The following is a 72,089-nucleotide window of genomic DNA, read 5'->3' as shown; positions in this document are numbered from 1 at the left end:
GAAGACGCCTTTTAAATGATCCATGGCCAGTCAAAAGAAAGGACGTGTGGACGTTAGGGTAGAATCAGTTGCAACATCGTTTGTTGAGGAAGGTGACATCCGGAATAAAGAGTTTAGTAATTTCACCTGTAGATGAGTTATTCCATCGTGTCTGCCATAGGGAAACCAGTTCAGTCCACACACGGGTCATCTCATATTTGATATTAGTGTCTGTACGCGTTTTAATGGTGAGTATTTCAACCTCTTTATTCTTCTTGATGGCATGAGAGAGGCCGAAGTATCCTACGCCGATGGAGAGGCGGATGCTTACCCCTAGATCTCCATCTGATGAGATGGAGATCTAGGGGTTAGCATCCAGTAATAGTGCAGCGGTTGAGTGGTCCGATATGCACGAGTCATTTGCAGCATCATAAGCCGCTGGACCTGAAGGATCAGTTGTTGTATTCTTACTATCGTCATCCTGTTATACCAAACTGCAGCGCCATATGTGACAATGGGAATAAATACAGCTGTGTAAAAAAGATGCAAAACCCGGCCTTTGAGGCCCCAGTCTTTGCTTGTGAAGCGTGCCAGCATAGCAATATAGACTTTAATTTTCTCTTTAATGGAACATAGGTGGGGAATGAAAGTTCCTCGGTCATAAAGTGTAATACCCAGATATTTGAGAGCGCTTTGGTTTTTGAGTGATTGCCCTTTATAACGGATGGTCGGAGGCCTCCTCACATTCAACTTTCCTTTCAGTAGAAGGGTTTTGCTCTTTTCAGTAGAGACAAAGTTTGTTGTTCTCAGCCCACTCGGAAAGGGCAGGCAGTACTGCACTGGCCCTAATTTATATTGTAGCTCTCGTAGGTCCTTCAACGACGATGACAAGGTCGTCGGCATAAGAAGTTTGTGTGACGTTTCGATATATCCTCAGAACCAGTCATCCAGGATCACATTCCGCACTGCTGGACCAAAGATGGAGCCTTGGGGACAGCCTCTGGTAAGTTGCCGGGTGAGGGAATGGAACTGTGTTTTGATGGTGAGACGTCAGTTAGAGAAGTAGCTCTTGAAGCAGTTGAACAGATTCCGAGAGCAATCAGTGGCCCTGACCCTCTGTAGGATTGCCGGCCACAAAACGGTGTTTTCAAAGGCGTCCTTAAAATCTATAGAAATTGCAAAGACATAGGTGGCCTCAGAATCTTTTGCAAGTTTCAGAATCTTTGTCAGAGCATCAATTGTTGAACAACTCGGCCTGAACCCGAATTGGAGGGGAGCTGCAAGACTTAGCTTCGTATGCAGGTTTGAGGCGAAATAGCAGGAGTCTCTCAAGCACTTTATCCAGTATTGGTAAAAGTGCTATAGGACGATGAGCTGATGTCCTGCCAGTGGGATTCTTTGGTAGAAGTCTCAGGTCTAGAAGCTTCCAGCATGATGGAAATATGCCATCTTTCAGGCAGGTGTTGAAAAGCTGGATGAGGATAGCAGGAGCGACAGTCCAAAGACGTTTGACGGATTCCCCCTCGATGAGGTCCAGACCCTGGAGCCTTGCCATTCTTGATCTTGTTGATGGCCATGGCCACTTCCTCTTCAGTAAAAGGATCTTCAATAGCGGTAGGTTCGAAGTTTTGGTTGTCAGTAATGACTTTATTATGGAAGTCTGTGTTTAGGGTAGCATCACCTTGGTAAATCAAGTCATCCAGAATTTTGTTCATTGTGTCCAGCCAATTTGTTGTCTCAGGAGAGCAATTATTGCGTATGGAATTGGTGATGTCTGTAGACCTGAACTTGTTCCTGACAAGTTTATGCACCAGGCCTCAAGGGTTCCTCTTCCCTTCAGTCTCTACCAGTGTGCGCCATGAGTTTTGTTTGGCATGGTAAATCCTATTGCAATATTCCCTGCGAAGGGCTCTGAATCTTTTTTTTTTTTGTATTGATCAGCAATGTGGGGAGGCCCAGTTCTGCGTTTATGCTGGTATGCTATACGTGCATGCTTTAGATCATTTCATAGGTTAGTAAGATCCTGCGACCACCAGGGGACGGACCTTGGACTTTTAGATTTCTTCATCGATGCTTGTGAGGCTTTCAGGAGCAATGATTGAACAAAATCTTTTTTTTTTGGGTACTATTCATGGAATGATACCTATTGAGGGCAGAGGAGTTGCAGGCGGCTTCCCGAATGATCTCATCAAAAATGTCCCAGTTAGCCGATCTTATAGAGAACCTGGAAGTATCATGCATATAGATTTGGCGAGGAGAAACTTGATCAGTAATACAGTATATAATAAGGGGGTGACCACTGGTGGTCGCATATTCATGCACGTGCCATTGTTGGAGACAATTGCTGAGGGAAGGAGTTATAAGGGTAACATCCAAGTTGGATTCCCCTGTTCCTGAGGAGTAGGTGGTAGGGTGACCTGGTAGATTAGCGATCTCCAATATGCGGGCAACAATAAATTCATCAAGTAAATCACCTCTAGTATCAGTGGTGGCATTGTACCAACTAGTAGAGCGTGCATTGGAGTCGGCTGCGATGATAACATGTGAATTATCAAGCAGGTCAAGAGCCCGTTCCAGGGTGGCAATATGCGGGTGGATGTCAGTGCCGAACTGAAAGTAGGCTGTAAGGACTGAGATGCGGCCAAAGCAGCCTTCCACAGTAGCAGCAGCCAGGTGGGAGGTGCATAAGGAATCAAGTCTGGTCACAACTATGTCCGGGTTCCGGATTATGATGGCTGCAAGGCATAGCTGGTTTGTAATCTGTATCTTCCGGTATGTAAATGGATATCCAGAGACTCTACCGCAAACGCAGTAGGGTTCCTGGAGGAGGAGAAGGTTGAGGTCAAGTTCTTCCATGATGCGATGGAGCTGAGAAGCCACAGAGATTGATTTTTGTCCATTTATTTGGGCGATGCGAAGTCTGGATGTTGTCTGGTTAGATGGCCTATTATCCATAATTTGTATTGTTACGGATTATTTCAACTGCTCTTTTATATACAAGGCATGCTCCATCCCGAACGGAGTGATTGCTGGGTTTATTAATAGCTTTGCATTTTGCACAGGTTGGTGGGGAGGATTTATTTGGACAGTTCTTGTAAAGATGTCCTGCCTCTGCACAATGCCCGCAGATTGGCTGCTTTTTGAGCCACTTCTTGGAGGTATGGCCGTATCCTAGGCAATTGTAACATTTCATAACTGTTACAAAGTCCCGGAAATGGTGTGATGACCAGTCCTTTCTTGATTATGCAGAATTTTTCTAATCCTGTGAGATACCTGGAAAATCCAGTTGAGCTTGTCCCGTGACCTGGTAGTCGTTGAGAACCGAATCTTCATTTCATTGGCTGCCTCTTCCCTGTCTATGTGTCCAAATAGATTTCTATTGAAAATCTCTTCCAAGAGCTCTTCCTTCTGGAGTGAGACTTCAACATCGAAGATGATAATGCTCGGCCTTCTAAGTTTCGTGGTTTCAAAGGTGAGGCCCAAGTTTTCAGCTTTTCCAGATATTTGTAATTGCTCCAGATCTGATTTGGAGGCTGCTTCCAGGATTATGCCCGTGTCGCGGATCTTTCGGACACTTTTGATTTTTATGTTTTTCAACTTTGGTTTTAAGATTTTCAAGACTTTGTCTTTTACGCCATCGCTGTCCACGATATCACAATCCTCTGCTGCCTTGATAATGAGCATATGCTTCTGTTCTGGGGGAGGAATCTTGTGCATTTTGATGGCGGCTGCAAATGACAAAGTCTGAGGAGTCCCTTCAAAAGGGGCCTGGGCCTGCGTGGTAGAGGTAGTGGTGTTCAAGGCCTCGAAAGCTGGGTTGGTTATAGGCGTCGTGAGGGTCGCATTCGTTTGTCGCAACTGATTTCATTGATTTCAGTTGTTCGTTTTCAATTATCGCTTCATTTAATGTGCAACGCCCCCGGGTGGGCTTGAACTACAACCTTTCGGTTAACAGCCGAAGGCGCTAGCCGATTGCGCTACGGAGGCGGTCACACGGAAAGGGTTACTTACACTAACAAAGGGATACCAGAAACCAGGGCAAGTAAGGAGTCTGGCATAAACCAAGCAACAGGAAAGGCTTAATGGTCACGCCGAATAAGTGAAGGCCCGTGACAAATTCTGGAAGAGAGCGGCTGCAAGCGATTCTCTGGGAGGGCTGTAGGGCAAGGAATTTTAAAAACAATAAGAAATAGCAATAAAGAATACGCTATTCTTAGTAAGAAAATAGGTGGGAAATAAAAGTTAAGAAAAAGGAATTCGACGTGATTGGCGGAAGAGATCAGGCGATGAAGGACGAACGAATAGATGAGAGAGAAATTAACATGTGATTTTGGGGGGAGAAGGAGAGACAGAGAGAAGTCTGAGCGCAATCGTAGTAGTAGTCTGAGTGTAGGTCGGAACAAGATGGGTGATGCGAGAGAAGTAAAAGAAAATAATTATAGTGAGTGTAAAGCTAAGATAATTATATGTCTTACAGTGAGAAAGAATCTCCATGTATAGTGATATCCCTGCGGAGAGATGAAATCTCTGGGAGAAGTGAGGAGCCGGTCCTTAATTGTCTACTACAATCCGCCAGCAGTACAGCCTACTAAACTGGAATGAAGGCCATCTCTTAGATAATCATCGCCAATCACCAGAGGTCCTTCCGAAAGGTGGAAGCAGCAGAAGTGAATACCCAATGGAAACACCAACTTAGGACAAGGCAAGAGCAAGATAGAAATTGAGTAAGTGAACTGTTACTTTCATGCTGTATAAGCTATAAAGTAAATTCCGGGATATGTATGTATATAATGTGTGTGGACCTGTAATTGGGCAGCATAGTAAAAAGGAGTGTGGCAGCGGAAATGGAAATTGTAAGACAGCATAAGTGAATGTACTAGAACTAAGGTACTTGTATGTTTATATATATGCATATATTAGGGCTCTTGTATCCCTGAGTAATAGATTGAGTGCTTTAGGTGAATGAGATGTTAAGAGAAAACGAATAAAGCCAGGTTTAGACAAAAGGGGATCATACCATAAAATAAGATGGAACAGCTAAGATATTTACTATGAAAAGGAGAAGGTTATATCAGGCATCTGAGCAAAACCCGATGGATTTGTGTTAATTAAAGGACACGGTATAGTTGCGATAAACGTTAGTGAGAGCAGAGACAGTTAATGATTTATAGAAGGGAAATTTCACGTAAATTAAGAAACTTGACACATAGAATGTATTTCGTACCGAAGGTAGAAATTAAAGTAGATCACGGCTCGTTACACACATCTAGCCAATATCTTAAGGATATTTAGAAATAGGATAAGTGGATTTTGTATTAAACTGAATTGGAATGGCTTCAAGAGTAGAAGATCCCCATAATGTTAGAATGAATTATATGTATATTAGGTGAGGTATCCCTGACCTGTTATAGGGCAAGAATAAATAGTGAAATTATTAAAGTATGCCTACGTTGTTCACCAAGAGAAGGTAAACCCAATGTTATAACCAGATTAGAATCTGCTGGTATAGGGTTTGAACTGTTTTCACTTTGAGAAGAAATTATAGATTTTATACTTATGAAATTTATAATATGTATTATAGTGTACTTGTATATATTATGACATGTATTAAAGTTGTTTCAATGGTATTATAATTGTCTGTAATTATTCATAGACTCAGACACTGGCTTGCCGACATAATTAGGTTCTATCAGGACCGGGGGAAATCACAACGCCCTCCGGACCGGGAAAATTCTGATTTAGATACTGCAGTTAGGTAGCGTAAGTGGGTAACAGAGGTTTGAGGGCACTTCTCTTTATTACTAATTATCTCATATAATTGAGTAAACAAATGAATAGTAAAACAAAAAAAAGAACTCCCCCCCACAACGCAATGCACATCGTTGACTTGACTGATGCACAACTCATCATGGCCTACGGGTAGCACAGTTAGTAGGATTGCCGCCGTCCTCACACCAGTGGAAAAGACCCGAGTTCGAGGCCCGTCGATGACGGGAGGAATTTTTATGGACCTTTTTCACAACATGGCTGAATTAGTTGGTCTCAAGCGAGGATAGCATGGTTTTTTATCCCGGAAACTCGAGTTTTTTATCCAGCAAAAGAGAAAATCGACCTCAGAATGCACACAATTTACAGATGGTATACAAGGAGCAATATGGTCCTAAAATTCTAAAACCCTACTACAACAACAACAACAACAACTCATCATAATTGGCCCTTAAAACGGAAAACTGTGTTATTGCAGTGAGGAATCACGGCATGTAGTTTTCCGATCTGCTGATTACACTTGAGTCTGGTGGGCACCGATGTTTACCAGAGTGTGGCATGCCAACTGTGAGTTTGACGGAGATGCTGTCACCCTTGGGGTTGTTTTTCATGGTTTTTTTGGTTGAACTGTTGATGCGACCGTAGTCCATCAACAGTGAAACTGTTTGGTACATTGACGTTCTGGACAATTCTGCTCTTCCTACATTGGCAGCAGTGTCGAAAGTTTCACATGGAGTGCAATCTTTCGTGTTGCACGGCCTGCAATGATTTAGATTGAAGACATGCGAGCAATAAGTCTCACTGGTGTGCCCAATGCCTTTAACGCTCAACCACCTTTGGGATATACGTCGTTTATCTCATCAACCAGACCATCACGTGTGCAAAGTAGCCGAATGGAACGGAGTCAAAGGTTACGGTGCGTAATTAAAGGTTCCAGTGTCTTGTTAGTTTTTGAGGTATAATGTAATGCTCAGATCAGCATCTCAAGTAATATGAATCAAGTGCTGCGGAACAAAAAAATAAGTCATTTAACGAAGTGCATATATATTTACATCAGTGATTACAGAATGATGCCGTTATTTGACATTAAATGAGTTCAGCGTTAAAAAAAAATCTATTCGAATTGTAAGTTGATTAAACTTATTTTTTTCCTGTTCAAAAATCATTCCAATGAAAAACTTAGGAAATTTAAAAATCCAAATCAGCATTCTGAATTGGATCCTTACTAGCTTCTAAGTAGCACATGGCCAAGATTAAACTCATTTAACTTATTATTAACAGTGTAAGAAACTTCTGATGTAAGACTACCGCGGTAGTCTGAATTCGCTCTGATGTGCCTCGAACTAATTCTGTACAGTTCTGACCCTTGCAACGTGGCGAATTATTCTGCTAGAAAAAGCCATTTATAGAGGGATATACTGCAGCCATGGAGGAGATGGGCCTCTTCAAAAACCTTTGGACAGAATCTGTAACCAGGGTCTGATTAAGAGGCTCAGGAGTTCCACGAAAGACTCGCTAAGGACCCATCTAAATTGTAAATGCCAAGAAAGTAGGCTTTATTGTATTCTAATTCAACGCAATAGCAATTAATATAACGAAATATAAAAAAAACAAAAAAAAACGTTCCGTTGTTTTAGTAAACACCGGCGCAATGTGATTATCACTGGCGTTCCACATCCTGTGGAAGACGCGTCACTTAGAATTCTGTCAAGATGGAGGGAATAATTTTTCATGGTTTTTGTATACCGTGACCAGATTAGTCTGTCTCTTGCAAAGATGAAATGGTTTATCTCCGGGAACGCTAGTTTTTCGTTCAGGAAACAGGAAATAGAGTTTGAGACAGACATAATATAGTCATACACACAAGCAAGCAGTTTCTACTTATAAAAGAAATAATAATAATAATAAAAAAAGTTCCATAGTTCCGTTTTGGAGCTGTGAGCTATTTAAAAATGGAAAGTTGAACTATTTAAAACTGGAAAGTCGAAAGTGTTCCACTTTCGAGTAGTTTCGATTTCGACCAGCCTGCTGTGCAGAGTTCTTTGTTATAAAGTGCAAAAGTGTAACACGCTAGAACTGGAACTACAGATGAAACTGGAACCTGCTGGAAGTGTTCCAAGGTCGAACTATTCAAAAGTGGAAAAGACTAAGTGCTCCAAAGTATTAAAAATTAGAACATGCTGTTTCAAAGTGGAACGTACTATTTGAAGATGAAAAAAAGTTGTTCGGAAGTGGAACACAAAGTCCTTTTCGAACGTGGAACGCGCTGTTCCAAAGGAAAACTGTTCATATATGAAATACGCCCTTCCAGAGTGGTACTTTTTGAAGTGGAAGTGTTCCAAGGTTATAATTGTTGCACACTCTTCCAAAGTGAAAACGTTCTAAAGTTTAATTCTCTCCCAAAGTGAAAGCGTTCTAATGTTCAACACACTCTTAGAAAGTGAAAGCGTTCGAGAATGGAACGTTCAAAAGTTCAACACTTCCAAAGTGAAAGAAAGTGTTCGGGAACGGAACTCTTTCAAATGTTCAACAGTGTTCCAAAGTGAAAGAGTTCGAGAACGCTGTTCCAAAGTGAAAGTGTTTGAGAATGGAACACTATTTGAAAGTGTTTGAGAATGGAACACTATTTGAAAGTGTTTGAGAATGGAACACTAATTTGAAAGTGTTTGAGAATGGAACACTATTTGAAAGTGTTTGAGAATGGAACACTCAAAAGTTCAACACACTTCCAAAGTGAAAGAAAGTGTTTGGGAATGGAACACTCTTCGAAAGTGAAAGCGTCCGAGAATGGAACACTTCCAAATCGAAAGCGTTCTCTAGTTCAACACTCTTCCAAAGTGGAACTGTTCAAAACGCACTGTATCTTTTGTAAATTCTCTTTCGTAAATATGGCAGAGCGTCATTTTACAGTTATGCCTTGCAGGTTGAGGATTCAGATTGTTACTCATGGAGTCGCTCTCTACCAGGAGGCATGACTGAAAGGAGTGATCCTTTCAGTCATTTCCTAGACAACCATCATCTAGGAAATTGGATAGGTGTTAGTCACAATGCTCCAGTGAAATAGTTTGTCCGATCACCAAAAGTTATCATGCCCCCTAGTAGGGAGATAGTAGTGATCATGAATGTAGGGAATCTGAATGCAGATCCCCTACATATATGGGTGGTTGGATAAATCTTTCTCTTCTGCACGGAACTTGCTTTATCAAGATGGTGTGGTGAATGATATAGGCCACTGGCAGATGTGTACTACGAAAGCTTCGCCACTATCTCTACCTTAGAGTTGCTATCTCCTTCCAACCCCAGTACTGTAATTCCACGCAGGTTCGGACTGATACATGTAGTTCAAACGGTCGGTAAGATGCTTCCTAGACAACCATCATCTAGGAAATTGGATAGGTGTTAGTCACAATGCTCCAGTGAAATAGTTTGTCCGATCACCAAATTCCATTGATTGTTATCTGTGGGGCCCATATCAAAGCAATGAAGTACATTGCTGAAATAAGCTCTGGCCAAGAACTCGGGAAGCGTGTTCGTTTGCTGAGATTTACACCATCGTCCTACAGAATTGAATGTAGCAAACGGTACCCTGTAATTTAATGAGTATTTCAAGTGTTTTCCGTTATTTACTATATTCCAGGTTAATCACCATTCCCCATCCAATTCTCTGAAACCAGAAGTGAAGCCACGAAAATTTAAAATCGTTTTCTTAAAAATTTCTCAGTTTTAGAAAATCCTCCAAGAACATTCTCGGTTCATTTTGTTATAAGATTTTGTTCTAATTTCTGACATGCACTTTTGAAACACCCTTCATAATTGACATTTGAAGAAATTTTACAAATTTATTAAGTCACTTGTCGCTATTTGACTTTGCATATCGATCAATTATTTCAACTATTTTGCTCGTCCATTTTGCTTCCTAACCGTTGCAAGCTTTGATGGTTTGTTTCTTCGCAGTTTGTTCACGAATAATTCTTTATTAATTTTAAAAATGCCCGAGAGGGATAAACATAAATATATTCTTAAGGTGATCTCTGCGTTTGAAAATAGCTAACAACGCAATGAAGTCCACTTGAAACAGTATTGTCCCTCACCGAATTAAAATGCACAAATTCTTCTTTCAAGAAATTTTCAACATTTTTCAAATCGTGCTTATTCGATGCTCGAGTGTTTATTCGAACTGATGCATTTCTGAAAGAACGAAGTGAGAATGATTAAATTATTAAAGTCATTAATTTTTAAAATTAATCGGATAGAAAGCTTCAATATTTGAGTTTGTTGAAATAAACTCAGATACTGAAGCTTTCTATCCGATTAGTTTTATAAATAAATGATTTTAATAATTTTCACTTCGTTCTTTCAGAAATGCACTCATTTTGAATCGAGATGAAATTTAACGCGTTTACTCACATCAGAACACATTTCCTAAAATATCTGCACCACTTTTGCAAGCTTTAGAATCATCTGAGAACTTTTTTTACCCATCTTCTCCTTCCTTCTTTCTAATTTAGAGTTCTTTCCTTTTTTTTTAATAACCTACGAAAATTCTTTCATTAAGTCTGCATATACAAAAAGGCGTAAAACTGAAACATAACAATGACTGAGGTTGTTGCTGACTGCGGAAGTCCTTCCAGGGACTTATTCAGGATGTCAGGTATCCGAGACACAAAGTGAATAGGTGCCTCGCTCTCTCAAAGGCATTTTTTCTCAAAACGGTTGGGAAAAATTTGTCCAAAATGCCCTCCCCCCTCTTTCCCATGTATAATCAGAGAATGCCTGCTGCTATATTTTAGAGTGAATTGTTACGCCCAGGAGGCAAGTAAGTGCTTCGTTTCTACCCCTTGATACAGCAATGCTCCTAGGTACAAATTCACGTTTGAAGTCATTTTCAGAGTTTTTCAAAATGTTTAAAAAAAAAAAATCCCTGGCTATATATGTTGTATCCAGAAAAGTTGATATTTCCGTTTAATTGGAACCAGTTCCTAATTAACTCTTTGACAAGACCTTATACCTAATGCGACTACTGCATCTTTGTCAGAAAATCGTTTAAAATACATCAGCAAATATTATAGCCTGTTGCATCAAAGAGCTGTTTTCGACCACAGAATCGCAGTTGTACATGTGAACTCCGGCTGGGTCGCTATTTCCGGAATACTTATACCGGACTTAGACCTGAATGGTATCCTCGTCAAAGTGCACTTTATATCACGTGGAGCTATTAAGGAAGGTGCCCTCTATTTCATAATAAAGGGTAGACGAGCTACACTCGTTTTATTTCTCCCTCCTCTTTGACCAATCATACATTCCAATATCAAAATTCAACCAAATATACCTATGTATCATTTTCCATTGTGGAATGGTAAAGAAAATATCGCCAACTCTTTCCTAAATGCAGTTTTTTCAGGTATTTTCCACTTTATGTGAGTAATCTTTCAATTTTACAATGATGCTTTACAATAATATTGTGATTTCTAATACTTTAATCATAAATTGCGACGCATCTTCTCACTTATGAAATTGGTTAGCTGAGTGATCTGAAATTCCTCTTTCAAAAAAATGGGGCCTACCAGGTCAGTTAGAAGTTATAAGCTTAAATTTAATTTGCTCTTCCAAGTATGGTTGAAGAATGAAAGAAAATAATTTTATAAAATGTTAATGGAGCTAAGTATCAAAAACACGAAAACAACTAATTCTAGAGAGAGTTACTTTTTATTAAAACGCTTCTCTATTCTTGCTAACTTCCTTTGCGAAGAAGTTTTGATTATTTTTGTAACAAAATTGCATATTTGGATGAATTTGTAGTTGTTCTAAAACTTTGTACCTTCTGACAACTCTTTGTATGACCCGAACAATTGATAAGCTTAAACTATTTGTGATTAAGTGTGACCTATACCCATTTCAGATTTCTCAGGTGTTTATTCACCCAGTGACTGTGTAAGACAATTATTTTCTTCGTGGAAACAAATGCCTTTCAACTATTGAGTACGTTTTGATATGTACGACATTAACCTGTGCTTTAATAACTTGCAATAGTATTCCACATTGGTGTTCTCCTCCGTAAGATAATCAGGGAAGTTAGCAATATTCCAGAATTCACCAACATTACCTGTTTCCAGGAATAGTCTGTTCACCACATTTTTACGACCCTCATTGAACTTTTAGCGCCTGTGATAGAAATTTTCGCGGGTGTTACGTTTTGTTCTACAAAAGTTTTATAATGCACAACAGAACTTGCCAGTTCTTTTGTTTTATGTGGGGTCAAGTATACTAATCTTCTAGTCTTATATTGTCTGCCGTGATTAATATTCACCCCTCCACCCAGTGATGTTATTGCTTCAAATTCTTATTTTATTTCTTTTAATGTGACTTTAACAAGCCATATTAAAAGAAATGAAATCCTCATTCCAAGATGATACAGAGAAGTGGTGAATTGTTTCGCAATTGGAATCAGTTATTCAAGTCTGTTAAATATCTCCACGCGTTAATTGCTTGATATATAAAAGATGGTGCTAAAGAACTTCGAAGATGCTTAGGACTTATTTTTTAAAATCGAAAAATAGAGTACTGATAATGCATTAATCGCATCGAAGTATTATACCTAATCGAGGTCATGAAATATTGGAAATACCACTTTATTTGGGTTTCATTACAACATTACGCAAATTATATCGTGACTATGCGAAACTATTTCATACGCCAAAGAATAACACTGAAAATTCCAAACCATAAAATGAATAAGTTAATAACATAAGAGAAAAACGGCAGACACTGTCTTTTTGCTGAAGAATCTGTTGCTATCTGTGGTTTAATCCAAACTCCCATAGATGCAACAGTCTTAACCATAGGATTTACTTCAAAACATTCCCGACATTTTTTTGCAAGAGATCGGAGAGCTTTGACCTGTAACTGAGAATCCCAGCACTTAATTCTTGGACGGGGTCTAATAGCGGTTTCCATTCCACACTTAGCAGAAATCCTTTGAAAAGTCTCCATGCAAAGGCCGCTGGAGTTATCAACATACACAATTATGCTGCCTGGCTTCATGTGCTTGAACACTTCCTAAAAAAGAAAATAAAAAAAAAAAAAAAAAACGTTTAATTTGTTTTTCTTATAAATATCTAATTATCTGTGAACTGCGCAATCCGTGATTGTGTATTTCATACAGATCTCTCTCTCTCACACACACGCACAAATTAATCTTTCCAAGGTAATTTCATTTTACCTTGTTTTATTATTACGGTTCATCAACACTGTGTTTTTATGAAAATATTCTATCAATTTTAAATTTCTCGCAGTAATTAACAAACTTTTAAAAACGGATATGGATACCTTAAATAAAATTGGCCTGGATGAAGAAAAAAAAAAGGAAAGAAGAGAAATTAGGAGACTCAATAAAAGAGTGTAATGGTTCAAAAATAAACAGTAACGCAATCTGCGATAGAAATAAATATCTCGCTCTCTGGATGAACTTTCAAGTAACACCTAAAGTGTGTGAATGTAAATTACTCTCATTCTGGCAATATGGTGGTAACTCCGGACACATATTTTCTCGATTTTTCCCTGTTCAATTTTTATTCCGGTTTTGGTCACTTCACGTGGTCAAATCTTGAAATATGCTTCATGGAAATCAATTATTTAGTCCCATGACATCTCCTTTTCAAAATCTTTGGGTTGTTTCCTATTATAGAGAAGTTTTCATTCTTCATACACTGCCCTACCATTAATATCCGGACACCCCTTCCTGGATGGGGAAACAGGTCCTAAGAATGCAACACGTCACAGAACCTATTATAAATATGCATACCGGGCTTCGAACAAACAATTGCAAAAGCGCGCATGCAAGATGACACGTTCAACAGAATTGATCACCTCAACAAACGCTAGACGCCGATTAACATGGTGTATGGAGCACGAATCCTGGACTGTAGAGTAGTGGAAAACAATCTGGGTGTGGCGAATGCCAGGGGAACAGTTCCTTCCTGATTGTATCCTCCCAACAATGAAGTTTGGTGGAGGCAGTGTCATGGTATGGGGCTCCTTTCTGGTTTGGCTGAAGCCCATTAGTCATTATCGACAAAACCATGAATGCTGAACAATACCAGCATATCCTGGACAATTATGTACTTCCAACATTTTGGAAATACTTCGGGGAAGGCCCGTACCATACTGCTTGTGTCGTAACATAGTGGTTTGAGGACATGGGTGTGGAAAAGTTGGATTGGCCAGTCCAGATTCTTGATCTGAGCCCTATCAGGCATCTTTGGAATGTATTGGATCATCGGATACGTGCACGACGAGATCACCCAAAGAACAAAGCGGAATTGGTGGCTGCGTTAAAGGCCGAGTGGAGGAACATATCACTTGACATTTATAAAAAGCTGGTTGAGAATATGCCGCAAAAACTGAAGGCAGTCACAAAATATTAAAAATATTGAATGACACAATAAAACCCCCTTTTTTGTCTAAAGGCAGGTGCCCGCATAATAATGGTAGGTCAGTGTATAATTGCAATTATAAGAAAATACAGTAATACGAAGCTGTACGGTTTAAATACCACACGGACTCGTATTTAAAGGACGTTTCAAAATTGCGGGAACTTATGTAGGGGTATATCATACAACTAAAAACATAAATAAAATATAAAGTATGTATAAACATATGTTCAAAAGTCTTTAATTCCGAAATAGTAATCATAAATCATTAAACCATGAAAAACGGTAAAAAACATTTCTGTGTGCGAAATTTTGGAAAAATAAGACTGCGTACAACGGGCTTTACACCACGAAACCTACGTACCAACACCGACATAAATGATATTGTTCTACGACATCAATCATACCAGTTACAAATAATAGTGTGAATGTGTCTGTAACTTGTGTTTCACGTTCCACGTTGACCGTATCATTGCACATATAATGTCAATCGTATTTTGAAACGAACAGTGTAAATAGTTGAATGCATTTTTCGTTGTGCTTGTATTAAAATTTCGCAGCACAATCGAAATTTTGTCTTCCAACAAAAGGATGTCAGAGGGATTTTGAACGATCTGGATGCTAAGAAAGCTCCTGATCCTAATTGCATTTCTCCACTTGTAATCAAAACCTGCGCCCTTTTTCTGTGTCGCTTTTTTTTTTATTTTCACTTTCTTGTTCCAAAGGTGATGTCCCTTTTGCTTGGATATTTGCTCATATCCAGCCAGTTACTAAAAAGGGTGTAAAATCCCTCCCATCCAGTTGGTGGATTTCTTGCCGAAGGGAGGAACAATCAATGCACAACTTTACTGTGCAACGTTGGAAAAGCTGAAAGCCAACATTAGACGCGAACGACTAGGACTCCTGACAAGCGGCGTGATTTTGTTGCACGACAACGCAACTCCACACACTGCCCACACCACTTGTGAGTAGTTCCCCCGTAATCGTTGGGGGAACTCTGTCACATCCTCGCTACAGCCCAAACTTAGCGATTTCAGACCAGTTTGTTCGACCCTCTGGACCAGTTTGTTCGACCTTTCAGGAAAGCATTTCACCAAGAATGAGGAAGTTCATCAGGCGGTGCGATGTCGGTCACTGCGTGTGGGCACGGACTTCTTCAGTACTGGAAACTGATAAACTGATCCATCGTTGGGACAAGCGCATCAATATAACTGGAGACTTTGTGGAGAAGTAGTTCATGTTCACTTATTTCTTGGTGTGCAAGTTCAACTTCGTATCATTAAACATCATCGAGAGAAAAAATGTGTTACCTTACTTTTCGGAAACTCCTCGTGTGTATATATATATATATATTTTTTTTTTTTTTCACTCACTCATTCATCTTTTTCTCACACACCAGGGGGGGGGGTGCAATGATGTGTAGTGTAAATTTAAATACTAATTAAAACTAGGGTTAGTGTGTACTTAACAGTAGCATTTATGGTTTGTTCTTTTTCTCACTTACTCTCATTTATTCTTTCTGACTTTCAGTCAGTTCATTTGTTCGACTCTTGCTTTCTGCATTGCACTCTCTTGGGCACTTCAACTTACTGTTATTCTTCAGTTGTGGTGCAGACCAAGCTGCAAGATTTTTTGCAGGCCAGGGGAGAATGCAGTGTTTGTTTTTTTTTTTAGTAAATGTTTGTTAGTATGTATAAATTAATGTAAGTTATTTTTAACTTTGTATTCTTTCGGCCAATTTCATTTGCTGTTCCACTCATTCCCATTCACTCTCTCTTTCCCTCATGCTGCGTCACTTTTTTTCTCAAAAACTGCCATTTATTCCCTTTTGCCATAATTCCTAATTTACGCTTTCACTGACCAGCCTTTTCATTCTACATTGCATCCCCTTGCTACTAGCTTGCTGATATTTTTCAGCTAATCTGCTTCCCTGGCTGCCTCTACATCTTCCTCCCCTAAATAGTTACTTGTTTTGTGTGGGCTCCCAGGTTCCTACACATGGCAGGGTAGTCCTGGGGGCGGTACCCAGGTCAATTCGGTTTTGTCGTGTTAGGTTTCTGTCAAGGCGCAGAATGCTGCTAATTTGGTAGTTTTTAAGTAATTTTCTGGACGTGGTGGGAAATTGTTGGGGAACTGTATTGCTATTCTTTGGATAGTTCTGTGCATTTCGAATACTTTCTATGTGAAGGATGTAAAAGTTTTATAATTTTCCTATTCTATGATGAACAGATGTTGTTCTCCCCTGGGAAGGGGGCCAATTTGCGTTATTAGCTGTGTTCTGGGGATGTCGTAAATTTTACATTCATATAGAATGTGTGCCCAGTCTGCGCTCTCGCCACAGATGCAGTTTGGGTCATCAGTCAGCCCTAAGGAGGTTAGTAACCTGTCAATATAAATGTTGCAAAAAGTCCAGGGGCATACCACGTAGGTGGTTTTGGGCTAACAATTGCCGCCCGTGGCAGAAACCTTTTGGTAACCAGACCTCTGGTTTCCTGCTCCCACTTTTTTTGCCATAGCTCATGTAGCTTTGTGGCTATTCTTTTTCTTTCAGTGTCGAAGGTGTGGCTGTATCAAGGGCTATATACCCAGAAATTTTGTGGGTATGCCCTTTTTAAATCTATAATATAAACCTCTTTTGGTTACTTCCAGGTAAAGTGGGAGAGCTCCGGCCAGCAATTATTGACTTGATCTCTGTATATTTTATTTTACCCAATATTGATATTGTATTCATTTTTATAATTCTGTTACTCTCCTAGCATTTGATTGCTATCAAGGGGTGGATGTAACTTTTCTTTACCTGATTAAATAAAATTATAACTATAGCGCAGGTGTGCTTACTGTGCGACGTGCTCTGGTAATAGTAAGTAGTATTGTCCTTTGTATCGATTCTGATTTATTCCTATTTCTTACTATGGTCGAGCGAATGAACCACGCACCTGCTCCATAGGTGATAACATGTAGGAACATTGCGCAGTATATGCTTGCCAGGGTCTTTCTTTTGAGCCCCCTATCTGCTCGACTGATCCTGGCAATCATACCTGCATAATATTTCACTTTCTTTGCCGAGTAGGTCAAATGGGGATAAAAAGTTAATTTTGAATCAAAGACCACTCCAAGATATTTCAGTTCTGTTATTACGTTTATAGTATAGTGTTAATTTTGATTTATGGACGTCTTCTTATGCCGAAATTGCCTTTAAGAAGTATTTGTTTGGTTTTTTCAGGCGATATATATTGAGCTTGTGCATTTGTGCCCACTCCTGCAGCTGCAAGAGGGCGGCATTTGATCCTTGCTCTACAACCACTCGCGTGTTATCTTTTACAAGGAAAATCATGTCATCTTCAAAGGCTAGGCTTTCCACGTGGCCCAGATCCAAAGCCAGAAATTCGTCCAGAACAATATTCCAAAAGAAAGGCCCAAGGATTGAACCTTGCGGGCAGCCTTTATTCACAGGGCGTGTCAATTCCTGGAACATTGTGCGTACTGAGACACTTCTGTCTGTAAGTTAGTTTATTACCTTATATAGGTTTTTTGGAGCATTGCCTGGCGGAGTCTCCTAAGGACACTAGGCCACCAGAGCGAGTCAAATGCCCTAGCAAAGTCAATAGAGATTGCCAGCATATATTTCTCATCTGAGTTTTTCACTGTTGTCAGTACGTGGTGCATAGCATTCTCCATAGTGTTGCCCTGCTTAAAACCATACTCATTGTTGGAATGTAAACCAACTTCCGTGTAGTATTGAGCTAATCTGTTATATATTAGTCTTTCCTATATTTTTCCCCTAGTATAGCTCATTGGGTTTTGTTAATGATATGTAAGTAATGATAAGTTTTCCATTTTGTTAATGATAAGTTTTCCAGAGGGAAAAAGAGGTATAAGGCAATATTTGGGCCGCGTCTTTGGTACTACATGTATATACTTGTCTGGAAGCCTCATTTCGGAAAAGATGTGGATCTCTTGGAACGGATGCAGAGAAGCACAACAACATTGGTCGAATTCAAAAAAGGGATACTTTTACCATATGACTTCAGTTCTGAAAATTGCATCTGGAGACGTCTCCTGCGAGAAGGCCTGATTAAAGTATTTGCGGCCTTAAATGTACTGAGTAAATTAAATGGGATGCCAATATAACTCTTGCTGGGAGGACTCACATTAAAGGATAAAGTTAAATTGAAAAAGGATGCTTGTATGATGGATGTAGGAAAATTTTCTTTCAGCCAGAGAGTTAGTGACTGTCGGAAAAAACTTCCATCCGCAAACGAGTAGTTTGAAGAAATTAAGGAAGAATTAAACATATAATTACCAGGGATAGAGTGCTGTGAGTAGTGTTTTTTTTTTTTTTTGGTTGATGCTGCATACGCTCAGGCCATATGAGATTTAAATCCTGATTTGCGATTTCCATATTGAGGGGGATTTAATCCTTACTGTGGAGTTGCTATGTCTTTTGATTAAATAAATCTCAGAATAAAATACCTTAAAAGACTTCGTACTAAGTAAAATCTACACAGTTTAAGGATTTGTCCATTCTCCGACGGGATTCGAACTCAGAATCCTCCAAACGAGCGAAAACTTACTGTGGCAGAGGAAATCAAATTCATTAATTGTTATTCAGATAGATATATGAATATATGTACATATTTAATATATAAAAAGTGGAATCAGAACCATTATCTATTTTGCTTCTTACCTCTAACATCTTCGAGCACGCTTTGTTACTCTTGACAGCAGAGAAGAATTTCACCATTGTCACCACGTCTGCTAATTTGATCTTTTCTAATACTTTTGAGCTGAAAGGCTGTAGAAGATCCTCTTGTAAAAACGTTGTGGTCAGCGACCGTATATGAATATTGTTGTAGCTTTTACATGACACTTTAAGAAAATAGTTATTGGTGGTTTCCCACCCATTACACTTATCGATGGTAACAATATCAATTCTAATATCATTCATTTCTTTCTCTTTGGAACATAAAGATTTCAGAAGCCCAACACTGTCTATTCCTGGCCCTCCGCCCAAAGAACAAACTGTTAATTTTCCGTTGTCTTTTACTTTTCTGTACCACTCACTAAACCTTCCTTCTTGTTTGAAGATGTCTATACACTTTTTCATTAAGTGCACATGACATGCGCCATAAAATAGTATATATGCGCATCGAGTCGATCTCTTGTCAAAACTGCAGTAAGTGCGCTCATGGGTTAATGACTCTCGATTATAAGTCCTCCTTAATAACTGCTGCTCTCTACGAAATTTTCTTCTTCTTACATTTGAATTTTCATACGAGGATGTCTCGTGGTTAATGACCTTACGAAATATTTTAAATAAAATGTTGATTTCTTTGTTGTGCATAATTGATGTGTTCGCGATGAATTGTGGTAGGTTTTGGCTTTGAATGGCTGGCCGGCGTTTATTTAACTTTAAGAATTCTTTAGATCATTTCTTCTTGCTGTTTCACATTTGGTCTTCAAAATATTTCAACAGCCAGCATAGTGAAATTAAGAAACAAATGATTGCCAAGGCAGCTAAGAAGGTATATCTGAAAACAGTGAAACAAATTGTTTAGAACAACCATTTCATAACAACGAGCAATGTATTAAAAGAATAAAATAAAGAAATAATAATCCCAATATTCCTCCACTGCAGATAAACTAATATTTACCCTTATATGTTTGCCCTCCCCCAAGTTCCAAGAGGTGAAAATATCAAGGAGAAACATAGATTTTAAAAATTAAGCGAATTTTCTATAAATCTCGCTCGTGATTGTAATAACAAAATCATTTGTTGAGGCATACAAAGCCAGTCTTTACCAGTTTTTACAGCAATTCGCATAATGTGGCTCAACTGCAGAGTGTTTTAGAGTGTTTTGTGAAGACGGTCCCCACGAGATTATGGCAAGATTAAATTTGAAAGTCTGGATTAAATAAAAAAAAAAAATTGGGGTGTGTTGTGTACGAGGACACAACCGCAATCGTTTAAGGCATGAATCCATCTTTGTGTTATTAGAGGAAGAGTAAGATGTAAATGAATAAAGTCTTGGTGGTTATAAGTGAAGTATAATTTTATTTATCAAAGGCCGATGATAGGAGAAGTAAGACATATATGGCATAATATTTACATCTATGTTTCTTACAAAGGTTAAAGCAATACAAGTGTTGCCCAGAGTAGCGAGCAATGTAGAAATGTACTTCAAGTTGAACTCACGTTGAACGTTTGAATTTTTCTTTCCAATGATATACGTTTCTTACATTTCTGTTCATATTCCTTTGAAATTTTTTCGACATTATGAAAATTTTCTTCAACTCAGCACACTTATCGGCTTATAACTTTAAAAATTTTATTTTATCGGTTATTATTGCTAAATAATATTGAAGATCCTGTTATTCTCTACAAATCGACACCAATTTCAACGTCCTATCTCTTCGCAATCCAAAGTTACACTGCCCAAACGCCGCGCAGCGTTGCCATTTTCAGTGTTCACGCGCAGGCGCTACCCCTCCCTCCTCACCACTGCACACCCCAACTACCCACCATTTTAGATACGGACATAAACCCTATATCCAACAAAATTTAAATCATTAGATTATCATTTATAGTTTACGAGATATAAGCGCGACAAATCTTGCCATTTTTTTTTTGGTCGCTAGAGTTTTCGTAGAGAACCCCTATACCGGACCGAATTTAAACACGTATTCACGTCAAAAGTCTGGAATTTTTCCCAGATATAATAGGAGGGAGTAAATGATGATGGGAGTCTTGTCAATCAATTCGGCCCTCCAGAGATAGAATTTTTCTCAGCGTGATCTGTGTTTGTTAACAGGAGAGACTGCTTCTATAGGTGATGGGATACACTTAAATAGAAAGAGCGCAAGAATATTTGCTGACGCAAAAAACTGCTAGCTTGGAAGTGGGATACAGAAATTAATAGCAGCCACAGACAGAGGTGAAACTGATTCCTTGTACTATATTCTAAAATGTCACTTCATTCTATTATTTTTATCTTGGTCTTGACTCACTCGTAACGTTAATTATTTAATTTCGTAACCTTACGAAAATGTTATTCAGTAAATCAGCCGATAAAGCGATTTGTTTGATAGACCTTCTATAAGAGACAGTTGAACTTTGCCCTTTGTTTGGAACAATGTTAGCACAGTAGTTACAAGCACACAGTCGTTCGAAAATCGTTCGAATCCGGTCAGTGAGGTGAAGAACTTATGTGACCTATTTCATTCTGTGCCTGTTTGGTCCGTCCCAGGGGAGGCTTTTCTCCCGGAAACTTGAGTCTGTTGTCCAGCAAAACAGGCAACCCTATCACATTACACACTCAATTTGCAGACATAATTACTCCTGGTTAGATGAGATAATTCTTGGCTGGGGCTAATATACCAGTTTTTTTTTTTTTTTGTTTTTTTACTTAATTTTATAACATTAAAAACGCTGTTTTTATGGAAGTCACTAAAATCCTCTTCCAAACTCATTCTTAACATATTTGTGACGTGCTAGTATATGAGTGCTGGACTGCTCATTTATCCTAAGTTCATTTATACTACTGCTCATTTAGTCCTGGAGTTCAGAATTCGATAAAAAATAAAAAAAAACATGAACAGACTTACATTCCGAAATGTCGCTACTTCCAATTTTCTTGCTTTCAGGCTTCCTTCCTGGCTGACAGGCTTTCTTCCAATCCTTGGGCACTCTGCTTTCCTTTCTTGCACGTTTACCTTATTAGCCCCCGCCTTCCGATGCCGGACCAGGCTTTCTTTTTGTCACGTTTTTTTTTTTTTCTTTTTCTTCTTCATCTTCCTACCATGAGGTGTGAACTCTGACCACCAAAAAAAATCTACTCCCACTTCAACTATCAAACTCACGACTTTCTCCTCTTAGACCCCACAGAAGCAAATACAGAATGGACACTTGCTCAAATTACACCCCCCGAACTTTATACTTTCCCTCAAGTTTGGAACGCCTTCCCCAAGGACTCCAACCAATCCCTAACTTTGCTTAATTTTTCATTCCTTCCTCTTTGCTAAAACATCTCACCCCAGCTGTCTCCCTAGCACACAAACACCCTTCTCTAGAAATTTCTTATTTTTTTTTTCACAAGGCAGTATGTCCCCGAGTGCCAAGCGATCTTTCTAGTGCGATTATCTAGCGTTTTTCCAAGGGCGAGTACTAGTGCTTTCTTAAAACCTCCACCGCTCGCATCGTTACTGCTTCCCTCGCTGAGCAACGTCACTGCTAACCCCACTTGCAACGCTACTGCTATCGCTAGCAACGTACTGTTCTCCTATTCTTCTGATCGCTTGGTCACTGGTAAGCACCGCTCCTGCCTCCACGTGGCGAGGTCAGTAACCTGGGAGAAGAATCACCCTCTCCTGGGCTAAAAGGAGCAAGCACGGATTTGAATAATTTTCCGCCATTAGAGCCTTCAAGCTCAAGATCGGAAATGTCTGATGTCAATGACACTAATCAACCCAAAAGAATTCGAAGGGAAACGCAGTGCAATGAGATTCCAAACTTTCTGGTCATACACTCTCTCTCCAACCAGCCTGTAGGAAAGTTATCACCATTTGTTATCCAGAGTTATTTGAAATCCATTTCTGGAACATCAAAAATGGTTAAACGTCTACAATCAGCAGACCTCGTGATAGAAACAGTATCCTCCAAACATTCTGAGTGGCTGCTCAAAACAACTTTTGGTGGGCTGTCAGTATCTGTCACCCCTCACAATACGTTAAATTCGTCCAAAGGTGTCATCACAGAATGGAACCTAATTACAGTGTCTGAAGAAGAATTAATTAAAGAATTGAGCAATCAAAAGGTAATCAGCGCCAAACGTATAATGACTAAGAAAGATGGAAATCTCGTTCCAACTCGATCCATAATCCTAACTTTCAACACTCCACAATTGCCATCATCAGTAAAAGCTGGATATTTAAATTGCAGAATTCGGCCTTATATCCCTAATCCCATTCGTCGTTTTAAATGCCAGAAATATTGACACTCCTAGCAAGCGAGTAGAGGTCATGCCATATGTCCTATATGTAGTTCCAAGGAGCTACATATAGGACATATACTCAAGCAGATTGCACAGCCTCTATTCTCGTTTGCCCCAACTGTAAAGAAAGTCATCCAGCCTTTTCAAAATCATGTGAAATGCGGAAAACAGGAAAGAAAATACAAAAATATAAACCAGAACATAAAGTGACATACCATGAGGCACACAGACAAGTTATGTTAACGATGCCTAGCCGTTCTTATGCATCTCGCACTCTAATCTCTCACTCAACAGCAGCTCAAACCTACGTATCAATACCACTGAGCACATGTATAGCTAACTTGGCTAAAACTACATTAGCAAACTCTGGGAAAAACAACCTCAAGCTAAAACCAGCGAAGCGACCAACACTCCAATTAGCATCCCGACCGATTATGCAAAGGTTTTGCTTGACAGTGAACAATTGAAAACCACTAAAGAAAGCAAGAAAATTGAATCGCCCACCAACAGCATGGAAGTCGATGTCCATTCAGAAATTGAGGAACCCGTTCTTGAACTCCATGCAAATGACACAATGGATATTGGACCGCCCCACCTTACCAAAAAAAAGACCGGCACAAAATGCTCCTCATTCAAAAAAACAGTCAGATGAATCATCTTCAACAAAATCTAAATGATGCACACCGTTTTACAATGGAATTTCAGAGGCTTTCTTTGCAACACAGACGATATAAAAGATCTAATTAATCGGTTTTCTCCAGATGCCCTTTGTCTCCAGGAAACTTACCTAACCTTACAAATTTCTCCTTCGGTAAAGAACTACTGCCTTTATCGAAGAGATCGTAATACAGCTAATGCTGCCCATGGCGGTGTGGCAATCCTCAAAAATTCAAAGATCCCAACTAAACATATCCCTCTTCAGACTGAATTAGAAGCTGTTGCTGTTCGTATAACTCTCTATATTGCCATAACACTTGTCTCAATATACTTACCGCCAAACTATGCTTACTCTTTAAAAGACATGGAAGATCTCATCATACAGATTCCTCCACTTTTCTGTACATTAGGGGATTTTAAGGACATCACCCTTATGGGGGCGCTCCAAAATTAGATAAACGGGGTAGACTCATTGAAAGACTTCTAGAGGCCCAAAACCTCACCATTCTCAGTAGTGGTGCACACACTCACATACAGCTCCCAAATGGACACACCTCAGCAATTGATCTCTCAACTAGTTCACCAGTACTGGTCCCGACTATAGAGTGGTACGTACTAAAAGATCCCATGGGTAGTAACCACTTGCCAATTGTTTGTAACCTGCTCACTGCAAAACCACCATTAGACCGACCCTGCAGGAACTGGAAATTCTCTAAAGCCAGTTGGGCCAAATTTCAGTTATCAATCACTCTGGACAAAAAAAACTATTCAACTACAGCCCATAGATAAAGTCACTGATTATATCACATCCTGTCTTTAAGTTGCCGCTAAATGCTCAATTCCATTATCAAATCCCCCGACCAGACGGCACTTCAACTACTGGTGGAATGAAAAGTGCATAATAGCGAAGAAGGAAAAAAAAAAAAAAAAAAAAACATTTAATTTATTCCATCGATCTCCAACTACACCCAATCTAATTAACTACAAGAAGCTAAGGGCGAAAGCGCGTTTAATTCAAAGGAAAGCCAAACGAGATTCATGAACTCGGTTCGCATCTACTAACAACAGAAACACTGACTCCCGATTAATATGGAAGAAAATTACGCAGCTTTCTGGGAAGTTTCCAACCATTCCTTGGCGAAAAGCTTTGCCCAAGTCTCAGCTGCTTCAAACTACACTCCAGAAGATTAAGACCACCACTGAACAGAGATCCATCATCTTTCGAACCTCACAATCACTTCCATATAATCAGCCTCTTCAATACTGTGAACTTTAAAGGCCATTAAAACAACAGGAAACAGTGCCGCTGGGCCAGATGGCATATATTATGTCATGCTGCAGCATCTCGATGACAAAAACTTACAATTGCTGCTAATCTTTTTTAATCGAATCTTCCTGGAAAATATTTTTCCAACCTCCATGGAAAAATTTTTCCAATTTTAGTTTGTAGCACCGTGCTACAGTTTTAGCCTTTTTGAAGACTGGAAAAGACCCCTCTAATCATTATAGTTACAGGCCAATCTCTTTGTCAAGTTGCCTTGGTAAAATTCTCGAAAAAATGATCCACAGTCGACTCATTTGGATCATTGAAACTCAGCATATACTGAGTAATTGTCAACATGGCTTTTGCCAAAACAGGTAATCCTTAGATCTGATGATCACGGCTGAATCCAAAATTCGCAATGCCTTTGTAAAAAACGAACACCTACCATAGATATAGAGAAGGCATTTGATATTACCCGGCGGTATGGCATTCTCAGTGACCATTCTCTTGGTATACGTGGCAACCTGTCCATATTTATCTTCCTCCAAAGCCGCACTTTCCAGGTTCGATATCAAATCTCGCAGGTAGGAGTACCACAAGGTTCAGTATTGAGTACAACCCTATTTTCCCTTAGAATTGATTCCATTACAAGAGAATTCCCAAATACTGTGGAGGCATATCTTTATGCTGACCATCTCTCTATTTCTTGCCATTCTTCAAACATGAGATTTATCGAACGGCAACTGCAGATGACCCTCAATAAAGAGCAAAAGTGGGCTGAGCTCAACGGATATCGTCTTTCACATCAGAAAATTGTTGCGATCCACTTCTGCAATCAACGCAATTGCATATAGACCCTGAACTTCGGATATCAAATTGCACCATTCCGATTGCCGATAATATCAGATTCCTGGGATTGATCCTTGACAGCAAGTTAAACTTCTTTGAGCACATTAAATTAATGCTCACTACCTGTCTGAAAAAGTTGAACATGCTAAGAGCATTATCTGCCCTGTCTTGGGGAGCAGGTTGCACAACTTTGCTGCTCTTATATAAAGCAGTGATTAGATCCCGTTTGGATTATGGTGCTCCAGTTTATGATTCTGCCCGAAGGAGTGTATTGCGTTGACTGGATCCTATACAACACAATGTTCTGCGGATTGCTCTTAGCGCTTATAGGACATCTCCAACCTATAGTCTATACATTGAAGCTCATGAGCCCCCTCTGTACCTCCGCAGAAGAATGTTATTACTCAAATATGCAGCCAAAATACAAAGTTTCTCTCCGCATCCTATTCAGCCATACCTCTTTATTCCACCATTTCACGATCTCTATAGAAATAAATCAAGTAAAATACGACCAACAGGCCTACGGCTTGAAATAATTGGAATGTTTCTCTCCACAATAGGCAACAGGTAAAAAATTACTCTCCTCCACCACGGACCACCTTTCCTCAACTGATATGTGATACATATTTTCTTCAATGGGGAAAGAATTGTCTACCGACTCTAAATGTGCAACAACTCCATGCTAGCCATATTCAAACTATACTGACTTCCTACCGATATATACAGATGGTTCCAAATCTCATTCAACTGTTGGAGCAGCAGCAGTGTTTCCCTCTGCTATCATATCAGCTTCCCTTACACTGAGTACAGCAGCTTTTCAGCGGAACTATATGCAATACAATTAGCTCTATAAAATTTTACTCTTCACCCATCTGCAAAATATTTAGTTTACACCGATTCTTTGAGCGCAATTAGAGCAATGCAGAATTCCTTTCCCTGTTATAAATAAGATCAGGAGTTTGCTGTTGAAAATTGAAAACTGCCAACAACTAGTGAAGTTTTGCTGAATTCCAGCACATTCAGGCATTAAAGGGAATGAATTGGCTGATATTTCTGCTATAAATCCATCAACTTTAGACTTAACCTCTATCTTCATTCCAGCTTCTGATTATAATATCATAATTCAAACAACATACCATGCACAGTGGACAGAGCTATGGCATAAACAAACAAATAATAAACTCTTCCAATTGAGACAAGATCAAAAATTTTGGCATTCAAGCATTGAGACAGTTCGGCGAGAAGTGGGCCTCGCACGAATTAGAATAGGACATACTTATCTGACTCACCTCCATCTATTCACAGGCCATGATCTTCCTCAGTGTTCACATTGCTCGGAACATCTAACAGTCAAAGATATTTTGATTGACTGTGCACATTATCAACAACATCGAACTTCTATATTTCTTTCTCTGGCTAATCTCCGAGAATCGATGACATTAAATCATATCATTGGAGAGGAGGCAAATATTGGTGAACTTGACTGTTTTTTGAAAGAAATTTGAATTAATGATCGAATATAAATAGTTTCTAAGCTGAAATGAAATTGAGCTGGCTTCATATTAATTATTATTTATAACATTCCTATGAATAGGCGCACTATAGCCACAGCAGCTTTTGCGCCATTAAACACCCATACCACGCACACAAGGCAGCATGGCACTCATGTTTGCCGGTCACTTCCAAAACATTCATTTTCGTGTTCACACTTTCTCTCTAAATATTGCCAGCTTATCCAAAATTCAGTCACCCTGACGCCGTTTTCTTTTGATGCGAACGCTGGACGTCCACTTATTTTCTGTTTACTTCCTAATGATGGCTTAGATCAAAAGAGAAAAGAGACTCTTTGTAATCCCATTTCACGGTCCTATTGTTCTTGCCCACAGAAACGCTTTCAGGCCTGTTCTCCTGTTTGTTTTCTTCTATTATTTAAATTACTTGTTTACCTTTTAGCCACTATGTTAATTCCCACACCTAAAACTGTCCATTACTATATCCAGTGTTCTTCAAACTTTAACGTTATTTGCATTAAAACTATCTTTAACTTAATACTCGGCCCTTAATGCTAATTCTCACTTTCCATCGCCCTTCCTGGATTTAATTTAGCAAAAGAAATATTTCTATTTTAATTTGTAAGATCTTACACACGGAATCGGGTACTTTCTGTTGGTACAGACTCGGTTCGCTCATACCGTTTAAAGATCATGTCACTTCCAATATCTTTCTGTAATATTGGACCAACTTCATCCTGCAGTGCTTCATTTTTAACTGGATTTATGAACTATTTCAAGGAGACAACACAACTGTCCACCGTTCAAGATTTCCTATATCAGTCCTGGCCGCCTAATTCTCCCGATATGAATCCAGATGAGAATTTCTGAGATATGTTCGAAAGGGCAATTTGACGTCGCAGTTCTGTACCGACCACAATACAACAGATGACAAATATCCCGATGGAAGAATAGTCAAATTAGGAGCTAGACTTCCTCGAACATCTAGTGGAAACCATGCCACGACATACATGAACTGTAATTCCGTAAAAAAGCGTCCCTGCTAAATATTAAATAAAGGTTTCTAATTTTTTTAACCAATGAGTTTATAATGGTTTCATATTATATCTAGTTTTCAATTTAAGTTTATTCCGCAAAGTAAGCTATCAACTCGAAGTTAATACACTACGTGCTGAATTATTTTTTTATCTAATTTAAGATTCTCTAAATTAAAATGTTTACTATATTAGGGTGACTGTTTTTCCTTTCTAAGTACTCGTTGTAGTTCCATATTGGTGGTTGCCAGGTGAAAATGATAATTATTGCGAGTAAATATCACAAGGTTAAGTTCTGATAAACCAGTACGCTGACACCAGATGTTATCTTGAGCTAAAGTACACAAGAAAAATAATGTCAAGGGAATTCCCCTCGTGAACTTCCCCGAGGAGATACAGAGTTAAATTAGTGGCACGTAAATACAAAAATGATCCAATTAAAAAGGAAATAAGACTTTTTCTACCTGTTGCACCGATTACATATATCAGTATTTTAACTAACGGTGTTCTTATTATAGAGAATCCTATAAATTACTTCGCCTTGTATTAATACTACAAAGTGCAGACAAACCTGCAGCACACTTTTTTTAAGTAAGCAGCAGACGGATGATTTCATGTCTGACGATACATTCTAAATAAATTAGCTGAATTAAATAAAAAATATCACCCCAAAATATTACTAAAGGAAGTTAAATAGTCACTAGCGTTTAGCTCTGAAGGAAAAAAATAATAATTCAAAATATAGAAAATTTATAGCCAGCTCCAACATGTTTCTAAAGAGTAAATGAAAACGCAACTGGTAAAAGAAAAAATTAATATTGAGCGTGACCGCCTTAGTTTTTATTAAAATCTACGGTGGTCATTCTCTGAGGAACAGTTTCTGCAAGTTTTTGGCATCTGGATTGTGGGATCTTGTTCCACTCCTGCCGTTAAGGGTGCTATAATTGTTATTTATCCCAAAGGAGTAAATATCAGAAGGGTTCAACTGTCTACTAGAAATAGGGGGTTCACCACATTAATCTGCTCAAACTACTTTTATACTGATCTTGCTTTTGGACTAAAAGCATTATCATGATGATGTAAATACGATTGCTAAGAATGTCAAAACAGACTGCGCTACATTCAGGTTTCATTGATTACAACTAGCGGATCCAATCTGAATTACATAGAACAGGCCCATACAGTCTTTATAGAAGATATATTGCTACTACCGAATTCATCTCTGGTGCGTAATGTACTTTGGTGAAACCTTTACTTTGTTTCACACCACACCCAGGTTCGTTCCTCCGATACCTCAACTACGTATTGAAACATCGTTTAGCCGCTTCCGCAATGCCCAATGCTTCCGTTTCCTGCACCAAGGTCAAGGTAGGCGATGATTCCAGGGAGAGACAGCTTCTGCTTACAAGAAACTCTCTGAAGATGGCATTTTTATGGTTTTTGATCTTACATTTATCCCAGTTTTGTCAATATCTCTCAGGTCAACTCACTAACAGTGTCTTTTGCAAATTCCTCTTGTTATCCAACTTGCCACGGGTTCTGGAGATAATTTATGATGATCAACTTGCGTTGAGATGAATGGTCGCCTTACTTTTTCTTCCCTTTAAGCACGATGTTTTTTACCAATTTATTTTAGTTCCACTCTTTCTGTTATCTTGTGAAAGGATTAGGTTGATGGAGTAGGGTGTCACATTTGGGTCTATCTATCTACTTTGAAATTCTGCATGTGTTTTATACGTTACTTCTAATTGGCACTGCCATACAGCTGCCGTGTGATTTTTGGAATAAACCGTTACTTCCAAAGGGTGAAATTTCCCAGTACATGCTGGGCGATAGTGTATATTTTTCTCCTTGGAACATTTGATTGTCGGTGAGGGTCAGTCACTATACTATAGATAGGGATGATCCGCGAAATGGAGAACCCTGTGTATACTTGGGGATTTCAAATAAGCGAGAACTACAAGTGGATTAGAATGATGTCGAAGTATAGTCCTACTGCCAGGAGAATGAACTTGAAGTCACCGCCGTATTTAAGTAGAGGGATTAGTGAAGTAGGAGACAGGAGGGTGAATGCAGACTTTTATTATAAACCAAGGTGGAAATGTGAGATAGAATCTACGCGCCATTTTTATACATGTATATGAGTAGTTCTGTTTAAAATTAATCTAAAAATTAGAGTAACCCCATCATCCCTCTGTCCCTAAAATTGACAGACAGCATCTAGTGGTGACGTTGTGTTCATTGTTGTGGCGGTGTGAATATACACGAACTCTTGACAGTTCGTTCACAGATTCAACACTGTCGTGTTCAATCTATGCTCGTTAACATATGAAGGCCCTCTGGCATAGAAAGAGAGCATCATCCAATGCATGACATAAATCCTGACATTCTACAGTGTATCAATCGCATGTCCCTCAAATTCGGACTTCGCTACATTCTCAACGCTTAAAAGATTACTTCTGACAAGTATCAATTTAATCGCTGGTTTCTTCAACCTTTGGCTTCCGCCGTCATTGCCCATTAGTCACATGACAAACCAACTAGAAATATATCTTCGCCGTCCATGTGACAGCAACAGCCAAGATCACAATGGAAACAGACCCTTCCCTCTCACTTCTTGCCCGTCCTTCTCAACAGCCAGTAGACCGTAAACGTTGTAGGGCCAGTATGTTTCTTCACATTCAAATACTGTAACTCAGATACCGACTATAGGCTGTTTAATGAAGGAAAAAAAAAACATTTCCCAGCAGCGCCCACATTCTTAAATACATTTCTATCTTGAAATGCTCATCTCGTAAACTTCCAAACTTTTGCTTGCGATGCTGTCATTATATTTTTTGTATGTTTGATTTCCCTTTTAGATTTAATTTTATCTTTCCCTCATTCTGTTTGTGTAATGGGTATTGCAATAATTTTAGTTTGTTTTAATTAAATTAGAATTCGCAGATCTGCACAATACAAACTTAATTTTTCTTCTCTGGTACACAACGCTGCTAGAGGGAGGAAAAGATACCCTCAAACTAACATCATTGAATACTTGAATACTTATACTTGAATGGTCATTTAACTGTTATCGGTACGCATATAAGTATCAGTGACAAAAAATCGTGTTAAACTTCTTAGTGTTAAAAAAAAATCAACATTAATGAGGAAAGGGTTCAAATTCCCTTCCTAAATTTATTTATTTATTGATTTACGTTGGAGTATGCATCTATTGTGTATTTTGTAACTGAATGTATTCTAAAATCCATTAGAAAAAGTTGGTAGAAAAATACATTTGCCTTTACTCAGTGGAAGGCTGGCACACCTCGAATTGGGTCCCTTAAAGGACCATGCAATCGTATCGGGAACCCGGGTGCATGGTTAGTTTTGTCCCCCCATCTTTTGTTATAGCTATATTATAACAATTCAAATAACGTTTTGGTGGACCCCTTTGTGTCACGGCCCGGATGTCGCATCCAGCGCACTCCTCATTTACACGGACTTGGCCCTATATATATATATATATATATATATATATATTTTTTTTTTTTTTTTGTAAGCTCATGATTATAGAAGAAAAATAACAAAGATTTTTTTTCCTAGTTTAGTCTTATAATATTCAAACCCTATTCAATTACCAACTAAACCCGTTTATAATAATTTCCGGACAAAAGTGGTAGCGCAATATAATCGTAATAGGTGGGTACTAATTTCTGTTTCTGTGTAACACATAGGTCAGCTGTAATAAAATTATTCCTAATATTTACTTACCTTTTTAATCTTATGAATAAATCCTTTTCTAGCCCACTGCTACTAATGTTCTGCCAACTGTCAGAAATTTACCAAAAAATGCCTTAAACGCTCGCATTCAAAATTTCGTTTTGATGTTAGATTTGCTTTTAATTTCTGAATAGCTGGTAATTGTACTGTACCGCACTCAACTCTTTCAAATATTTAATCAGTTTTAATTTGTTTTCGATATATTCGTGGAGTACATTTTAAAAGAAAAACTAAACGTAGCAAACTTTAGTTTGTTAATTAATCCATTGTAATGAACAGTTTTCCAAACACGTAATTTAAAGGTTGATTTAAAAATAAAAGTAACGCCGATTTATTTATAGTTACATTTAAATATCTCATAACAGTGTTTTTTAATCATTTTTAAAGTTTTCCAAATAACGGTCAGGAAGCGCTCAATATTTAAGACCAAGTACGATCATACAGGCAGCTGAACGAGCACCCTTGGATGGCGTTTACAGCTACCTCTTCGAATTTATTTATTTATTTATTTATTAAATCAGTTTATTTCCCAAGAAACCTTGGGTCACCCTGGGACGGCTCTGTGCCAGAAGGGTGTGAATGTTTACAGACTAAGCTGCGAATTGGTATATTGCCACAGAAATGCGCTGCCCAGTGTTAACTGAGCACCACAATATATATATATATATATATACATGCAGCATTAGCTAAAAAAAAAAAAAACACGTCCCATTTCTTCCTTAAATTTATTTAATCTCTCAACTTCCACAACGATAGAAGTTTCTTCCAGCATTCGACCACCCGTTGGTTAAAGGAAAATTTTCGCACATCTATTCTGTAACTGTCAATTCCAGTTTATACCCTTTCAGGTTTGGAATCTGAGCAAGAGGAAGAATCCTATTAGCCTTGAGCCTGCTCAATCATTCAAGGCCTTATACACCTCAATTAAACCACCTCGCAGGTGTCTAGTCGCCAGACTCTACAATTTGCAGAATTTAAGCTTTTCTTGCTAAGAGTACTTTTGTACCTCTCTGTTCCCTTCACCAATCTCGTTGCCCTTCTGTGTACTCATTCCGGCAGCTCTACATCCTTTCTAAAATAAGGCCTCCAGAAAGGTATGCAGTACACAAGGTGTGGCCTGACCATTGCTTTGTATAAAGGGATAATCACGTCCTTATCCCTGCTAGTAAAATTCCTGTATATCATTGACAATGCCCCGTGACCTGCTCTGGAAGACTCTCTGCGCTGCCCAGAAAACTTCATATCTGACTGCACGATTATCCCCAGGTCTTTTTTCGATCTCCACTTCCCTGACTGTAATACTGCACAATTGGTACGTTGCTCTGGGGTTACTGAAACCCATAAGCAGTATTTTGCATCTGCCCAACTCTTCTAGATCCTGTTTCACTAGTTTACTGTCAATGCTGTCATTAACAATCCTGCCAACCATTGTGTTATCTGCAAACTTGGACATTAAGCCTGATATACTTTCATCAATATCATTGATAAATTTAGAAAACAACAATGAGCGCATCCCCGAACCCTGGAAGCCTCCACTAATAACATTAGTCCACAAAGAGCAGCGTCCATTGATTACCACTCTGTGTTCTTCCCCCAGCCATCCCATTATCCATAGCAGCCACTCGCCCTTAATGCCATACTGCTCCAATTTGTACAATAGTCTTCCATGCGCAACAGTGTCAAAAGCTTCCTGAAATCGAAGTGTATGATATTAAAATTATTTTTTTGCATTTAGTTCCTTTGTGATCACATCGTACTATTCAATCAAATTGGTCAGACAAGATTTCGATTTCCCCTTAACAAACCGATACTGTGGCCTTGTCTACATGATCCCGCATTACTTCTTTTACCAGTGACCTCCATATTTTTTCTGGAACAGAAGTTAAACTAACAGGTCTGTAATTACTCGTGTCAGTCTTTTATGCACTTTGTGAATTGGGTATACATTTACACACTTCCAGTCCGTGGTGAACTCTCCTGAATCCAAGTTTGCTTTCATTATTATGGCTAAGGGTTTGCTTATTCCTTTGCTGCCACCTTTAATATAACTGAATAGATCCCATCTTCCCAAGGTGCATTTCTTATGTTTAACTTCTAATATATATATATATATATATATATATATATTATTTATACAATGAATACACCTTTCGAAGATGCACATTCTTCATCGTGATAAACATACCAACGAAGTTGTCTTAATGGATGCCCAAGCTTTTATCTAACCCACAGAGAAAAATGCTTACGAATGCATGATAGTAAAAATATAGATTAATGAATTATAATGCATATTCTTATTTTGGATGAAAGTTGGATTGATCTTTATGACATCATCGTTATTGTGTTTTAGTGCATTAGGACGTAGATTATATTGCTCTGTTGTGTGTGTTTTTTTTCTGGCCGATTGCTGTGCTGGCTGAAAAATCCGGAATAACTCACTGGGATAAAAACTTACTACTTCCGCCTGAAAAATCGACGTAATCTCAATTGTGAAGGAATTTAGAAATTCCTGCAGTTCATAGACAGGAATCTAACCCAGACCTCTCCAAACGAGTGAACGGTGGCGAACCACTATACTCTCACGCGGAGGACCTATGCCCCAGAAATAATAAGGAATTTGAAAGGCATCTCTGGGCATGGAAGTTCGAAATCATCGTTCAACAAGTCAGGTTTTGTTTTAATTTTTAGGGACTGTTCTGGTCTTACAAGTACTTTGTTTTAAGAATATTCAGAAGAAAGAAAAGTTAAGGTCGGATTTATAGAAACAAAATATGAAGAAATAGTCTTCGTTATGTCAAAAAAACTTACTTAAAACAAGCATCAGAACAAAAAGATGCCGTAATATGCTGATTAAATGGGTTCTAGTGCATTATGACATAGTTTTGGACTATGATTGTTGCATGTTTTAAAAAATTGATAAAACCATTGATAAAATTGAATTTCAAATCTTGGAACATCCTTCTTATAGTCTCATGTGATCAGTTCGAATTTCTGAATACCTAAACCACTGAAAGAGTTGTCGATTCCATCACTCGGTTATAATTTGGAGTTAGCACCTTTATTAATGACTCATCATTTCGCATATCTAATCTGATTACCCGTGAATAGTGACGAGTTCTCTTTGCAGGTAGTAAAATATTTGTAAAACGTTATAACTCTTGTGGTAAATAATGGAGATTAGGTGGAAAATAATTAGATATATTATTTAATTTTTATAGTAAAATTGTCCCTACTTTGGATGACTGACTTTGTAAAAGTTATACTCTTTATATCCTCGTACTGTTGCACCAGTAAACCCCAAATCAAATCAACAATATTGCATCACCCAGGTTGCCTCATCAAAGCTTGTCTGAGACAACTTTCGGAAAATGAATGGCAGTATTGCACACTACATCGATCCTAGAATATAATGGAAGTGCAATTGCAGAGACAACAGAAATCGCTAAACTACATGGAAGATATTTACTAAAGTGTCTGCCGAAAATGCTTCACCCCTAATTTTCTGGAAATCAAACAAACAAGCCGAACGGGCTATCCGGGTGGGTAAAGTGCCTGCCTGGCAATCTAAAGGTCGCAGGTTCGAATCCCGCCTCGGGCTTGAATCAGAGTAGAAAATGCAAAAAACCTTGGGAGATGCAATACGGCCACAGAAGCCAATGCGCCAAAAACTAACAAAAAAAAAAAATCAAACAAAAAGCTAAAAGAGAGTATTTGAACTTGTCTTCAAATAACTGAGACAACTTTTCACAAAACGGGAAATGAAGTGGCACTATTTCTGTCCAAGATGAATGTCCATCCGGCCCAGATGACATTCATTATGACATAATTTAACATCTTCCATCTGAATCTATGGATCAGCTGTTCCATCTGGTCGATTTTCTTGCTTTGCTGGACGAAAAATCCTTTTTTACGGGGGACGAAACCTTGCTATCTATGCCTGAGACCGACTAACTGTTATCCACGGAGTGAAAAAAAGCCTATTAAAGTTCTCGCGTCATCGAAGGGATTCGAACCCGGGCTTTTTACACGCGATGCAGGGAGGACGGCACCATTGTGATACCGCACCCACCCACCTCCTTACTTTGTGTCTTCCAAAGGAACAGGTCCACACTCGACCATTTAATATGACTGGAACCATCTGTTTGAAATGCTTTCCTGAAACGCGAGCATCTGGTGTCGATTTTCTTTGATATGGAAAAAGCATGTGAAACTGCTTGGAGATTTGGAATTTTAAAATATATCTATGTTCTTGATATTAGGGAGTCATCTTTCCCTTTTTATTACAATTTTTTTACTGAACCACTCATTCCAAGTTCGTGTGGAATCCGTTCTCTCTTGACTCTTTTCCCCAGGAGGAGCAAGTCTCCCAAGGGTTATCCCTAACTGTTACACTTTCTGCTATCAAAATTAATTCTATTACTTAATAACTTCCTCCTCTCATGAACAGCCCTCATAATTGATGACTTTAGCATCATCGCCCTCCTGGGTAGTACAGTTGGTAGAATTGCCGTTCTCCCCACACCGGGTGGAAAACATGACGTGATGATGACGTCTTCCCGTCGATGATGTGACGAATTTTTATGGACCTTTTTAACAACTTGGCTCAGTTAGTCGATCTTAGGCAAGTGCAGTAGCGCTGCATTCCTATGTGTCGCTATTAAGCAAAATAAAATTTGCCGCCCTAAATTTTGAATACTGATAAGCGTTAACCAATCAGAAAACAATTGAAAAAATTTCAGCGCCCTCTTGAACTGTCGCCCGTAAACGACGCTTACCTCGCCTACCCACTTGCGGCGGCCCTGGGAAAGTGTAGCACGGTTTTTTCTCCCGGAAGCCCGGGTTTTTCGTCCAGTAAAGAGAAAATCGACTGCAGAATACACGCAATTTACAGGCAATATACACGGAGCAATTATGGCCTTAGTCGCTGATGCCTCTAAAAATCCTACTACATCAACAATTTAGCATCTTTTCACACTTGTGCAACATGAGTGTTATTGAAAGACAACTGCCTCACGCCATTGACCATGTCAACTCCTGTGTAGTTAATGGTTCCAGCTTCTCTCCTCAGAAGACAGTCTGAAATCTCTACCAGACCACCCTACTTGGATATTCGTTTTCTACACTAATGAAAAAATCTCTGTAACCCCCGTTACACTGCCAATTTGACAAATCATCCCTTGGTATTCGTTTCCAAGAGCTACTCGGTTTGATATCACGGTAGATAATGTTGCTCAGTCACCAGGGCTACACCTGCCAACCTGGCAGGCTTCTCCATGCAACTCCTCCCTTAACGACTTCACTAACTCTCTTCTTACAACTGTGTGGCGGTCATCGATCTACTTTGATTTCTTTCCTGTCTTCACTGATTGGTCAGATGCAGTCTTCCCAGATGGAACGATATCCGAGAAGATTCTACAGGAGGACAATATGAACACCGCAGAGTTGTAAGCTATAACGCTAGCTTTCGATCACATAAAAACCGATAGTTATCAAAGGTGCATGGCTTTCATGGATTCTTTAAGCGCATTATTGGCTTTATCTAAATACAATCTTCATCTCGTTGTGTTCAGGGTTCAGCTGAAGTTATATTCTCTTTGGGAATCTACATCTGACATCCATTTAAACTGGATCCCAAGTCATATTGGGAACAGGGCCAATGATCTGACAGATGCTCATTTATTGCGCTGATAAGCCAAATCAATACAATCCCACAGCAATTACAGCGTGCTAGTCTCCTAAACAGGCTGCAAGCAAGTAGTAAAAATTATATTACAATCCCAAAGTCAGAAATCAAGGTACGGTCAGGTCAGAAAAAACAAGCTGTATCAGATTGACTGTAATCCAAACATGGCAGTCTAGTCTGTGCAAGAGCAGTAGAGGGGGAAGTTGTTCTAGCTCGCCTCCGCATAGGACATAGTCGTCGTACGCATTCTTTTCTGCTGAGGGCGAATGTCCTCCTATGTGTGAGGACTGCGACACCATTTGGACCTCCAAGTTTTAGACATGAACGCTTATATCGTTTATCGCTTTTAACCCGAGCTTTATACGCTCTGATAATGACCACGTGTCAGCTGTTTTTAACTATTTATGATTAATAAATTTGCTTAATACTATTTAAAATATACTCTTTTCATTGCATATAGTTTTTATTCTTGCTTTATTCTTTATAATTTGTTGACTTTTTTCTACTCCTGAACCGGGGGTTTCTTTACTATTTATTTATTCAGCTATATACTTACGTACTGCTATACCTCGTACTTTGAAAACCAATTTAGGTAGTTGTGTATTATTATTTTATTTTTTTTTATACAAGAGCAACTGGTTCCTGACTCTTCCAAAGTTCACAAGCTACATGACTGTTTTATTTATACTTTCTGTCGCAGAAGATTCTGGGCACTGAGGATATATTTATTCTCCTTGTACAGGTTTGGACTTAGTGCTAGTTTTTTCTTTGAGGGCAGTGTATATTTCTCTTAGAATAATGAAGCATTTATCTAAATTTCTAAACATAACAAAGGTTTATTTCCACATCAAAGCTTACACGATATTACCTCATTTAAAGTAAAAAAAAAATATCTCCACCTTCCTTTTTAAATCTGTACAACTCTACTTTTAATTAAAATTAACTACAGAATCAATACAAGTTCCTTCTCCTTTTTACATTTTTATCATACATTTCTCATCTAATCTAAAATTTTCTTCAGATCTATTTATTTATTTATTTTTTTTTTTGTACTCACACAACACCCTCCCTCTAACAATCTCAGACTATACACTCTCTGAAACCATCCTTTCACCCTTACAGAATACTTCTCCTCTAGTCAATTATCAATCAGATACCATTATCAATAACCACAACCATATACAACCTTGGGATACCTATATTTTCCCTAGAGCACTTACACAACATAATCCTGAGCATAAAACATACTTTTTTCACAATGCCCTTATATGAGAGATAGGTGGCATTCTTTCTTTCTCTCTCTCTCTCGCTCCACCTAACCCAGTTGCTTGCTCGCTATTAGAGTTCTAGGTCTATCTCAAGCTATGTGTCGACCAAGTAACAATCATCAGTCCTGAGCGGATTTTAACAATCAACCTATATAATTGTTGGGGACTTGCTTTCCTTGCCTTGTCTTTATTCCTCATCCATCTGTAGGTTTATCTTCCACTTCTGATCTTTTTTTCCGCGGCTCTCTTCCTTTTGCCTGGCTCGCAGATCCTTCAGGCATATCTTTCCTGGCATCTGCTTCCGAGAAATCGATGGGCTATGGTCTGCTTCCATTTATTTGCTTAGTATAGAGAGGATAGGACTCCTTAAGCATTCATCAGATGCACTCCTCACCTTTATCGACTATCTTCACTCTTCCCTCCTTTACATCAAACACGGGTATTTCCACTTTACCAATCTTAAGGACCCGACGTTACAACTACTATTTTCCAGACACCAAAATTTTTTCAAATGACGACGGCACTTTCTCTTCGTGCTCTTGCTTTTTGTTTCCATTCTCCCGCCTTCTTATTAACCAATCACAATCATCTTCTCTTCCAGCATCTCTACTATAATTCGCCCTTCATCGGAAATCTGTTTTCTCCGGGTGCTGTATGGTTGGGCATCTTTCCCCCCCCCCACACACACACTTAAGTACAAGGGTTGTGGACCCACTTCCATCTGGAACTTTCTTCTAACTGTATCTTCCCATAATCCGGTTTGTTCCGCTCGTAGTCAGTTTAATTATATGTACTCGAGTTAAGTTATTTTCCATTGCTCTACACCTGCATAGGGGTTAATGGCTAATTTGGGACGGTAACTTTGTTCCTATCCGAAAATATCTTCCTGCCATCACCTGCATTCAGAACCATTATTGTTCTGTGCTTGCTCACATTGGCATAACTAATTAGCAATCTGCTTCAAATGAATATGTGTGGATTTAGATGCACGAGCACTTAACTTGTCCTATCTTAGATTCTTTGTAGTTAACCACAAAGAAGAATTAGAAAATTTTATTATAAAAACATTTTCTAATTAATTAATTAAAAATTATCCCATTTATTTATACTTGTAAGATTTGGATCTTACAGTTCACTTCGTGTCAGCTTCGGCCAGAAGCAAATTATTGTAACTTGTTGCAATTATACTTGTATGATGGCAACAATAATGTATCTTCTACTGGAGCAAATTTATTGAAATTTTGAACCGAGCACTTGATCACGTGAATGAACACGTGATCAAGGAAATTTTCTCACGTTTCCTATGGTGTATTTACACCATAGGAAACTCTTAAACGAAAAAACCAAGTTTGTAGCGTGAAAGGGCATCATTTTATCTGTATCTCATATTGTGCTCATCCTTCACAATGAGTTGCCATGTATTGCACTACCTTTCACACTACAAAGGTAGTTTTTTTTCGTTTAAGAGTTTTCTATGGTGTATTTACACCAATATTATATAGATTATTTATACTCTTAAACATATGATGCCTTGTTGCATTGACTTTGACATTATTATGTACACCTTTTGGCATCTCTCATATTGTGGGATTATCTTCACAACTGGATTGTTGTGAAGACATGGCAATCTTCACCCAACTGTGAAGATAGTCATTTCGTTTTCATGTCTGCAATATGACAATACCAGGTATTGTCATTGTTATAATGCAGACATGACAATCCGATGAAGGGCCAACAAGCCTTGAAACGGTGCCGTCTGGATGGTGGTGGTGTCCACTGAGAATAAGTAACAATAGCCTTCTCTTTTAAGGAAGAGTTTCTTATTCGAGTTAGTGCAATACATGGCAACTCGTTGTGAAGGATGAGCACAATATTAGATACAGATAAAATTATGCCCCTTCACACTACAACATAGTTTTTTCGTTTAAGAGTTTTCCATGGTGTATTTACGCCAATATTACATAGGTAATTATTATTAATAAAACATAAACATCGTTATATTATCATCCACGAATTTTATTAATATCTGAAAATTAAAACGTTTTTAACGCCTGCCTGCTTTTGTCTTTTAAATGTAAAACACGTTAAATATGCTAGTAGCAGAACACATTATGTACCTGGTACAATTTTTTTCCTTTATATATATAATATAACATGTTTTTCAATATAATATATATTAAAACAGTATGGTAGATATTCTTTATTCATCCGTTTTAGGCTTACATAGCCTATTTTATTGTTTTATAACGTAAAACATATCAGGAAATCTGAAAACTAGAGAAAAATTATTTTAGTGCTGATTTATCAACTCCGCGCATGCAAAACAATAACAGAAAAAATATTTTCATCAAAGGGATAACAAAATATATTGAAAATTTGTTGACCAGCGTAAACTACGAACAACGAAACCGTAAAATATCCAACTGAAACTTAAAAGTTCCACTCAATGTGATTTTTATTCTTGACTAATTTATCGCGCACATCTCAGTCGGGGAGATGGATAGACCAGAGGAGAGAACATCATGTAGAAGGATTCTCAGGGCTCCGAAGCGCATTCTCAAGATCTGTGGTCTTTTCTTCAGTATCTGAAAGTAAGCGAAAAAAACTTTATATTAGTTAGCATACAGTATTTCGGATGCTCAGCAGAAACCGCTTTCCTAATGTAAAGGTACACGTGTCCGAGTATTTATCTTTCTATGGGAACGGTTGCGTGTAGCAACAAACAGGTTCATTATCATTGACGTCACAGCGCTTACATCTACTAAGCTTTTATCATGAATTGACGTCCGGGAGAAGTGCCAGTCGTTTAAATGCTCGCACGGTGTATTTCCTTTTGTCAGACAGACGCGAACTGAAAAGAATGCATTCTGCTTGAGGTGGGTTGTAGCTTCCATTCAAGTGTTTTAGCAATGGCTGAGATCATCTTAAAAATATTTCGAGACCGAGTTGATCGGGAGAGCTCTCAAATAGGAAGCAGACAAGTGGCGCGTTCTATGATCTCTCTAGGGTACGACTGTGTGAAAGCAACTTATTCGCAATCATCATTAGACGACGGATCGTCTTACAACGATTACAAAGGTGCCTTCTTCAGGTGTGCTTATCTTTTGGTGTATGCTACAGCTCATGCCACGCTGGTTGCTCGATGCATGGGACACGTTTACGTCAACAGATCTCAAGAATTCAATCGATTTTTCAGATCGGTAATATTAAAACGCAAGCTGAAAATATGCTCGATAGGTGGAGGTCCAGGCACAGATGTTGTAGGAGTGATACACTTCTTGAAGTCCCTTCCTAATTTATTCAACGGAATTTCACTCGATGTCATGACAATGGATGCTGACATGGGATGGAAGAATACGAATGATGGTATTTTGGCTTCCATCTTTGCTAACAATCCGCGATGTTTACAAAACAGTTTCCAGCATGCTGACCTGCTTCGACCATTAGATCAAAATTTGTTATTGCGAGTGAATGAAGCTGACGTCATAACTGTAATAAAATTTGTATCGGCAGTAATTTGGGACCGCCATAACAGTACTCAGTTACTAAAGGTAAGTACTTCAAAAGTGATATTGACTATTGCAAAACGTAAATTCCTTTTTGTCTAATGTTAGCTGTCTAGATCATTATTGGCCAGGTCTACTATCGCTTTTGTTGATACTCCACGGTCTGCTATTTTATTTTCACTTAATTTATACGTGTCTTAACAATCCCCTGGAAAAATCGAATTACCTAGGCCTGGTACGTATTTCAGATAATTTCAATTATTACAATTTTCCTTAAACAAATTCTTAAGTGATGGATGGTAACACTTCAAGTATGACAATAAAATAATGTGCAAGTAACCCACAGCTAGATCTTAGGAATCTAACACTTTACAGAATTACTCAGAAGGCCCAGGGGATTTGCACCTCCTGAATGCATTAATTCTGTGAATTATTAACATTTCTCATTTTAATTAGCCCCATTTTCGATTGTAATGTTAATTAATTGTCTTCTTATAGAGGACAATGGGTATCTTACCAGTCTCTTTTTAAACTTAGAAATAAAAAACTTTAAATGTTTATTTCAACTAGAAATTTTTAAATATTATGGATTAATATCTGAAATGAACTGCTCTTTACAGAATTGCACTATTAGTTTATTAATTAAGTGCTTTAACCTAATTCTTAGATGTATTACAAAGGTTACGTTTCAGGAACCTTGCTGGATCTCTTCATTAGAACATACAGGACTAAAATGGAAAAAAAAAGGAAAATTTAAATTAACATTCTAACAGTTTTACAGTATTGCAATATTAGTTCAGAAAACGAATGACAACGTTTTATAAACTAATTATGCATAAAAATTGAAATTACAATTTTATGCATTAAATATAAATAAAACAACAGCTTGCCCATGATTGTCCGAGTAAGACTGCCATATTCAAATGCGAACCCAGTTCGCCATATTCAAATATCCATTGACATTTGAATATGGCGAACTGCCATATTCAAATGTCAATACCCAGTAAAAGAGTGGTTTATTTTATTTTTTATTTTTATGAATAACAAGATACACAACAGGTAAGCATTAACAGTGTATCTGAGATCAGATCAATAAACATAATAACAATAATATGAAATCCAACAGGACGATAAATTTTGATATAGATTCAAACATTAAAATCATGTGTACAAAAGAGGATTGTATTAAGTTAAGTTACCGGTAAAACAAGTAATAATTAATCAGTTAGAGAATAGAAAAATAATAAAACAAATAATAAACTACAATAATTAGATGTGAGCTAGTCACTTTGCAGTTTAAGAGAAGAGGCAAACTTGTGGATGGAGTTCATCAGTGACTGGGAGTTGTCAAAAAAGTCAATGAGAGAGTCATTTGCTGATTCTGTTCAGTGGACTGAACTTCATAAAGTCCGTGGTGGCAGAGTCAAGGCGAAACGGTGTAAGGTTTCTGACTTGTCTGCAAGGAGTATTGAAGTTGATTTTAGTGAGGATATCAGATGCTTCATAAGTTACAGTGATTACTTTGGCTAGAAGGGTAATGTCAGCAGTAACTCTTCTGGTGCACAAAGACCTCAGATGAAAGTAATCACACAGCGATTCATAATACACTGAGTGATAGAGTAGAGGATTGCGGTTCGTAAGATAACGGACAAAATTTTTTTGGACTGCTTCAATTTTGGTAGATAAAGTCTTTGCGTGAGGATTCCAGATGGGTGAACTGAATTCAAGGATTGGCAGAACAATAGCTTTATAAAGGATAACCGCTTATTTCAAATGTTAATCCATGGATAATCAATGGTCCTGCCAGTTGTGCCTTTTAAAAAGACAGTCTGTAAAAGGCCTCCTTAATGTGAATAATTACTTTATCTTAAGAGATAATATGATAAACTTTGGATGTTGAATAAAGCTGTGAATCGATTTACTTGGAAAGTTTTGCTGTTTTAATGTTATCTATGTTATAAACACAAGCCAGGCCATTAATTAAATCAATTTTCTCGGAAAATAATATTATTATCAATGTTAGACGCTTCATAAATTGTATAGCTTTAATTAGATCGATTACTTAGATGTTCGAATAACAGTCGACCATGGAAATTTTTCTGACTAATACTGAAACTTTTCTGAAGTATGTAAAAAAATAAAAAGCTTTAAATCAGTACGCTTGGAAAAGGTTTATCGTAATACAGTTGTCTTGCAGTGGGATCATCAACAATGCTGCTACAATGAAAACTAACGAGAAGAAGATCCTGCAACATTTTCAAAGAGCACTGACAAAGAAAGGATCCTTCAGAAGCTCCAGCTCAGTGTGTGTGGCGAAGGCACAATGTGTCATAAAACTGCCTTTGATGCTCTTCATCGCATCACCTTCAACATAATAAAAAAACTGGAGGAGTATCTGGTGGTGGGCGGTGACTTTCACGAAACACTGCCAGTCACTTCACATGAAACAAAACTAATGTACGACAAGCCTACCTCAAAGCCTTATTACAATTGAAAGGTCATTCAGTAACTCAGTATAATGACAAACGTAGCCTGACAAGTGTATTTGCTGAAGGGTTTTCTGAAGCTTGTCCATATTGAGAAATGGAGCCATTGTATCTAATAAAGATGAAACTGTTTCAATGGAAATCTGTTGAAAAAGCTGTTAGAATATTTCACGAAATGAAAGAAGCAATATTTCCAGTGTTGCATGTCATTACTATGGTCATAAGTGAGCTTACCATAAAGCTGTCCTGATACTTTAAAATGTTTTAGTCGATATTATAAACAACTAGCGCTGTTCAAAATTACTTGTCTTTTAATTTCATAAGTAATCCATTCGTTCATGAGCTAATTAAAACTTTTGGAGATCATTTTAACTTGGCGCACTACGGCCATAGTTGCCGATGCGCCCAATAAATCCCGATACAAACAAACAAACAATCATTTTAACTTGGCGACTTCTTTTGACATTCGCTGCTTTACGTATACCGTTTAAATTCAATGAGATTTAATTCTTGGCTCAAAGGTGAAAGTCACATTCAGCCAGAAGTAATAAAAATAACTAATAGTGACCTTGAAACAGATGTTACATTCTAAATTTTTATCAGTAAAAGAGTGTTTCGCCACGTTACTCGTTTGCAGGGGTCTGGGTTCGATTCGATACGACTGACTAAAGGGATTTCAAGTGCCCTTTAGTCGAGGCTGTAGTTAGCTGATCTCAGGTGGGAAGATAACATTCCTGGAGAACACACAGTTGTGCTGCACACCCATGGTCTTTGTATTGTCTCGTCTCCGTATACGACATCGTGTCATTTGACACATTCCTTTTAGCTGAGGGGCTGATGACACTCTTGTAGAAACGCACTTTTTACCGCTTTTTAACATCTGACTGAGCCAAATTCACTCAGTCCGATTTTATCGGACAATGACCATGATTCAGTAGATTTTAATTTTTTACGAACTATTAATATGTATACACGTATAATAAAACACAATTTGTATTTACTCGTGTACCGAATTTTATTTATTTATTTTATGAAATCAACAGGGATTACCTTTATTTTTGATATAGGATGCTTCTTTTCCAACTAAATCTCCTAGTTCAACGTGCTAACACTTCTCTGTGAAGGCAATATAAATTTTATAGAAAATGTGAAACATTTTCGCCACTGTCAGAAGTCTCAATCTTGTCGCTCAACCCAACTTCTGTCTACAAACACCATATCTCTGCCAGCAAGGAAAACACTACGTTGATTGTCATTAAAATTTAGAAGGTCTAAAGAGCTTAATGAATATGGAGCGATTAAGCTTTAAGCTTTTTTTTTTAGACCCTTTTTAATTTTAATGTCAATCTACGTAATGTTTTCCTTGCTGGCAGAAGTATGGTGTTTGTAGACAGAAGTTGGGTTGTGAACGCTCAAGATTGAGACCGAGGGGTCTGGAACCTACTGTTCTGACAGTGGGGAAAATGTTTCACATTATCTATAAAATTTACATCGCCTTCACAAAGAAGTGTTAGCACGTTGAACTAAGATAGTTGGTTGGAAAAGAAGCATCCTGTATCAAAAATAAAGGTAATCCCTGTTGATTTCATAATATAATAGAATATAGGAATTATCGAATAAATAAATATAGAAATTTATTTATTTGTGTTATATATATTTATGTATGCCAGTAGAGTGAAGATGAATTTAACATATAAAATGAAGAATAGGCTACTGTTGGAGAAACATTCCTAAACAATTTAGAAAATATATTTTAGAGTCCAGAAAAGAAATTTAATGGCGCTCCCTGTGCTAAGCACGTCTTTCCGAATTATGTGAAATATATGTAAATGTATTTTACCAACAATACAGACAGATAGATAACTAAAAATAGTAGATCATAACATAATATCGAATGGAATAGAAAATTTATTTATTTATGTATATATATTTAACCTTTCGATGATTTAACCTGCGCACTACTAACCCTAGTCGTTTTTGCGCCAAACCAAAACCAAAACTTTATACTGTGATTAAGCATGAATATAATTAAATGTTTGTGGTTCACATAAAATAGTGGTTTGACCTGCATTCTAGCCATATAAAACATTGTACGCAGTATATTTTTATGACCTACAGAATTCATTTATAGGTACGTAATATGTAAACGTGCTGTGATAGTCCGAGATAAGGGGCAATAGCCCCATACAAATAACGTTGTTTTTTTTTTCTTTTGTTTTAACTGCTACACGATGATTAAAGTTCATCGATTCCCTTTCAGAAAACCCAGGTACCTCCACCAAATGTAAACGTGTATTGATGGAATGAATTTTAAACTGTTTTTGTTCGCTAAATTATTTTCTCCACACGAATGGACATTTTTGCAGACAAGAAAGAAACACATCCTCCCACTTCCGATAATTAATCATTGTTTTTCTTTTTTTTTTATCTGTTGCCACGTAGCTTTTCGTCTTTCTCTTAGTGGAAACAGTCAGATTAAATATCATGTTTCTGATAGCAGGTTAAAAAGGATGTAGCGTTACGTAAAAACAAACTTTGCACGTGGCGCTAGAACCTTGACCTCTACCATAAAGGAAACTAAGTTAGATTTAGTTTCAAAGAGTGGTAGAGTAATTTTCGTAACACCGCGTGTATTGCTAATTAGCACGTTGGAGTTACAAAGTACCTTTTTTTTGTAGGCCACTGAGTGAATGTTAAAAAATGTTCACATTCCCGCATAGAGACAGACAAAACCAATTCGAAACCAAAACTATAACGGCTCCTGACTTCCTGTATTGACGCAGAAACAAGAGGGGAATTTCCGGTGTTGCTACGTCAGCATAACGATTACATGCGTTTGCCTACTGGCAGTTCAATAAAAGCAGACAGAGATATATATATTTTTTTAATAGGAATCACATGCTAGTAGGGCGGTCCCAGGTAAGGGCTATAGCCTCCTTATGATCAAAATTATATATATATATATATATGATGTGAGGAATTTTTATTGGACTTTTTAACAACATGGCTGAGTTAGTCGGTCTCGTGCGAGGGTACCATGATTTATTTTATCCCGTAAACTCTGGTTTTTCGTCCAGCAAAACAGAAAATCGACCTCAGAACACTCAATTTACAGAGAGCATACACGAAGCAACATGGCCTTAGTCACTGATGCACCTAAAAACTATCAACAACAAAAATTTCAAGGGGAAATTCTTTAGCTATAACACAAGCCAGAAAATTTCACGATCAGGCGTGAAATGCGGCTGTGACTGATTCCTCATTTTTGTCCTGTAAATTATAAACATAATCATTACACAATGAAAGAACCAAATAGCATGGATATTCTCCAAAGCAGACTGGAAAATTGTCTCTGCAAAGATCTCTCTTGACAATCACATTAAGCGTTCTCAATCCATAATACAGTACTGTTACTGAACACGTAACAAAGCAAATACTAGCGGCAACCAAGTCAATACCTCGCTAAAGCATTAATCATTGGTGGAACGATGCATGCAGTAGAGCTGACCAAGAAAGTGTGGAACTTATTTCACAAGCACCACATCACAGTCAATCTTATTATTCACTTACTAAAGACCAAAGCAAGACAAATAAGACGAATCTTGCCTCTACAATTAATAAACACATAGATACCAGATTAATTTGAAAAAAAAAAAAAACTAAAACAAATGAATGGCAAATACCCACGACCACTATCCTCCATCTCTAAAAGAAATGGAAATGTCCTTGAAGAAACCTTTTGTATTGTATCAGCAATAGCAGCTTATGATCTTCCCACAATATCAAAACATCAGCCGAACGGCATGGCCCCGAATGACAAGCGATTATGTCTCTGCAAACATAGTGCCCCTCCAAAATGATATAATTTTATTTATTTTTATTTTTATTTTTTTTTTACATCAAGTAGTTCTGCAAGGTTCAAAGTAAGCACCCATAAAAGAAATCCACCTTTCTTTTCTTAGTCTGTATACAGGATTTCTCAAAAATATTGGTACAAACGTTTAGGGGAGGTAGGTAACATCTAAAGGAATGTGAATCGCATAGGAACCCATAACCGGGAACGTCACGGGAAAGTAGTAGCAGAGGCACAAGAAGCAGAAATAACACAAGACAGTAATTAGTGGCAAAAATTTATTTGACATAATATTAACAATGGAGTACGAGATGGATTCATTTTATGATGTTACAACAGATGCTCCAAGGTTCCACCATGAGACGCGATGCATGCGTAACACCGACGCAGCATGGATTGGCGGACACGGTCGAACACACCTGGAGTTTCTTTGGCAGTAGCAACAGCGCAGACGAGTCTCGCCAAGAGATCCATTTCCGTCTCCACAGGCGATTCATACACGATAGATTTGAGGTCCCCCACAGAAAGAAATCAAGGCTCAATAAATCAGGGGAGCGTGGGGGGCCAGGCAACGGTTTCACCACGGTCAATCCATCGACGCCCAAAACACCTGTTCAAATGGTCACGAACACACCTTCCATAATGGGCACCCGCTCCGTCATGTTGAAACCAAATGTTGCATCTCACATTTGCTGGAACATCGTCAAGTAACTCTGGTAGAACTTGTTCAAGAAAGATCCATATTTAGCTGAGTTCATGCGGGATGGTAACAGGTATGGGCCGACTAAGCAGTCACCAACCATACCTGCCCACACATTTATTGCGAAGCGATGTTGTGGGTTGTCGTGAGCCCACACCTGAGCATTGTGCTGATTGAATAATCCTTCCCGAATGAAATAAGCCTCATCCGTGAACAAAACATAGGCTGGAAAATTCAAGTCTTGAACACTTTCTTGGAGAAACCACTGCGCAAAAGCCACACATGCAGGATGGTCTTGGGGGAGCAGTAACTGAACCATTTGGAGATGAAAGGGGTTTAAGGAATCGTCGTGCCAGACACGCTGTGCACTGCAACGAGATACTTCTAGGCCGACCGGGCTAGCCGAGTGGGTAAAGTACCTGCGCGGCAATCCAAAGGTCGCGGGTTCGATTCTCGCCTCGGGCTTGGATCAAAGTACTGCAAAAACCTTGGGAGGTGCAATATGGCCACAGAAGCCGATGCGCCAACAACTACCAAATCAAAAAAAAAAAAAAAAAAAAGAGATACTTCTAAGGCAGAGGCAACGGCACGTGTGCCGGTAGTAGGATTATTGTGGACGGCATTCAACACACTTTCTTCCATGGCGGGAGTTCGCGTCGAACGTGGTCTGCCCGCACTACTCCTGTTACCTCTAAATGACCCACAATCGCGCAAATTTTGATGCACACGCGCAAACAAACGGTGGTCCGGTACATGTCTGTCTGGGAAGCTTTCTCCATAATTCGTTGAGCGGCTCGTCCATTGCCCTCTGCTAATCCATACACTAGGTGCATGTCTGCCAGCTCACAGTTAGTATATCGATGCATGCTCTTTTTTGCGGCGACTACTGCTTGAATGAGTAAACCAGAAATTTTCCCTCTCGCGAACTGATGAACAGCGCCTGCACCGACTTAAAGTGATTCTGGTTATGGGTTCCTATGCGATTCACATTCCTTTAGATGTTACCTATCTTCCCTAAACGTTTGTACCAATATTTTTGAGACACCCTGTATTTATTACTAACTAACTGCACTAACGTCAACAACCCACTTGATCACATGTTTATTTAATAAAAAAACTTTCAATCCTACAGGCCAGTAAGGCTCCTGGGGTTGATGGCATTTACCCTATAATCTTAAGGGAGGCGGCAAGTGAGTGCATTGAACCATTGAGGCTAATTATGCGAGCATCACGGGACTCGGGAGTGATTCCGTATGACTGGAAAAGTGCCAATGTATCTCCAATACATAAAGGTTGTTCTAAGAGTGCAGTGGGAAATTACTGGCCTGTTAGTCTAACTTCAGTAGTAAGAAAAATCATGGAGATAATGATCAAAGTTGGAATTCAGGATCATATAGATAGAAATGGAATTATGAAGGATACTCAGCATGGTTTTGTAAAGGGAAAATCATGTTTAATTAATCTGATCAGCTATTTTGACAGGGTTACTCAAGAGCTGGACTTTGGGAATACCGTAATTTCGACATTGTTTATTTGGATTTCAGCAAAGCATTTGACTCAGTCCCACATGATAGGTTACTTTTTTATAAGCTGGAACAGGTTATATAAGAGTAGATCTTACATGATCTGGCGTATTTGGGCCTCTGCGAGGGAAAGAGTAATTAAAGAAAGTTCAATTTAGGATCAACTAAAATATCAGTATAAATTTAAGTGTTCTAAGGGATAATGCCACTTAGAACAACTCGAAGTTTAACAAAAGGGGCGATTAAGAGCTCAGGCCTAGATAATGATGATTAAAAGGTTCACTTAAAATTGACAAATGCACACCACACCTGCAATAAGGGCAAGTAAGGAGCCTAGCATAAACCAAGCAACAGGAAAGGCTTAGTGGTCACGCCGAATCAGTGAATGCCCATGACTAATTGTAGAAGAGGGCTGCTGTAAGCGATTCTCTGGGAAGGCTGTAGGGAAAGAATTTTAGAAAACAATAAGAAATAGCAACAAAGAATACGCTATCCTTAGTAAGAATATTGGCGGGAAATAAAAGTTAAGAGAAAGGAATTTGACGCGATTGGTGGAAGAGATCAGGCGATGAAGAACGAACAAATAGATGAGAGAGAAATATATCATGTGATGTTGGGGAAAAGGATAGGGGATGAGATAGAGAGTCGAAGTAGAGGTCGGAACGTAAGGCGGAACAAGAACGGTGTTGTGGGCGAAGTAAGAGAAAATAATGATAGTACGTATAAAGTTAAGATAATTATGTGCCTAACAGGAGGAGAGAATTTCCAAGTAAAGCGATGCCCCTATGGAGAAATGGAATCCATACGAGAAGTGAGAAGCTAGTCCTTAACTGTCCACCACAATCCGCCAGCAGTACAGCCTACTAAGCTAGAGTGAAGGCCATCCCTTAGATGTATTAATCGACAAGCACCAGAGATCCTTCAGAAAGATGGAAGCAGCAGCAATAATTACCCAAGGGAACACCAACTTAATACAAGGCAAGAGCCGGATGGAATAAAGTAAGTGGACTGTTACTTTCACGCTATATAAGACACAAAGAAAATTCCAGGACATCTATATATATATGGGTGTAGGCCTAAAGTTTGGGCAGTATAGAAAAAAGGAGTGTAGCGGTGAAAATGGAATATGTAAGTCAACATAAATGAATGTATAAGAACTAAGTACTTGTATGTTTATATATATATACACATACACTAAGGCTCTGGTAGCACTAAGTAATAGATCGAGTGCTTTAGGTAATGAATTGTGTTAATTAATAGGATACGTTAAAATTGTGATAACGTTAGGGAGAGCAGAGATAGTTAATGCTCCATAGAAGGGAAAAGTTTCATTAATTAAGAAAGCTGACACGTAGAGGATGTTTCTCGTACCGAGGGTAGATATTAAAATAGATCGCAGCTTGCTATACACCTATAGCCAACTTCTTAAAGGTGTTGAGAAATAAGATAAATGAAATTTTGTAATAAAACTGAATTGGAAGGGCTTCAAGAGTAGACGATTCCCTTAATGTCAGAAAAAAATTATACATATATATATTAAGTAAGGAAGTCTAACCTGTTAGAGAGCAAGAACAAAAAGTAAAATTGTTAATTATGCCTATATTGCTCACCAAGAGTAAGTAAACATAATGAGGTAACCAGATTAGAATCGGCTAGTTATATGTTTGAGCTGTCTTCATTTTGAGAAGTATTTGTAGATATTGTACTTATGAAGTGTATAATATTTGTTGGTAGTTATTCATAGACTCAGACACTGGCTAGTCGACATTATTAGGTTTTAACAGGACCGAGGGAAATCACAACGCCCTCTGGACTGGGAATTTTCTGATTTAGTTACAGCAGTCAGGAGTCACGTGGGTATCCGAGGTTTGAGGGCACTTCTCTTTATTACTGTTTAGCTCCTTAATTGAGTAAGCATATTGATAGAGAAAGCGAAAACAAAATAATAAGACCCCCACCTCCCACAGTTAGAATCACAGGTAAAATAGATGGATAGCTAGATGGGCAGGAGGCAGACGGTTTGGATAAATGGATATTCCTCAGATCGGGTTGATGTAAGAAGTGGGGTTCCCCAAAAGGATCAGTATCAAATTATTATTATTATAGGGTTGCCCGTAATTAAATACATTAACCCGTATTTTGTATCTGTAAATTGCGTATGTTCTATGGTCGATTTGCCTGTTCTGGACGAAAAAACCCCAGTTACTGGGGAGAAAAACTTTGCTATCTACGCCTGAGACCGACTAACTCAGCCACGGAGTGAAAAAAGTCCATTAAAGTTTCTCGCGTCATCGACGGGATTCGAACCCAGGCCTTTTCCACCCGGTGTGGGGAGGACGGTAACGATACCACTGTGCTACCCGCGCAGACAAAGGATCAGTATCAGGACCACTGTTGTTGAAGGGAAAGAGAGCGTGATGTGTAAATTTGCAGATGATATAAAGATTGGTTGGTAGAGTAGTTAATTATCGCCGCCAAGCAGAGATTCTTCAGAATGACTTTTTTTTTTTTTTTTTTGTTAGTTGTTGACGCATCGGCTTCTGTGGCCGTATTGCACCTCCCAAGGTTTTGCATTTTCTACTCTGATCCAAGCCTGAGGCGGGATTCCAACCCACGACCTCTGGGTTGCCAGGAAGGCACTTTACCCACCCAGCTAACTCGGTCGGCCAGAATGACCTAGATAGACTTCAGGGATGGTCAGAAAAATGGCATCTATGCTTTAATCCAGCAAAATAAAAGGTATTGCACCTGGGAAACAATAACCGCAAAATAACTTATACACTTGGATAACTTCAGCCGGTAGTGGAGGAAAAAGACTTGGGTTTTACGATACGGTCGGACTTTAAATTCTCTGAGCATTGTAAACAGGTTGCAAGGAAGGCCCATGGTGTCCTATCGATGATGTATCGAACAATTGCTAGTAGAGATAAGGACGTCATAATCCCATTATATAAGGCTTTTGTTAGACCACACTTGGAATACTGTGTTCAGATGTGGAGACCGCACTTAAAGAACCACATTGTTCTTCTTGAAAGGGTCCAGAGATGGGTAAATCGCCTGGTGAGATCGGCAAAAAGGGCGTCCACATGAGGAAAGACTTCAAATATGTGAGTTGCAGGCTTGGAAACTAGGCCCCTTAGAGGAGACTTGATTGAGGTGTTTAAGGATCTGAGAGGCATAAGCAAAATGAATGAGGACAAAATTTTCACAAAGAACAAGGGGCCATACTTTCAAGGGGCCATAATTTCAAGTTACAGGGGGAGATGTTTAGACTGGATTGCAGGAAGTTTTATTTTAGCCAGCGAGTTATAAATTACTGGAATAAGTTACCTACATGGGTGGTAGAGGCTGATAGTTTTGGGAAATTCAAAGGTCAGCTGGATAATTACCTAAGGGTGGAGGGAAACACTTAGGTTGTCCATTTCCTTTTCTCATATTTATTAATTTTTTTCTTATTATTTTATTATATTTATTTTTTATTATTTTATTATATTTATTTATTATTTTATTTATTTTATTATTATTTTATTTATTATTTTATTTTATTTTTTTATTATTTTATTATTATTGTTTATTTTATTTTCTTATTTTTTATTTTATTTATTTATTTTTTTGACTGGTGCAGCATAAGCCATAGGCTTTCTTGCACCATGTGGCCATTGCTAATACTAATACTAAATACTACATCTGTCTCCAGGTGGTGGGGCCACGTGGAGACAGATGTAGTATTTAGTATTATCCACGTTTAGAGCCCAAGAGCTCTCAACAAAATGACAATCATGAAATTGATCAATAGAATGAAAAGGACACTGGCAGCAGGAATCAGCAAACAGCAGCCGAAATCGTGGAAATCACTTTTTCTGGCAAACAGACACGAAGAGCTTGTCCTCGCCCGGCTTCGCATTGCACGTACACATTTAGCACACTCTTATCTCCTGGTGAAAGATGATCCTCCACAATGCCCTCAGTGTCTAACCATACTAACAGTGAAGCAACTCATCATAGAATGTCCACGTTACCAAATTGCCCACCAATCAGCATTCAAATCGCATTAAGAACCATTAAGCCTTAAACTCATTATGGGAGAAAACTCAGACGTAAAGGAACTCTTTACATACTTCAGTCTAATTAAACTTACCAATCGCATCTAATATTCCAATGTCAGTATTAACATAGCTGAAAATAACAAAACTTGAACAGGCGCAATATAGCCGAAGCAGCTTTTGCGTCACTAAACTACAAACAAACAAACACATGAATCACCAGCATTCCTGCTAATACCTTCTCTCTGAACACAGCTAAGCTCTCTCCTTTCATCATTCGGTCTTAAATTCCTCGGGTTCACGAAAGATGGTGAAACGTCTCCAATCAGGAGATTTACTAATAGGGACTAACTGGATTGGATATGTGAGAAATTCTGATTTATTACGGCTCTCATATTTCAGTGAAATTCTAATTCAAGTCATCCCACGTACCACACTCAGTTCTTTCAAGGGAGTGACCACTGAATGGGATTTATTAAAGGTTTTTGAAGAAGAAACAGTTCAGGATCTTAAAAACCAAAAAACGTCACTCGAGCAAAAAGAACCGTGATCCGAAAATAACTGTATGACAAAGCCATTGCGTGATGCTATGCTGACATGGTAAGAAACACAAATCGTGTTAAATCTGTTATGTACATCCGATCACAAGTGAATAGTAATGTTTCAGCAGCTACTGAGTGTAATTTTTAACTGTAGAAAACTTCTGCTGATTAAATTTGAAAGTTTACGTTTATTTAAATTATGTTTGTTTTCTTTGTGTTTTTGCGCAATTTCTAAACAGTTTGTTTTTCCACAACAGGAGGTGTTTCGCAACATGAAGAAGGATGCTATCATTATTTTCGTGGATAACATTGGCAACTGCATTGAACTTTTCTCTTCGCTTGCAGAAGACTTCGGATTGAAACCTGTCTATGGACCTCACAGTTATTACCGTTATAATGCATTTGATTCAAGCAACTACCAGTTTGCAATGCTTTCTGAAAACTGTCAAAGAGAATATGGTGCTTCTCCCATAAAAAAGCTAACCGTTTCCATGGGAGTGTGGTCAAAGGTGAACATGAATTGTCAACAAAAAAAAGAAATCCTGCCAACTACAGTCACAGTCCCCACTTCAATGCCCATCACTATTAACAGCGAGAAGAAACCCGACAACAGAACAATTCTGGAAAGAATAATGCATTCTTCTGAGTTTTCTGAATTTGTAAAAGAAAAGCGACATTTGCAATCGTCCGAAGATATGTCATAAAACTGTTGCTTCTCTTTAAATTTTAATGTAATTTTAATTTCACTCTTAAGAGAAATTTTATCTCTCAAAATGCACTAAGGAAACACTATACGTTAATCAGTCAAAAACTTCTGATATATTTATGAGCAATCCCCTGTAGAAGTTAGAAATGAATCTACCATTCTCATTGTTTGTCATACCATTCATGTTACATGTTATGTAAAATAAAGGACAAAAATAAGTGTACAACAACATGTGATGTAGAATTATTATCAGCTTTTTCACAACGTGGCTGAATTATTCGGTCTCAGGCGAAGGTTTCATGATATTTCTTTCCGGAAACTCTGGTTTTTTGTCCAACAAACTACAAGACCGACTGAAAATTGCAGGCGATTATAGATACAATATAGTAACGCCTCAGAGCCTTAGTTTCTCCTGTCTTTATACGTTTTCAAACGTTGAGAAAAATGCATTACTGTATTCTCTTTCATCACGTGGAAAATGGCTCGATTAGATTCCGTTGATGGCAGAAGTTGAGCAATACCTGCATGACAGGAGCCGAGACGAATTTTCAAGGGCTACCGAGTCTCAGATTTTACTCCCGGAAGTTCTGATACTCCTTTGGCGAGTAGTTTTTCCATTGTAAACATTAGCAACCTATTTAATGATATTCCATTGCAAAGTTTCTGTAATTATTTAAGTAAAAAGTTTCTGTAATTATTTAAGTAAAAAGTTTCTGTAATTATGTAAGTAAAACGTTGTTCTCTGTCTGCAGAACTGAGATCTAATATTATCATTCCTCCTGCTTTTTATGTACACATGTCTTGCTGTGAGAATTTTGTAAGCCTGCTGCACTTTACATGAATTGCAGTGGTTTTTCATTATAAAAGAATGCTTAATTATTAGGTAACATTGTTGTAAAATAAAAGTAGTGGTGAACATAAGTTGTTTTATTTGGAAATGTTTTAGATATGCTGCATTTTATGAAGTTCTGTAAACAGCACGCATTGCGAACTCTATTAAATGTAAATGTTAAATTTCGCATATAGAATTACTGGATTTATTATTTACCGTGTATATTTATCATGTGTAACTGCTGTGTGTTTCTCCTCGACGTGGGCACCTGTACGTGGTGAGGGGACCTCCTAGTGATGCTGCTGGTGTGCCAGATTGGTATCACTGGGATCTAACGCCAATACCTTGGTTCCAGGGTTACATCGTTGGAATCCGGCGTATGCAGCTGTGCGCCGCGACCCGTGGAATTCGGAAAGGGGGATCTTGGTGGTTGAGGGGCCCAGCCTTGATACACCACTTTGGCCCCTGCTTGGACAAAACGGGTGGTCTGGACCTGCCCAACTGGGATCAATCAGCGGGTGGTTCTTACTGCTAGGGTCAACTGCGTTCCAATAAGTCTCCCGCCCTTTGGTCCTGGGACGGGATCAAGGCTTATTGGAAACGTGGGTATGGTGCCTCTAAACTAACTTGGCGTCCCATTCGTGTACGCAGTACCTGCTAGTTCACGAGTGAGCGTTCCCTAGTAGGGCTCCGTGGTGGGTGAGGTACTTAGGACATCTGAAATTTTTATCTTACTCCTATGAGTAATTTAAATCCTTCTTCTTCTGGGACCCAACAAGGCCCCTACCTAATCGATCGTCTGATGATAGTGAGAGCAATTCTGCTAAGAGAGCAGAACTGAGGGTACACCACCATCAGTGACACCTCTCTTCCTCATTCTCCATTCCACCGGAGAGCAGTCAATTGGGAAGATGTCACCCTTCTTTATCCAGAAAAATTAGAAGGGTCTGCTGGATCACCTAAATCTGTAAAACGACTGCGTTCTGGCGACCTTTGGGTCGAGGCTACAAATAAGAAAAAGGCGGAAAAAATCCTGAAAGCCACATCAATAGGGGGAATACCTATTTACGTAATCCCTCCCAAAACTTTGAACTCTTCACCAGGTGTCATTTCAGAGTGGGACCTTCTTCATGTCTCTGAAGATGAGATCTGCTCTTAATTGAAAGAACAAGGAGTGACGGCTATCAAAAGAATGTCAATGTGAAAGGATGGAAATCTCGTCCCTACCCGAGTTCTCATCCTAATGTTTAACACCCCACGGCCGCAAAGTTCCATCAAGGTAGAGTAATTAAACTGCCCACTGAGAATTTATATTCCAAACCCACTGAGGTGTTTTAAATGCCACTCACAAATAGCTTATCATGATAACCCTTCCTGTGCTCGATGTGGTGCGAAAGACCACGAAAGCAACGAAGGTTTAACTTATAAGCCAAGTTGTACTAAATGCCAAGGAGAACACCCTGCATATTCTCGAGCATGCCAGCGGTGGAAAGATGAAAAGGAAATTCAGAAATTAAAAACAGAGCTAAACACTTCCTACCCAGAAGCTAGAAAAAGCATACAACCAATAAATAGCGGGAAGCCTTCATATGCTCAGAAGGTTTCTGCGAAGTGCACTATCGGTACACAAACTGAGATGATTCTACCACCAAGAGAGTCATTCATTCCGATTGTACACTATTTATTGAGTTCACAAAAGCCCACCAAAAAACACAGTCAGCTGCCACTCCTATATCCGTACTCCTAGTGCTCCACCACTACCAAAACAAAGTGGTAAAGAAGAGCCACCAATAATAACAGAAACAATGGATGTAGAGGACAACGATGTACCGGACGAATCAGTCTTGGAACTCTTTGCGGAGGAAGAAATGGACACGGGACAGCGTCCATCCTCCCCCAAAAGAGATAAACCCAAGACTGACAAAAGTAAGCTCTCAGCACCTCAGAAGCCGCCTGACGGACCCACCAAGCCAAAATAATGGCCAAATTCCTACAATGGAATTATCGTGGATTCCAACGAAATACTTATTAAATCAAGGCCCTCCTGCAAAAGCCCGAGTCAGTGTGCTTTTGCTTGCAGGAGACTTATCTAAAGGCAAATGATGATCCCACCTTGCATAGCATCTCAATTTTTTGTAAGGATAGAATTGTAGATGGTCCCACTCATGGAGAAGTCGCTATCCTTGTGGACAACCAGACCCCAGTTCAGCCCTTACTAATTACAACCGGTATAGAGGCTGTTGCAATTCGCCTTAAAGTGGGATTTTTATTAACCGTTGGCTCTATTTATTTGTCACCTGGGACTGGCATCGCCCAGGAAGACCTTGATGATCTTGTAATGCAGTTGTCTTCCCCTTTCTTACTTCTCGGGGATTTTAATGGACATAATCCCCTGTGGGGAGTTGCTAGCATCAATGGAAGGAAGGGGACGAGTCATATAGCTTATGCTAAATGACAATGATCTCTCCCTTCTAAATATTGGAACAAACACCTAATTCCACATGCCTATCCGTACGTTTTCTGCCATTGATCTATCTATCTGCTCCCCCTTCTCTTCTCCCTTCACTCACTTGGGAAGTGGAGGAGAACCCATAAGGAAATGATGACTTCCCTGTGATAACCTGCTTCCACACTGGGAGACCACATCTGCGTTTTAGGTTACCACGGTGGAAGTTTGATCTGGCTGACTCGAATGCCTTTCAACATCAGGCAAATTTTGAAATCACTATGGTCAATCAGGAGCCTATCAATGATGCAGTCACGTACATTACAGAAAACATCGTCCATGCAGCTGCAATTGCAATCCCAAAAACATCTGCCCCGTTTCCATCTTTTCTCAAACCATGGTGGAATTCACAATGCACAGAAGCTAAAAAGGCGCAAAACAAAGCATGAGGGATATCCCGCAGATATCCCACCACGGCCAAACTTATACCCTTTAAACGCGCACGAGCCAGAGCTCGGTACACTGCCCACCAGAGTCAGAAAGAATCATGAATCCGTTTTACGTCATCGATTACCCAGTCTACCAGTGCTAAGGTGGTCTGGGATAAAATCCGGAAAATGAAGGGAAAATATACATCCCACCCTTCATCGATCCTAGACTATAATGGATGCACTACTGCAGAGCCGATTGCAATAGCCAATGCTCTTGGGGAAACGTTTTCAAACATCTCTGGGATATCTTCCTTTCCCCCGAGTCTCTATTCGCTGAAGTGTCTTCAGAAACATCATATACCCGCAGAGTTCCTCGCGATCAAACAAAGGTCAGAATAACATCACTTGAAGCTGTCCTCTAACAATTGCGAGGAACACAATCAGCCCTTTACACAGTGCGAGCTGAAAGCAGCACTCTCACTGTCCAAGAAGGGTGTGATATCCAGTTGGGACTAATTGAACGTCACCGAGAAAGAAATAACCCAAGAGCTGCAGGGACAACGCGTAATTGAAGCAAGACGAATAATGGTTAAAAACGATAATCAACTTACACCTACAAGAAATATTATTCTCACCTTCAAATACACCCAACTTACCCTCCTCTGTAAAAGCAGGTTATTTACTTTGCCGCTTCCGCCCTTACATTCCAAACCCTTTAAGGTGTTACAAATGCCAAAATTTTGGCCACTCACAAACTGTATGCAGAGGAGTTCCTGTCTGCCCTAATTGTGGATCCTCAGATCATATACAAAGTAACTGTACAGCTACAAAAATGACCTGCCCAAACTACTGCAAAAGTGACCATCCTGCATATTCAAAGACATGTGAAAAGTGGAAAAACCGAGAAAAAAATAGTAAAATACAAGGTTGAGAACAAAGTAAGTTACCCAAAAGCGAGAAAATTAGTTTCTCCTACTATAACCAAAAATATGACTTATGCCAATGCTGTAAAAAAATATCAGACAGTCTCCACTCAAACTGATGTAACAGTTCCCACTATAAAATCAATTTCTGATTGGGCTAGAAATGTTCTTTCTAAGCAACAATCCAACACGTTCTCTGACCAGGCAAATAATACTCTTCTGACAATACCAGCGGCATCTCCCACTTCAGTCATAGATACCATATCTCATAGTTCAAAGGCAAATGTAGTGAAAAATTTTCAGGACACAACCATGGACACAGATGGCACATCCGTACAGGAAGATCCCCTTCTAGAAATCCGTGCAGAAGAAGAAACGGACACAGGTCGGCCGGTTTTCTCCAAAAAAGATAAATCTAAATTAGAACTCATAAGCCAGTAACCTTCAAAAAGCAGTCAGATACAGCTCCATCAATTAAACACAAGTAATGCCTTCTATTTTACAATGGAAGTGCAGAGGCTTTCGTTTCAACACAGATGATATCCGTGATCTAATTAACCGATATTCTCTAGTTGCCCTTTGTCTTCAGGAAACTTACCTAACCTCGCAAATTTCTCCTTCAATAAAAAACTATTGTCTTTATCGAAGAGATCGTAACACAGCAAATGCTGCCCATGGTGGTATAGAAATCGTGATAAATTCAAAGATCCCAACTAAACATATTCCACTTCAAACTGAAATAGAAGCTGTTGCTGTTCATATAACTCTCCATATTTCAATAACACTTGTCTCAATATACCTACCACCAAACCATACTTACTGTTTAAAAGATCTTCAAGATCTCTTCATACAGATGGCTCCACCTCTCTGTTTATTCGGGGATTTTAACGGGCACCACCCTTTATGGGGCGATCCTAAACTAGACACACGTGGTCGACTCGTTGAAAGCTTTCTAGAGTCGCAAAATCTTACCATACTCAATACTGGTGCGTACACTCACATACAACTCCCAACTGGACACACCTCAGCAATAGATCTCTCAATTTGTTCTCCAATACTCTTTCCAACCATAGAGTGGTACGTTTTAAATGATCCTATGGGCAGTGACCACCTTCCAATCATATGCAATTTTTTAATAATCACAGACTCCTTCAAACAAACTCCGCAGGAAATGGAAATTTGTTCGTGCAAACTGGGAAAAATTTCGATCATCAATCTCTCTTGACGAGGAAAAAATCCAGCTCCAGAATATTGATAATCGTCACGTCATATCTCCTAAAAGTGGCCAAGACACAATACCATTATGAAATCTCCCTGGTCGCAAGCATTATAATTACTGGTGGAATGACAAATGCACAAAAACAAAGTAAGCAAAAATTAAAGCCTGGAATTTATTTCGGCGATGTCCAACCACAACCAATCTCGTTAATTATTAGAAGCTAAGAGCAAAAGCACGATTTGTACAAAGGCAAGCCAAGAAAGAATCCTCGACCCGTTTTGCATCGACCTTTAACAGAAACACTGATCCGAAAACTATATGGAAAAAAATTAGACAGTTATCTGGTAAGTTTCCTACTATACCTTCTCCAGTCCTCTCTTGGAAAGGGCAAGACCTATCCAGTCCCTTAGATATTGCTAATACTTTTGGGCGATACGTTTGCTGAAATCTCAGCAGCATCAGCCTATTCTGCATCTTTCAAACGAGTTAAAAACACCAAGAAAAGCATGCTATTAACGTTCAAACTGCCTGCCTTCGTTCATATAACAAACCTCTACAATACTCTGAACTTTTGCATGCTATTAGAACAGCTCACAATGGTGCTGCAGGGCCAGATGGGATTTATTATATCATGCTACAACATCTTGATGACAAAGCTTTGTGCTTGCTGCTGGTTTTTTATAATCGTATTTTTTAAGAAAATATTTTTCCAGCTTCCTGGCATCACTCTACTGTTTTGGCATTTCTAAAGCCTGGGAAAGATCCAACTAACCCCCATAGCTATAGACCGATATCTCTCTCAAGCTGCCTCAGCAAAATCCTAGAAAAGATTGTCCACAGAAGACTCGTCTGGATCATTGAGTCAGAACATCTAATGAGCCATAGTCAATATGGCTTTCGTAAAAATAGGTCGTGCTTAGATCTTATGGTCAAAGCTGAATTCGCCATTCGAAATGCCTTTGTTAAACGTGAACATCTTGTAATCTTGTAATGGTTTCAATAGACATAGAGAAGGCTTTTGACACAACCTGGCGGCATGGCGTACTTAGTGATCTTTACTCCTTTGGTCTGCGGGGCAACCTTCCTATATTTGTTCAAAACTTCCTACACACTAGATCGTTTCAAGTTCAGTACCAACATGCCCTCTCTGCAACGTTAATGCAGGAAGAAGGTGTTCCACAAGGTTCAATATTAAGTGCCGCTCTGTTTGCTCTTAGAATAGATTCTATTACAAGACAGCTTCCAAATACAGTCGAGACTTATCTTTATGCAGATGCACTTTCCATCTCTTGCCATTCCCAAAATATAAGGTCTATTGAACGGCAGCTTCAGATATCACTTAATAAAATACGACAGTGGGCTAGCCTCAATGGCTGTCGGCTCTCCCAGCAGAAAACAGTTACTATCCATTTTTGTAGGCAGCGCAAACTTCATCCGGATATCGAAGTTCAAATTTCTAATGTCTCCATCCCGGTCACTAATAACATCAGATTTCTAGGATTAATCCTTGACAAAAAGTTAAATTTTATAGACCATATTAAAAATGTACGTACTTCCTCTCTAAAAAAGTTAAACATACTTAAAGCTTTATCCGCCCAAACATGGGGTGCAGATCGTACTTCTCTGCTTCGGCTATACAAATCATTAATCAGATCCTGATTAATGGAGCTTCCATCTATGATTATGGAGCTCCCATCTATGATTCTGTCAGAATGAGCGCATTACGCTGGCTTGATCCCATTCAGCACAGTGCTTTGAGGATTGCACTTGGTGCTTTTAGAACATCGCCCACACATAGTCGCTATATTGATGCTCACGAGCCCCCACTATCATTACGTAGAAAAACACTGTTACTAAAGTATGCTGTTAAGATACAAAGTTTTGCCTCGCATCCCATTCAGTCATATTTGTTCAATCCACCATTAGAAAACCTAGCATAGTAAAGCCAGCTGGTCTTCGCCTCCTTGAACTGATGGAAGTTTGGAATCTTTCCGTTCATTCCGTACAACAGATAGCCACCTGATGTCAACCACCATGGGCTTCTCTTCCCCTGATGACTTGTGACACTTATCTCTGCCAATGGGGAAAGGGAATTTTACAAGCATCTAATATCATACAACTTCATGCAGTTCACACTCAAAGATATACTGATTTTCCCCCAATTTATACAGATGGCTCTAAATCTATTTCAAACGTTGGAGGAGATGCAGTGTTTCCGAATATCGTTATTTCAGTATCCCTTTCATCTGAATTCAGTATCTTTTCAGTTGAATTATATGCAATTAAACTGGCCTTACAAAATCTCTGTGCTGATCGATCTTTAAAATCTGTTATTTACACCGATTCGCTTAGTTCAATCATGGCTTTATGTAATTTCTCATATAAAGTTCCCCCTGTTATAGACGAAATACGAAGCATATTACTAAAAATTGAAGAACGCCATCAACAGGTCATCTTCTGTTGGATTCCAGCACATTCTGGTATTTTGGGCAATGAACTGGCTGATAAAGCTGCAAAAAATCCAACTAGCTTAGACTTAACTAATATCCCTGTTCCGCCATCAGACTGTGCATTAACTATTCAAGCTGCATGCTTGTCAGAATGGACAAAAATCTGTCACTCTCAAACAAATAATAAACTCTTTCAATTTAAACATGATCCGAAAATTTGGCGCTGCAGTATCCGTACATCAAGACGAGAAGAAGTAGTCCTATCAAGGGCAAGAATAGGCCATACCCATCTAACCCATCTTTATTTACTTAGAGGAGACGATCCACCACAGTGTCCACATTGTTATATAAATCAGACTGTTAAACACATACTCATTGACTGCCCCTACTATAGACAAGACAGAACATCAACCCTGCTATCACTGGTAAATCTTGATAAACCAATAACTTTAGAGACTCTCATTGGTGACAAGGCAAATATTTTCGAATTTTTCAATTTTCTGAAGCAGATTCGACTTTTTAATCTTTTCTGATTTTATGAAAATTGTTCATTTTCTATATAAAAAATGAATAGGCACATTATAGCCATAATAGCTTATGCGCCTTTAAACTCCCATAACAACAACAACAACAACAATCACTATCCAAGGCGAGTGCTGTTGGACCAGACGACATCCATTATGAGATGATTAAACACCTTTCATCGGAATCCATGGAACGTTTGCTCTTGCTCTATAATACAATCTATATTGAAGAGACATTTCCGGACTCATGGCATATGGCAACCGTCCTTCTATTTCCGAAACCAGGAAAGGATCCAAAAATACAAAAAAATTACCGTCCTATCGCTCTGATGAGCTGCTTGTTCAAGATCCTGGAAAGAATGGTCAATGCTCGTCTTTTGTGGTATTTACAAGCTAACGACCTCCTTTCCAGGATACAGTGTGGCTTCCGAAGTGGTCAACACTTCGGAACAGGTCAACACTTGACCATTTAATCCGCTTGGAAACATCTATACGTGATGCTTTCCTGAAACGTGAGCACCAGGTGTCGGTTTTCTTTGATATGGAAAAAGCGTACCACACGGCTTGGAGATATGGAATTTTAAAAGATATATATAACTTTGGTCTTAGGGGACACATTGCCCTCTTTATTAAATTGGTCTTAGGGGGACATTACCATTTTTATATAGAACTCTGTCTCAAAACGGTTGTTCCAAGTTCGTGTGTAATTCTCTCTCGCTCTCTCAGCTTTTCACAATCATGCAATATGAGAGTTATCGAAAGGAAATTGCATCGAATCATTGACCGTATCAATTCTTGGACAATGGCAGATGAGTTCAGGTTTTCATCCCAAAGGACCGGATGCGTCCACTTTTGTCGAAAGCGCAATCTTCACCCGGAACCAACACTAAAGTTCGGACAAAACGTAATCCCAGTATAATATAAAGGGCCTCCGTAGCCAAGTGGTCAGGCGCCCAGGTGCATAAGTACACGTGCCCTGAGTGACCGGGGTTCAAGCCCGTGACTGCTGAATATGGTGCTGTTTCTAGTATTCTGTCTATCTTGTGACCTCCTCTGGCCGTTTGGTCGTCCCGGAGTATAAACAGAAAATTTCTTTATATTATTTATATCTAAAACAAAATTATTCGGCCCGATATTCAATAAAAATTTGATGTTCTTACCTCGCATCCGTCAAATTCAAACAAGTTGCACAAAGAGCCTGTACATGTTACGGGCTATATCCTCCAGTAAGTAGGGTGCAGATCGTTGCACATTACTTAAAATTTATTCCATCTGTCGTTGATGTGGAAGTGATAGTTTGAATAAATTCAAGGAAGAACTAGACAAATTCTTGGTTGAAAAAAAACAAAACAAAACAGAGCACTGAAAATCACCATAGTTAGGCGCATTATGACCATGTTGCCCTTGCGCCGTAAAACCTATAAACAAACAAAAAAAAAATTCTTGGTTGGATGGATCTCACAAAAGTAAAAAGTAAATTTGCTGTTTGTTAACTTAAATCTTTTCAGTCACCATGATGTCTTCTTTCAGGACACTGAAACATTAGGTTGAAGCACCTATTCCATCCCTCTCACATTTCGAAAATACTTCCTGACAACCATTGTAGGAAGCCCTTACCGTTTTGAAGCACGAACAGAGATAGTAATTCAGATTTCATACATCAGAGGTTTCCTTCAGGTAGAAGCAGAACTTCTAATGTATGAAATCAGGGAGAGGAACGTTTTAAGAATTTTTTGGTAATTTCTGTTTGTTTTCCTATTTCATATTATCCAGGGGATTTGTTACCGAAACCTTGAGGGGGGGAAAAGAAACATCTGAAGGAAAGCTCTTGGCGAAATTGGGATTTCAAACATCTCCTCCCTCAAAAATGAGCCTCCATAACAGTTTAAACGGTATATTTTCGACATTTGAACAAGCTGTTGTTTTGATGCAAAATTCTCGTTTCCTGCTGTACACAGCACTTCTTTCGAACGTGTTTCCAAGCTCCTCCGGAATTTTCATGTAGCAAGAAACATTGACGTTAGGACTACGAGGATTTAGTAAACAGTTTTTTCTGCGTCAGAGATGATTTTTGTACGACAGAACTTTTTCTTCTTTGTTTTAGGGCACCAGAAAAAACTCAAGTTATATCGCTGTTGATCGCAGTTTACTCTTATACATAATCTTGTCTCCTGCAGATAAGCCAAACCATCAATCACACAGTTCCACAAAGTTGTGAAGAGCACACTGACTACTGTAGTAAATATATATATTTTTTCGTATTCTGCTTTACAAAAGGACATGTCAGGCAGAGCGAAACATGTACGAGCCCTTCGTGATCCTCTACATAGTTATAGAATAGGGCCGACTTCCATGTATTCAGGTTGCGTCACAACCTGGACTCCCATCGAGATATGGAATAACAGGAATGCGAAGAGAAGAGCAATTTGCACTTATCACTCACGTTGTTTTCAGAATGTATAGTTTTAAGAATGATAATTTTAAATTCAATTCTTTTTAAAGATTTAATATTCAACGAAATTTCACGAATTAAATATATTAACCTGCAGTTGAATTGTAACAATTTTTTTATCATTAAAACATAATTTATTCACCAATTAAATACAATTACAATTTATTTATTTGTTTACAATAAATAAACTTGATAAGAAAATTAAATTTCTTGACAACAAGTTATAATTCATCAAACAGTTTTCCAAACAAATTTATTATTAAACAAAAAAGAGAAAAAAAATGAAATTACTACATATAATACATTCCACACTGTAAATAGAGAGTATTATTTATGTAAAGCAACTCTAATCTACTGAATCATTAAGAATCAAAAATTCTCATATTAAATATTTTAGTTTGAAAATAGGATAACTTCTGAATATGACATCAACACTAGCCAACAAATTGTTAATTTTATTCATTGTATGCCTTTCTCCAAATCTATTAATAATAATAATCGGCAGAAAAACGTTTAAAATGATTACAGGAATATCATAAGAATGCCTATGCGTTTTTGTGTGCCTGTATAATGTACAGTATATGAGGTGTATATAATAGCACAGTGGTATTTAAAATACAAATAAAATTACGAAGCTTACTTTGTAAGAGTAGTTGCAAATGTGGACATGGACATTGTGTTGTGTCTTACTGAAGGCGGCCCTTAAACGTTAGTTCATCTCCGCCGTGGCTCTCTATGATGATATACAAAACTCTGTACAATGGCCAGAAATGAGTCTAGTGCTATGTTTATGTAGTGTGTGTGTTGTTTAGCTGTTTCTGGCAGCTTTGCTACCAGGACGTGGGCCCAAATATACACGTGCTAAACTAAATATATTTCCAGCACCTATAGGAATAAGCTCAAGTCCTATGGGTGCGACGGTCTCCTATAATCACGTGTGGTGAACACAGCAATGAATCCGGCATCCACTGGAGAAAGTGTAATAGCAATGGATGCCAGCAGCTCCCGTACCCAGGAAGCCCAAATATGGGTACAAGCAATTTAAAATCCTGGCTCTAATAAACTGAAGACCAGCGAATCCTGCCCCCTAAGGGACTAGCATAAAATTTAAATATTCCAAACAGTTGGAATATCTAAATTAGCGTTATACCACGGGTGTTAAAAAAAAGATTGTTCGCCCAGAAGTAGTTATGATAGAAAGTTTTAAATAAACACTGTATTACATTTTTTCAACATTGTCACCACGCAAAATGACACATTTCTGCTTCCCCTCACTACCTCCCGCAGGCCACTTTAGTAAAAGTTATATGACTGTCCTTCAATCCACGTCCAAGTAGCATAAATCACATCATCATAAGCAGCAAAGTATTTTTTTTCACGACGAAAGGAATTCAGGATAGGAAAGACAAAGAAATTCGAGGCTACAAGGTCTAGGGTGTATTTGACCTCAGTAGCCCCTTTTTTCGCTAAACCCAGAAAGAACAACAAGAAGTAAGGTCAGGGGAATAAGCAGGATGCTGCAATACTTCAATTGCCACGACGTGAGTACCTTTACGTGAGCCCCGGGTGCCAAGCGATTGTGACTGAGTGATTTCTCTGTGCTATTACTGCGATTTCGGAAAAGTGATTGATAGTTATTAGCATTAGCATTAGCATTAGTAGAGGCATTTGATGCAAGAAAGCAAGCTTATGCAGCATCAGCCAAAAAAAAAAAAAAAAAAAACCCACTTCCACTTCACCCCTCTGTTCGTTCAAAATACCTGTCCAGCTGAGCCTTAAACTTATTTAGGCTATCAACCTCCACCACAAGGGATGGAAGTCTGTTCCACCAACCAACCACCCGCTGGCTAAAGGCAAATTTCCGCACGTCTATCCTACATCTGTCTTTCCTCAATTTGAATTTATGCCCTCTCAGGTGATTTTTCTGAGCTAGAGGAAGAATCCCATCAGCATTGAGCATGCTTAAACCATTCAAGGCTTTATACACCTCTATCAGATCACCTCGCTGGAGCCTAGTCTCCAGACACTGTAATTTGCAAAACTTAAGCCTTTCTTCGTAAGAGCACCCCTTTGTTCCATTCACTAATCTTGTTGCCCTTCTCTGTACTCGTTCCAGCAGCTCTACATCCTTCTTGAAATGAGGCCTCCAGACCTGTATACAGTACTCTAGGTGTGGCCTGACCATTGCCTTATACAATGGAATAATCACCTCCTTATCCCTGCTGGAAAAATTCCTGTATATCATTGACAATACTCCATGAGCTACTCTTGCAGCCCGTCTGCACTGCTCAGAGAACTTCATATCTGCCTGCACAACCACCCCCAAGTCCATTTCATTCTCTACCACTGTCAGTGTAGTACCACAGAGTTGATACGTTGCTCTGGGGTTGCTGTTTCCCATGTGTAGTACTTTACATTTGTCAATGTTAAACTTCATTTGCCACCTCTCAGCCCATCTGCTCAACCTTTCCAGATCCTGTTGCAGCAGCATAGTGTCAGTAGTGTCCTTGACAACCCTGCCAACCTTTGTATCGTCTGCAAACTTGGACATTAAGCTTGATATACCATCATCAATATCATTTATAAATACAGAAAACAATAATGGACCCAACACTGAGCCCTGAGGGACTCCACTAATAACATTAGTCCACGATGAGCAGTGTCCATTGATTACCACTCTCTGTCTTCTCCCCCTCAACCACCCCTTTATCCATAGCAGCAATTTGCCTCCAATGTCACACTGCTCCAATTTGTGTAGCAGTCTTCCATGTGCAACAGTATCAAAAGCCTTTCTAAGATCCAAGTATATAATATCAAAGTTATTCCCTGCATCCAGTTCTTTTGTGACTGCATCATAGTATCCAATCAAGTTGGTCAGGCAAGACTTCCCCTTAACAAAACCATGCTGTGTCTGAGCTATAACTGAAGTCTTGTCTAAATGATCCTGCAGTGCTTCTTTAACCAGTGCCTCCATTAATTTTCCTGGAACAGAAGTTAAGCTCACAGGTCTATAATTACTTGTGTCAGCCTTTGATCCTCCTTTGTGAATTGGGGTCACATTTGCACATTTCCAGTCTATGGGTACCTCCCCTGAGTCCAAGGAAGCTCTCATAATTATGGCTAAATGTTTGCTTACTTCCTTTGCTGCCTCCTTTAATATAACTGGATAGATCCCATCCACCCCGGGTGCCTTTCATGTGTTTATCTTCAACAGTTTCTCCTCCACTTTACTCCCAGTTATTTCAAGATTCTGTAGCTTACTGCTAGAGTTGAATACACCTCTGGCATTCCCCTTGCTGAATAACTCCTCATGTGTGAATGTCGATGCAAAATATTCATTTAGTTTGTTAGCTACCTGAGCAGGATCATCAACAGTTGACCCATCAATATCAAGTGGACCAATCTGATTCATCCCCTTCCTTCTAGAGTTTACATAAGTAAAGAACTCTTTGCTGTTTTTCTTTGCATCCCTTGCCAAGGATTTCTCATAATCTGCCTTCGCCTGCCTAACCTCCTTTGTAACTTGGTTGCATGTCAACTTGTATCTATCATAGGCTTCTGTGTCATGTGTTAATTTGTATGTATCCCATGCATTTTTCTTCTCTGCCATATGCCTCATTAGTTCATCTGACATCCATTTTGGCCTAAACCTTGAACAATATTTCTTAGTTGGTATGTAAAGCCTAGTAGCTTCCAAGATAAGTTCTTTGAATGCTTCCCATTTTGAATTTGCTGTTGGTAACATCATCAGTTGGTCCCACTGTATAGAATTTAAATACCGTCTCAGTCCATCGTAGTCGCCTTTACGGAAGCAATAACCCTTCCCTTTACCCCTAATGGTAGTTACCTCTTTGAGTAAATCCCACTTCAGCACACTGTGATCACTGCCACCTAGTGGTTCATTTATCTGCAGATTCTTAATGCATGAAGAATCACTGCTGATAATCAAATCAAGAGTATTACTCCCTCTAGTTGCCTCCCGAACATGCTGATGTAGAAAACAATCATCCAATAAATCCACAAAAGCCCTGCTAGTGCGTGAGTAACCATCCCCCAAATTCCAGTCAATATCTGGGAAATTAAAATCTCCCATTATAAGACTCTCTGATTTACTGGCCCACTCTATTTCCCTGTACAGTTCCTTATTATACTCATAAGAGTCATTAGGCCTATAGCACACTCCTACTCTCAATTTTGATCTCCCAATGCTTATGTCACAATTTTATTTTACGTTCTTGACGTTAATAAATTTATTCATTTA

The 72,089-nt window shown here is 38.8% G+C and overlaps 1 protein-coding gene across 1 annotated transcript; it reads left to right on the top strand.

Moving 5' to 3' along the window:
- The first annotated feature begins 42,020 nt into the window (after nt 1-42,020).
- Nucleotides 42,021-57,161, top strand: LOC150085805 (uncharacterized). The gene is made up of 2 exons (XM_090373493.1): nt 42,021-42,743; nt 56,103-57,161. Exons 1-2 carry the CDS (start codon nt 42,102-42,104, stop codon nt 56,547-56,549), a joined length of 1,089 nt encoding a protein of 362 aa, XP_090229619.1. The 5' UTR covers nt 42,021-42,101; the 3' UTR covers nt 56,550-57,161.
- Nucleotides 57,162-72,089: the final 14,928 nt, after the last annotated feature.

Source organism: Mastigoproctus giganteus, chromosome 5, assembly GCF_048544385.1.
Source record: "Mastigoproctus giganteus isolate SK-2022 chromosome 5, ASM4854438v1, whole genome shotgun sequence".
Lineage (NCBI taxonomy): Eukaryota > Metazoa > Arthropoda > Arachnida > Uropygi > Thelyphonidae > Mastigoproctus > Mastigoproctus giganteus.
Note: the sequence above shows the minus strand (reverse complement) of the source record. Positions and strands in the feature narration are given on the sequence as shown.

What these genes read in the sequence shown, in the direction of transcription:
- LOC150085805 (XM_090373493.1), top strand. Translation starts at nt 42,102, where the DNA reads ATGGCTGAGATCATCTTAAAAATATTTCGAGACCGAGTTGATCGGGAG. An exon ending in ACAGTACTCAGTTACTAAAG is followed by an intron (nt 42,744 to 56,102) that starts GTAAGTACTTCA and finishes TTTCCACAACAG; the next exon opens with GAGGTGTTTCGCAACATGAA.